The sequence below is a fragment of the Salmo salar genome, chromosome 13, assembly GCF_965601325.2.
Source record: "Salmo salar chromosome 13, fSalSal1, whole genome shotgun sequence".
Taxonomy (NCBI): domain Eukaryota; kingdom Metazoa; phylum Chordata; class Actinopteri; order Salmoniformes; family Salmonidae; genus Salmo; species Salmo salar.
The window spans coordinates 38,407,271-38,479,359 of NC_138303.1; the positions used below are offsets into that span (position 1 = coordinate 38,407,271).

At 41.7% G+C, this 72,089-nt stretch overlaps 4 protein-coding genes and 1 long non-coding RNA gene across 5 annotated transcripts; 3 read left to right on the plus strand and 2 right to left on the minus strand.

Annotated features, from left to right (window-relative positions):
* Positions 1-6,689: 6,689 nt before the first annotated feature.
* On the minus strand, positions 6,690-8,299 carry cebpb (CCAAT enhancer binding protein beta). Its single transcript, NM_001139913.1, has one exon. It carries the CDS (start codon positions 8,070-8,072, stop codon positions 7,197-7,199), a length of 876 nt encoding a protein of 291 aa, NP_001133385.1. The 5' UTR covers positions 8,073-8,299; the 3' UTR covers positions 6,690-7,196.
* Positions 8,300-10,869: 2,570 nt separating this feature from the next.
* Positions 10,870-14,939, plus strand: peds1b (plasmanylethanolamine desaturase 1b). The gene is given in 6 exon segments (NM_001140836.2): positions 10,870-11,163; positions 12,592-12,711; positions 12,836-12,927; positions 13,067-13,211; positions 13,354-13,566; positions 14,415-14,939. Coding segments are annotated over 6 exon segments (828 nt in total). The 5' UTR covers positions 10,870-11,027; the 3' UTR covers positions 14,537-14,939.
* A 5,842-nt stretch (positions 14,940-20,781) lies between these two features.
* ub2v1 (Ubiquitin-conjugating enzyme E2 variant 1) lies at positions 20,782-33,730 on the plus strand (the record flags this gene model as incomplete). Its single annotated transcript, NM_001140875.1, is given in 4 exon segments — positions 20,782-20,840; positions 29,695-29,843; positions 30,193-30,318; positions 33,631-33,730. Coding segments are annotated over 4 exon segments (433 nt in total), but the record flags the coding sequence as incomplete, so codon positions are not given.
* Positions 33,731-38,391: 4,661 nt separating this feature from the next.
* Positions 38,392-47,276, plus strand: slc52a3-1 (solute carrier family 52 member 3-1). Its single transcript, XM_014136213.3, has 4 exons — positions 38,392-38,719; positions 40,459-41,589; positions 41,818-41,941; positions 42,894-47,276. The coding sequence occupies exons 2-4, from the start codon at positions 40,571-40,573 to the stop codon at positions 43,104-43,106; spliced, it is 1,356 nt and encodes a 451-aa protein (XP_013991688.1). The 5' UTR covers positions 38,392-38,719; positions 40,459-40,570; the 3' UTR covers positions 43,107-47,276.
* Positions 46,898-52,509, minus strand: LOC123726212 (uncharacterized). Its single transcript, XR_006758567.2, has 2 exons — positions 52,140-52,509; positions 46,898-47,637 (listed from the first exon to the last, which is right to left on the minus strand). It is a non-coding gene; the product is annotated as an uncharacterized LOC123726212 (long non-coding RNA).
* Positions 52,510-72,089: the final 19,580 nt, after the last annotated feature.

Consider the following 72,089-nt stretch of genomic DNA (forward strand, 5'->3'; position numbering starts at 1 on the left):
TGAAGCCTTCTTCACAACAATTGAACCGCTCTCCTTGAAGTTCTTGATGATCCGATAAATGGTTGATTTAGGTGCAATCTTACTGGCAGCAATATCCTTTCCTATTAAGCTCTTTTTGTGCTAAGCAATGATAATGGCACGTGTTTCCTTGCAGGTAACCATGGTTGACAGAGGAAGAACAATGATTCCAAGCACCACCCTCCTTTTGAAGCTTCCAGTCTGTTATTCGAACTCAATCAGCATGACAGAGTGATCTCTAGCCTTGTGCTCGTCAACACTCACACCTGTGTTAACGAGAGAATCACTGACATGATGTCAGCTGGTCCTTTTGTGGCAGGGCTGAAATGCAGTGGAATGTTTTGGGGGATTCAGTTCATTTGCATGGCAAATATGGACTTTGCAATTAATTGCAATTCATCTGATCACTCTTCATAACATTCTGGAGTATATGCAAATTGCCATCATACAAACTGAGGCAGCAGACTTGGTGAAAATTCATATTTGTGTCATTCTCAAAACTTTTGGCCGCGACTGTATATATGTATAGGTATGTCATTTTAGGTGAACATTTTTTTTAAAAAGGGTCCGATCCGTAAGAGGTTTAAAGAACTTGAAGGTCATGTCAAAAGGAAACCGGACCTTCGCTTTAGTTCTTGTAATCTAGGAAGTTTTCAGGGAGTACATTGAGGAACAGAGCAATGACTTGATAGATGCTTCAACTTTCTAGTTCAACATAATTAAGGATTTAACACAACAAAAAACATGGTCAATATTTTCAGTAATGAGTTACAGACAGATGTTCAACACCCTAAGCTTTTCTGTGTCTGATAAAATGTGACTAGAAACTCAATTCACAGATAAAAAATACTTTTGTGTATATTTAAGGCACACTTTCATCACCTATCACAATACAAGAACTGATAAGAGGCCCAGTCTTTTTAACGTGTTCTCTATCTGATCAGAAAGGAAAAGATGCCATATCTCGCTGCATGTGGGCTCATTGTCAGAGCCATTGTGAGTAGTCTGACACCACACGAACGGTTGATTTCCATCCCTTCGGGTGGTGGTAGATTTTTCTGCCCCTGCCTGCCTGCATATGGCCAATGTCAGGTTCACTTGCAACACCAATCTCATTTTTAAGTTGTTTCTATTTGTTTGCATACGCATCTATGAATTGTAATACTGTATGATATAACATCACTGTTTGAGAAAGTGATCAACTTAATTTAATTGTACTGTGTAATTGTATTCTGGGTGGTATAGAGGCCTGGCTTGCCAAGCATCTCTGACCTTTACATACAAATTACAGTATGACACTGTAACCAAATGGAAACTAAAATGACACAAATATACACTGCTCCAAAAAATAAAGGGAACACTTAAACAACACAATGTAACTCCAAGTCAATCACACTTCTGTGAAATCAAACTGTCCACTTAGGAAGCAACACTGATTGACAATAAATTTCACATGCTGTTGTGCAAATGGAATAGACAACAGATGGAAATTATAGGCAATTAGCAAGACACCCCCAATAAAGGAGTAGTTCTACAGGTGGGGACCACAGACCACTTCTCAGTTCCTATGCTTCCTGGCTGATGTTTTGGTCACTTTTGAATGCTGGCGGTGCTTTCACTCTAGTGGTAGAATGAGACGGAGTCTACAACCCACACAAGTGGCTCAGGTAGTGCAGCTCATCCAGGATGGCACATCAATGCGAGCTGTGGCAAGAAGGTTTGCTGTGTCTGTCAGCGTAGTGTCCAGAGCATGGAGGCGCTACCAAGAGACAGGCCAGTACATCAGGAGACGTGGAGGAGGCCGTAGGAGGGCAACAACCCAGCAGCAGGACCGCTACCTCCGCCTTTGTGCAAGGAGGAGCAGGAGAAGCACTGCCAGAGCCCTACAAAATGACCTCCAGCAGGCCACAAATGTGCATGTGTCTGCTCAAACGGTCAGAAACAGACTCCATGAGGGTGGTATGAGGGCCCGACGTCCACAGGTGGGGATTGTGCTTACAGCCCAACACCGTGCAGGACGTTTGGCATTTGCCAGAGAACACCAAGATTGGCAAATTCGCCACTGGCGCCCTATGCTCTTCACAGATGAAAGCAGGTTCACACTGAGCACGTGACAGACGTGACAGAGTCTGGAGACGCCGTGGAGAACGTTCTGCTGCCTGCAACATCCTCCAGCATGACCGCTTTGGCGGTGGGTCAGTCATGGTGTGGGGTGGCATTTCTTTGGGGGGCCGCACAGCCCTCCATGTGCTCGCCAGAGGTAGCCTGACTGCCATTAGGTACCGAGATGAGATCCTCAGACCCCTTGTGAGACCATATGCTGGTGCGGTTGGCCCTGGGTTCCTCCTAATGCAAGACAATGCTAGACCTCATGTGGCTGGAGTGTGTCAGCAGTTCCTGCAAGAGGAAGGCATTGATGCTATGGACTGGCCCGCCCGTTCCCCAGACCTGAATCCAATTGAGCACATCTGGGACATCATGTCTCGCTCCATCCACCAACAGACTGTCCAGGAGTTGGCGGATGCTTTAGTCCAGGTCTGGAAGGAGATCCCTCAGGAGACCATCCGCCACCTCATCAGGAGCATGCCCAGGCGTTGTAGGGAGGTCATACAGGCACGTGGAGGCCACACACACTACTGAGCCTCATTTTTTACTTGTTTTAAGGACATTACATCAAAGTTGGATCAGCCTGTAGTGTGGTTTTCCACTTTAATTTTGAGTGTGACTCCAAATCCAGACCTCCATGGGTTGATAAATTGGATTTCCATTGATTATTTTTGTGTGATTTTGTTGTCAGCACATTCAACTATGTAAAGAAAAAAGTATTTCATAAGATTATTTCTTTCATTCAGATCTAGGATGTGTTGTTTAAGTGTTCCCTTTATTTTTTTGAGCAGTATATATGGTTGTTTTGTCACCTGCCAGTGTTTTCCCTTATGCAAGAGCAGGATGGCATTCTGTTTCACAAGACCCATAATACTTGCTCTGCAGTGACCACAGGTCCCTGCTACTGCACGTCAGTGCTGCCTCTTTGCAGTCGTTCACAGTAAAATAGGAGAAGTAAAGAAGCTGTTGAAATCTGGGTTCACTCCAAGACAGATCATCCTCCTGCCTCTTACGGTATCTCAGCATTTCTGAATTCCCGTAGCAAGGCCCATGCTCCGGATATCCGGGGCGCACATCTCTCACATTACTGCCATTTTTTATCTAGGTTAAAGGGATAATTCACCCAAATTACAAAATTACACATTGGTTTCCTTACCCTGTTAGCAGTCTATGGACAAGTATGACAGCAATCCATGCTTTGGTTTAGTTTCCCTGGCACTGTTTCCACATGCTAACATTTTAGCATTTGTGGCACTAAATCTCATTCAAGTCATGGGACCGATATTAGCATTTTTCGCACATCATGTCCAAATCATCTAAAAGTATCTCAAATTGATTGTGAAGCTCAACAAATTCACTTATGGAGGTTTTAAACATGATGTGAGTAAGAAATGTTAATATTGGTCCCATGACTTTAATGTGATTTGTGTCACAAATGCTAAAACATTAGCATGTGGAAATAGTGGCAGGGAAACTAAACCAAAGCATGAACTGCTGTCATACCTTGTCCGTAACCTGCTTACAGGGTAAGGGAACCAATATGTCATTTTGTAATTTAGGTGAACTATCCCTTTATTGGCATGTATTGGTCTGTAATTTAGGTGAACTATCCCTTTATTGGTCTGTAGTAGTGAACTGTTCGTTAACAAAAAATGTAATCAGATACAGTGAGTATCTGCCTGACAATCTAAGTGAATATCCTGCATGACCTTGAACTGTAAAGTGTAGTAGAGATGTTTCAACCTTTCACCCCTGAATTAGTAGTTTAAGCATTGACATACTGTACATACACCCACATGTAAACAAAAACACACACACACTCACTCATATTATTGTACTTACTGGAATAATAATAATAATAATAATAATAATAGATTACATTTCTATAGCGCTTTTCATAGAATCTCAAAGCACTTCAAGAGCAAAAAACAATCAAGCAATATATTATGACAGGTCAACCAATAGAGATCAAGTCTTTGAATGCTGCATCCTCTGAAGATGGAGAGGGTCAGTTCATGGCTTGAGTGAAGGGAGCTGGTCAGAGGATGGTAGATGAAGGTGATGGAGTCTGCTGATGATCTTGTGGAGGTCTTATAGCCAATGTTTATAAATAATATTTATAAAGAAGAGTAACACCCAATATATAGTTTATAAATGTGTTATTACTTTTGTATAATGCAACTGTGTTGACAGAGCAATGTAATTTTGTTTCCCAAAAAGTGTATAGCGTACACACAATTTGGAAATGAATATGATTCAAGAAAAGTCAACTTGGTACATTTCCTGGTCAGTGTTCAATATCGTCCCCATACTTATTTGTTGTATATTGATATCATGTTGAAATGCTATGGTGTACAAAAAAGACACAGATATGTTGAAATATCACTGTTTCATGTGTCTTCAGGGAAGAGTGTTTTGAGGGAAGTCTCACATTGACCAGAAATAGAAAGAAAGTACAACAAGAATGGCTATAATTTATCTAGCTAGATCTCACTCTAAATAAACAAAACTAGTGATTCATAGATGTGAGGGATAGCTTACCATTTTACCATGTCCTGTTTAAAGTCTCAAACACGAGGTGGGGCTGCTCTGTTTGTATTGCTCTACCAGAGGAGTTTTTAGGAGGGCTATTCGTCTGCAGTAGGTATGATGCAATGTGGAGTTTACGGACAACCACTGCTCATTGATGGTAATATGTGTGGGAAATTCCCTCTCCTCAGTCTGAACCAGGCACTAGCAGGGATCTGGGAGGCTCCAGGAGCTGCAGGGGGCAGGACTACAAGGTCACCCCAAGTAACAAGTTTGACCACTGTGTGTGTGTGTGTGTGTGTGTGTGTGTGTGTGTGTGTGTGTGTGTGTGTGTGTGTGTGTGTGTGTGTGTGTGTGTGTGTGTGTGTGTGTGTGTGTGTGTGTGTGTGTGTGTCAGACTGAGAGCAATAACCAAGGGCAATCCATTTAAACTGAGGGTAAAACTCAATGATGTTAATGCTATGCTGCAGCTTAGAAAACAAACCAAACCAAGACAATGCAGTGTACACTACTTTTAGGAATCAATCAAATTAAGTGAATGTACAGTATAATTTGGGTGAACTATCCCTTTAAGTATTACAACCTATTGCTAGATTTGTCTTGTAAGTTCAAATTGCAGAGGATATTTTTTTTCATTGGGTGTGACATTTTAATTCACTGATGGAACAAGAAGATGTTGTTGAGCAATACACTCTGTTTCCATAATGGGAAGTTGTGTTGTGAAATCCAGTATGTTCAAAACATTGTATTTTCTATTTTGTGTGAAACAAGGAAGAATGACAGTGTCAAAATGTACTTGGAGCTATTGGGTGCAGTAACAAAGCCTCATTGAGAAATACATAAAGCACACATACACAATTTGCTCTCTCTCCTGAAACTGGAATCCTTCCCAAACCTCCGCCCTGCATTGTCATGGGTATACAGTAGGCCATGCCCATGTCAAAGATGTTCTTATGAGTGAGGTGGCAGGGTGGAGGGTTATCTAGAACCTGAAAGGGTTATTCGGCTGTCCCCATAGGAGAACCCTTTGAAGAACCCTTTTTTGGTTCCAGGTAGAACCCTTTTAGGTTCTATGTACCCTAAACCCAGAGGGTTTTATATAGACCCCCAAAGGGTTCTACCTGAAACCAAAAAAGGTTCTCCTATGGGGACAGTTGAAGAACCCTTTTGGAACCTTTTTTTTCTAAGAGTGTATTATTACGGCAACTCTTGATGGCCAAGTTTGATAGTATTTTCAGTCATTTCCACATTCATGTGTAGAAATGGTGGCAACTTGGTATTATCGACCAGTTCCACTGAGACTAGTTTTTAGTTGAAACTAAAACTGAACTTGCTTATCTAGTCTTACTGATCAAACTGGACAATCAGTGGATGAGGTAATCAAAGAGAATTACTTCCACATCCAAAATCACTGTTCTTTTTGGGTCGTCTCATAGGCTAAATATTAAAGTATACCACTTGATATTTGAGGCTGGCAGGTTATACACGTTTTCAAAAAGCTGTTTGCAGGACTGTGGTGGTGTGTTTGGGCAGGAGGTTAGTTGCTGATTAATCTTGGTTAGTGAGGCCTTGAACCCCTCTGTGGGTCAGTGGACCCAACAGACTATTGACAGAGGTGTGTGCCTAAGATAATGGTGCCATTGGATAAAAAAGGCTCAGTTAGTATGTCTTCTTTCACCAATACACTGCTAAATTGTTTAACTGAATCACGCTGTAGTAATACTGGTATTTACATTTAGGTTCTCAATATCATGACTTATCATTTTGAATAACTATAATTAGATGCAAATTAGTCATCATATTCCAAATCAGTTGCCCACAGGTCTAAAATAATATATAAAAACTACCTTATGTTTGAGTTTATGTACACCTATATTTTTATTCCTTGAATGTGAGTGAATATGTATGTGAGTGAAAAGATACATAAATGTTAGATTTAATTCTGTGTATGTGTGTGAAAGAGAGAGTGGAATACACCAGTCAGATGATCTACTACCTTTTTGAAATGTCACAAATAAACATACAAATTAATAATATCAAAGTAGAAATCTGTTTAATTCAATAAAATATCAAGTACCATTAAAACATGTGTACATTTTCATCATATTAAGAGATTACTTAATTCATTGACAATACTGTTACAAAGAGTTGCATCATGCCTCTGCAGTGGGCTACAACACTTCCCTTGATAACCATTGCTCCAGATAAAGAAAGGTATTTTTAAATAACAGAATATTTATCAATATTCTATATAAAATACAAAGCCCGTGCTGAAATACTGCATACACCAAATGAATAAAAGACAGAATGAAGGTGACATGTCAAGAATCATGAATGGTTGCACATTCCATGCACCTTCTGTGCTTAATCATAACTTGTCTTGTAAACTGTTGGTGGCTTTTTCCACATATAGATTCTGTACACAAACGAAACATATTGGAATCACTTTTTCAGAATTATGGCACAGCGATAAATGGGTTTTTAAGTCAGAGCCTGATAAAGTACCGGTTTCCAGAGGTGTGTGGGCACTCCGGTGTGGCTAACTAACCGGTGGCAGAGAGCAAATTACGCAGGGTGGCAAGTTCTCTTGACAGCTGCTCCACGCGTTTTTGTAAACGATCATTCTCTGCAGCCAGTTCCAGCACTTTGTGTTGCGTCTCCGTATTGCGCATTTTGGCTTTATCCCTGCTCTTTCTAACAGCAAGGTTGTTCCTCTCCCGCCTCTGCTTATATTCCTCACTGTGCTTTTCCAGTCGCTTCTTCCCCTTGACACCAGACGACATTTTCTCGCCCCGCGAAGGCGACGTGCATTTACCTGACAGGGCAGGTGTGCCGGGTGGACTGGAGGAAGACGAGGATGCAGTGGAAATGTTACCAAGGCTGCCACTTGGAGTCGACTGGTAATGAAGATACCTCATGTCGTAGCCAGTTGAACCGTTGTCCATTCTTGGGTCCTCTTGAGACTCGTCTCTTTCACCGGCTTTAAAGTGGTTCCCAAGAAACTCCGGGCTGAACACGGTGTCCACACGGGTCTCCTGCAGTTCAGGATAGCCCAGGACGTATGGCTCTCTATTGTCGTGCACACTTGTCTCCCGCTCGTTGAGAGATATGTAGTTTCTGTAGTTTTGTTGTAATGATGAACGTCTCTTGATCCTGTTTTCCTCGGCAAGGAAATCTGCGAATATGTCTACCCCTCTCTGCTGAGTTTCGTTATGTGTTGCCAGTTGTTGACAGTGCGCAGCAGGAGGATCCAAGTAGACACTGAAATCTATCGCTTTGTCGTTCTCGGCTATGCCAAGCTCCGTCATCGAGCCGTCAATGGGCTGCTTGCAAGTGCTGTTATCGCTAATGGGCCTGGTAATGTAGTTTGTACTCTGGAAAGCAAAGCAATCCCTGTCGTAGAAACCGGCCACTTCCATGGATCTTAACACCCGCTGGATTGCGGGAACATCGAAACCAGGGGCAGACGCCCGGGAAATTGGCTACGCGAGTAGGCCTAATGCTGTCTGAAAACACTAACGTATATTGGCACACGACTGAATGTCACTGTGACAATATTGAGTTATTGAAGAAAACAAGAAACTTGAAGAATTAGCTATTACTCAGCAGAAAGTTGTTGTCAATGTCACCAGATTGATGAGTAAAGTTGATGTCTATTGCAGCAGTGAGAGTCTAGGAAAGTTTTATATAGACTGTGTAAGAATGGGCGGAGCTGGTGTGATATGTTCCCCTTCTCTAACTAACCTCTTCCGTCTTGATTTCATGCTCTGAATTGTAATTAAGGATCCTCCCCCTTTTTCCCAATGTTCGCCTAAAATGACATATCCAAATCTAACTGCCTGTAGCTCAGGACCTAAATCTAACTGCCTGTAGCTCAGGACCCAAATCTAACTGCCTGTAGCTCAGGACCCAAATCTAACTGCCTGTAGCTCAGGACCCAAATCTAACTGCCTGTAGCTCAGGACCTAAATCTAATTGCCTGTAGCTCAGGACCCAAATCTAACTGCCTGTAGCTCAGGACCCAAATCTAACTGCCTGTAGCTCAGGACCCAAATCTAACTGCCTGTAGCTCAGGACCCAAATCTAACTGCCTGTAGCTCAGGACCCAAATCTAACTGCCTATAGCTCAGGACCCAAATCTAACTGCCTGTACTCAGGACCCAAATCTAACTGCCTGTAGCTCAGGACCTGAAGCAAGGATATGTATATTCTTGATACCATTTGAAAGGAAACACTTTGAAGTTTGTGAAAATGTTAAATTAATGTAGGAGAATATAACACATTAGATCTGGTAAAAGATAATACAAATAAAACATTTTTTTTGTACCATCATCTTTGAAGTGCAAGAGAAAGACCATAATGTATTATTCCACCCAGACGCAATTTAGATTTTGGCCACTAGATGACAGCAGTGTATGTTCAAAGTTTTAGACTGATCCAATGAACATCTGTTCAAAATGTTGTATCAAGACTACCCAAATGTGGCTAATTGGTTTATTAATACATTTTCAAATTCATAATTGTGCACTCTCCTCAAACAATAGCATGGTATTCTTTGACTGTAATAGCTACTGTAAATTAGATTCACAAGAACGTAAACTTGGGGGGGTATGTCCTGTGCCCAGTGGGAGCCTACAAAGCTAGGTTCAAATCCATGTGTATTTGAGTCTATTTAACAAATACATGTGTATTTGCGTGTTTGTATGAAATACTTATGTGCTGTGTATTTTAGTATTTCTTAAATAATGTGACCAAATCGACTAGTTCTATTTGTATTTTCAAATAATTTCCTATAAATAGCCTACTATTAGAAACTATTTTCAAATACTTGTTTCCATATACATTATCTTAAATACCGCTAGGACCAAACAGACCCGGGTGTAAATGCATGGAATATTTAAATATGTGTATTTTAAAATACACTTGTCTGTAGTAATAGCCTAACTATAATATCCTACTAATAAATTCTATTCTATTCTAAAGACAGTCACAGATTAAGGTTTTGCCACTGTAGATTTGAAACAATTTGTAGAGATACTTGAAATATCAAATCACACATTTTAGGGCAGAGTGTAAATCCATTATCTACCATATTGTAACCCACAGAGTCAACACTTTCCATTGAGAAGACTGGGAAAAGGAACAATAATTTGTGACTTGTGGGTCAATGATTTTGGAAAATTATATTTAGTCTACGCTGCCATCTAGCGGTATTGTAAGATACAATTCACTCGACTGTAAACGTCAGCAGATCTCTGACTAGGCCTTCTACTAGGCTATTAAACGTTTATGTTGATTGTGACTTGTATTACTTTCTTTGGGGCGATCACCCCAATAGTTTCCAGCAAAATTCTCTATTGTGATAATTGCTTGATTTATGATCTCAAATAGGCCTAACACAGTTCAGTGAGAATTAAGTTAAATTACGAAATTATAAAAACTGTAGTATACAACCACAAAGTGTTTTGCCCTAAACATAATTTCAACATCGTTGACATGCCATGACTGCCTTTAAATTAAAGGCCTATATCTCTCTTCTAATTTAGCATTAGGTTTGCCTACCACGTATAACTTGGAAAAGCTGTCTGACGTGTAAAGGGGCAATCTGCGGTTGTTACATCTACTTTTGGACTTGTAAATTAATATTTACCCATTCATTCTTGAAGACTATAACTTATAAATGCCTGGTGAGTTTAGTTCAACTGTCGTACCCCATCATAACCCAAACTGTAAGCTTGTTTTACTCCAATGTTTATAAATAAAGTAAATGTAAACAAATGCTATTCAGCCTTAAAACATGGTTAAAACTATACTTTTGATATCATGGATGGTCAGTCCAAGCATCCATAGCTCTGTCTATGAATTTGAGAACGATTATATTTCTCCTGCCCCCTCCCTCAGATTTTTACAGAAACAAGGGCGGGTATTTATTTGTTATTGTTGCAACTGCTGGTTGCCGCTTTAACAGCCAAACTCACATGCTCTGATTGGCCACTCAAGGGTGGGGTCAGGCAATGCGTTCGTTCTCCTCACTACCTAATTGGTTATTCGCCTGATTATGGAACTAAGTACGACTCCGTAATTGGCTGTTTTAGGTAGCAAGCTCAATGTGATAGGGTTAGAAAGGCAATGCAGTTTTACGGCAAAAAAATAGTCCTGCATGATTTTCACCCCAGGATAGCCCGATTCTTACCAGAGCGGGCCGAGATAGATCTCAGATTCATGAGCACCGAGTCGTACACCTTTGCCAGACGCAGGCGGCTTGTAAAACGAGCGCGCTCGATCATTCGTAAAGGCGTGTATCTTGTTATGTAGTTCCTCCCTACATCTGTTGGTTTCCTGGCTGTGGAAAGCGGTTGAACCAGGAGTGGAACATGGCGAGAATGGTAAACGAAAACGGGTGTGGACAAGAGTTACAGAGCACAGAGCTAAATGGACCCGGTCGAGGTACAGCGCGGTGGGGTCCCCAACACGCAGGTGCTCTGGAACTTGCGAATTTGTATTCTCCAGGTGAGGCAACAAGCTATCTCTTTTGTCAACGCCACTTAGGAATGTCGTAGCCTACTAACGTTACATTTATACAATACTTACGCTTATATATCGATCAGCCAATTAAGCTTCAGGATTTTACTAATTAGGATCACGGGAAAGAAGTTTGGCTTTTTAATATTAGTATTTTTAGTTCAGGTACAATTCCGGAATACGGAAATGACATTACAACTGTAACTATACTGTAAAAGCCATACACAGAAAGCTCCACACGCACACTGGGAGAGGCTTGCTTGACCTTTCAAAACAATTTGCCCTAATTGCCAAGTGTATGATGTCAGGAATGGACCAAAGCTCCGTCATAATAAACTGAAGTGTGCACCGTTAATTTATCTAACTACACAAAGTATTTAAAAGAAGATTCATGTAAGCTAGCCTAATGTATGAGGACAGATTACTGTACCAATTGAGCATTTCCTTCTTTGAGTCAGTTGAACTCTAAACACAACCTATTTGCATGTTACCTTTTGTACTTGATGCTTTTGAAAGTATTTTTTCTTTTCTGCTTGACTCCCATTGAAAGACACTGAATGCATAGGTGCTACTGTGTCCAGAATGCTCCTGTGTCAGCCCTAATAGCACTACAACTGGTCACACTGGTCAGGCTCCTCATTAGCTCTGGTCCATGGTGTTTATGTGCAACTCCTCTGTTGAGGCTGAGATGCATGTAAACGCCCTGGAACAGAGCTCTTTACTGGTACAGCATTGCTCTGGTGTAAGGAGGCTAACTGACTTTGCAGGGTATTGCCTGGGGTGTTGAGCTATAAGGCTGCTTGGCCTTAAACTGTCTTTGAGCTGTAAGAATTGGATCAGTATTTCTGTCCCAGTTGATTCTCAATGAAATGAGTAGCTACAACAGCAAAGCATGTAGCGTAAGAAAGCCTTCTAAGGTAATCAGTTAAGTGAATGCACATCCAGTAACTCGCAGGTACAGGGTACAAAAAGTTATGTCATGAAAGAAAGAGCTACTCGCTAACCGTTGAAGACCATTGGGTCGAAACGTTGTGTAACCGATGTGAAATGGCTAGTTAGTTAGCGGTGGTGCGCGCTAATAGCGTTTCAATCAGTGACGTCACTCGCTCTGAGAATGAAGTGGTTGTTCCCCTTGTGTTGCAAGGGCCGCGGTTTTTGTGGCGCGATGGGTAACGATGCTTCGTGGGTGTCAGTTGTTGATGTGTGCAAGGGTCCCTGGTTCGAGCCCGGGTTGGGGCGAAGTTGCACAAAAAAATTGCAGGAGCATTCAAGTGTATCTATCTTTTCTTTCATTGAGAGGTTATATCATTGGGCATAATATTGTCTAACTATGTTGAAGATCCACCCCTGTGCCTTTTTCTATAGTTTTACAGTTCTTTAATCATGGGATGTTAATTTGTCTGTTTGTCTCCACAGGAAAAAGATGTCAGGAATGGATAAGTGTTGTCCTCTGCTTCTCTCTCATGGCCTTCAATTTTTGTCACCTCCTTGTTAACTTCCACCTGGGTCATATGTGGTACATCCTTTTGGGCATTGGTAAGCAGCGCTGACGCACCAGTCAATAGAATAGGCTTACATCCCATGTTATGTTTCTCATTGATTGACACGATTGTTTGCTTACATGTCCCCTCCATCTCTTCCCGCTCTCTCTCTCTCTCAGTGGCAGGAATATTGACTGCAGACTTTGCCTCTGGTCTAGTCCACTGGGGGGCTGACACCTGGGGATCTGTGGAGCTACCCATCGTTGGAAAGGTAGCATTTGCTAACGTGACTGGATTTGAAGATATTGTCCCCAGAATGTGTGTTGTCTAATTATCTAATTGTTGTCTTGACTTTCTGATTTACTGTTTCTCCTGTTATTTTGAACTCACTTTCTGATATCTTGCCCCAGGCCTTTATCCGACCATTCAGGGAGCATCACATTGACCCTACAGCTATCACCCGCCATGACTTCATTGAGACAAATGGTGACAACTGCATGCTGACCCTGATCCCATTAGCACACATGGCTTTCAACTTCCTTACCCTCTCGCCTGGTGAGCTACTGCCAAACATGGCACAATTATCATTCAACTGAGCCAAAGCTCTGGCATCTGAAAACGTCATTTTCTAGAGCCCTAAAATCGTCTTCTTTCGCTTTCCCGCTCTCTCTGTTTCTCTCTCTCGACCCACATATAGCGGAGCACTATCACAACTACCCCTGGCACTGCTATGTGATGGCACTGGCCATTTTCGTTACCCTAACCAACCAGATTCATAAGTGGTCGCACACATACTTCGGGCTGCCAGGCTGGGTGGTCTTTCTACAGAACTGCCACATCATCCTGCCCCGCAAGCACCATCGCATCCATCACGTTTCCCCCCACGAGACATACTTCTGCATCACCACAGGTCAGTGCTAGTGGGAATGGTCTTTGTGTGTATCAGAATATGTCTTTCAGGATACGAGTAAGGGGAAAATATCATTAAACTAAATCGGCAGCCAACTACCTTTTCCCCTTTGGCTGCATTTACACAGCTCAATTTTGATCTTTTTTTTCCCACTAATTGGGTCTTTTGACAAATCACTTTTGACATCAGATCTTTTTCAGAGCTGATCTGATTGGGGAAAATACCAATTAGTGGAACAAATATCAGAATTGGGCTGCCTGTCTATGCAACTGGGAAATGAAATGGCACACCCAGAATCCAATATTTAACAATAATGCCTTGCGATCTGGAGGACAGCCTTACACATTGCCCCAGTCGTCCAAATGTGTTATCCGTGCCCTTGGCGATATCATGGAAAGTAATGGTTTGAGGACATTCAAAGATCTGAAAGAAGCATTTATATTACCAGGTAGCTCTTTTTTTTGAGTTTGAGTTTATTGATTCTTGCTCACAGATAAAACTGAAGAAATCATCATGCAATTGGGGGAATGTAAGTGGAGACTCGGGATGGAGGGGGCGCGTGGTTGGGGAATGGCTTGGGGGGGTGCTTTGTTTCTTTTCCTTGGATACAAAATATTACAAAACTATTGATACTGTTCTTTATCTTTGTATGCATTCCTGTTTTTTTTGTTTTTTTGAGTGGCAGCCAACAGGTACAAGAAAATATGATAACTGAATTGATATGACTTTTGATGTTATAACTGTATCTGTAACCCCCTCTGAAAAAAATAACAAAAAAATGAAATAGTTGGTCAAAAAGGAATTGTGCTGCCTGTCTAAACGCAGTCATAATGGTCTTATCTCCCCAGGCTGGCTGAACTATCCCCTGGAGAAGCTGGGGTTCTGGTCTAGGCTTGAGGATCTGATCCAGAGTGTGACTGGGGAGAAGCCCAGGTCTGACGATCTGAAATGGGCCCACAAAACCAAGTAACCATGCAGACTGGCTGCATCGCTACCTCAGGAGTCTTCAGTCTCTTTCTCGCCTAACTCCAGCTGGAACCGATAGGAGACACCAACATAAGGATCTGGTTTCAGAGATGCCATATAGCTTTAAACCTTGCACATTTTGTCTGGTTCTAACCGTGGAGTGTTTTGTCAAGGGCCCAGGGGTGTTTTCTTAACCTACTGTGGAAATCTGAGTGGGAAGTGCTTTTTGAAATAATAACATTTTGAAAGCACTAATACATTGCAATACTTTCTCAACTCCTCATCTAGCTCTTTATTTCTGATCGTGTATGTCTAACTTGACTCAACCTTTCTTGAGGTGTAACACTAAAGCCATTGTCCTCAAAAGGGGCAGTCAAATATTTTTTTCATCCACTTTACAAAGACTGAAAATGCTAAAAAAAAAAAATACCTTTCACCGAAAACTCAAAATATCCCAACTCAAAATATCCCAACCAGAAATACTTGAAGGAAACAGTTTGCTTTTTTGCAGCACTTAGTGTTTATTTGTCACTGTTTAATGATTCTTTTTTTTAATCTGGTCATCTCACTGGGTAGCATGGACACAGTATTTTGTGTCCTTCACCTGTCAAGGACTGCCTATTACCTTAATTTGCTATTCATAGTTGATGCCGGTTAACACTAATTCGCCTACCTAAGATATTTTGCTTAACATTATAGTGCAGTGCTGGCTTATATTTTGTCTACATCCAATTGACGTAACTGCTATGTTCGTCCAGACTTCTCAAACAGCCTTAACAATCACAGATGCAGGGATCTCTTGCCTTTCATTTCACTTCTCTATTGCAGAACCTATTATGTAATGCTTCTGTTCTTTTCAACCAGTGGTTTTCTGTCTTCAATTTGCAAGTATCCATACAGTCATTCTCAAGTAATTTGCCAATCCTTTTTTTACACACCACACACCCTTTTTAAATCCCAGAAGCATGGAAGTGGTAAAACACAACATTACCCTTCAGTGATATTGCCAATACTTCTGCTGTCTAACAATACCAAGCAGGCTGCAGTGATGGCCTAATACTTTGAGTGCAGTAGAAGAGTAATCAAAAGTGATGAATCATCATAATTAGCAAAATACCTGAAATGAAAGTGCTTTGTGTGTATGCTCTAGTAATCATGTTTGTAAATGAACTGTGCAGCAGATACCTTTGCAGTCTGACTGGTGATGAACCTGAACCTTGTGTCTTCACTACCTTAACCTAAAAAAATGCCTGGTTGGCTGGAAATGCTATTCATGCTCTTAAATTCCCTTAACATAGACATTCTTTCATTATAAAAGGCACACTATTACCTCTCTCTGCATGTGATATTTATTGTCATTGTCACAGACCGAACCGTTGACGTACAAAATTAATGACTGAGGTAATCGTGTGTGGGAGTTATCTTTCATAATGAATTGAACTCTGGGGCTTTTATTTCCAGCACCAAAAACCAGTGACAGTGTGGTAGTGTGCATGTTATTCTCCCATATATAAATCACTTCCTGATTTTATATTTGAAAATAGTTCAGCTTGGGAAGAATAAAGGCTGTACACAAGTACACTGGTCTCAAATTCCCTATTCAAAGGTGTGTGTGTGTCACACTGACTTACATACTGTATACATGCATGCAGGTTGGCTTATGCAGGCAATATGTAGGATCACCAGCTTTCCTTACTGTTTTCATGTAACTAATTAATTGCTTGATAGTGGAATGAAATCAACCTGCTGTAAGTGAGCACTTGAGTTTTGGGGAAGTTTTGCTATTGTTCAGTAATGTTTTTTTTTTTAGTTGGGCCTTTATTTGAACAACCCAAATTGTCACAATTACTTTTAAGTGCTAGGCTTACTGTAATGTGGCTTTTGCATTCATAGTTAGGAAGTTTAAAAACAATGTGTCAAATTAAACTAGCTCAGATGTTTTATTCAGAAGTCAAAATTAATTTACTGAAAGCTAACAAAGGTCCTTATTCTTCTGACTCAGTTCATACATTTCTCAATTGTAGGTCAGCAGAAAAATCCCTGCAGAGTTTGTTTTATTATAAGTAGGATATTATAAAAGCTGGGAAAGTGATGACATTTTGTTTCACCACCACTGGTTCTATTGGGAGTGAATCATTTCAGTCAAACCCAACCAGGTTGATGTATGAATATCTTGTTGGCAGGTACTGTTTATCATCCTTCAAATTAGTATATTGTTGGCCAGAAACATTCATAGATCAATCATGAAATAACATTCTCATGTTGTTTTGGTGCATTTAATGGATATGGTCTTATGGGTCCTATTAAAAATAAATGGCTGCCATTATCCCTGTGGAACCAGAAATAGTGACACATACTATGCATCAATTCCATTGCTTATTGCTGTTCTGCTTTGTATAGGCTAGGTAATATTAAAGCAGGTGTGAGTTTACATATTAACTACAATGTCATTTATACTTTTTTTTTTTTACTAAGGATACTAGTAAGTATTGTATAGAAGTAGGGAGAGGATAATAGTAAATAAGCAGCTCAATCAATAATTATGACTACCGCTTCACTAGTTTATTAAATAATTCAGTTGAGGGGAAGAAGTTTGAATGGATAAACTGAAATGGCTTTTCATATTGGTGAAATTGTAACCTCTTATCAGTTGTCTTTCAGATCATGTTGCTATTGACCAATGCCAAACTTTACTTGATTGATGGATAATTAAAAAATTAGTCAGTTTATAATGTAGTATATGCAAGATTTCATCTGTCATACTTTTGCCATTGCAGATTTGAAGTTACAGGGTGTAATATGATGCATTAAGCCATGTGTTTAGTACAAACTATTGCCTAGATGTAAATGTGTGATTAAGTTATTTTAATGACCTAATTGCTTTAATACAATACTTTTTCAATGAATGGGTTTAGTTAAAGCTCTTCAGTGTAACATTTGGTTTGTCTAAATGATACAAGAATAGAGATGTTGCCTAATGCACTTATTTTTCAAAAGAAAGATCAATCATGTTATATAAATGGTTATTGTTGATTGTTGGGGTGTGTTTCTGACATGAGATTTGTAGTGCTCCTTGGACCTCAAAGGATGGCCTTAGCTTACCGGTACAATATTGTTGGCCTACTTATGACTTGCAACCGCACTATACTATTCAATTGATTCTGCTCTTAAAAAACCTTAAGGATCTACCCCTTTTTTTTCTTTCAATTTTCACCTAAAATTACATACCCAAATCTAACTGCCTGTAGCTCAGGACCTGAAGCAAGGATATGCATATTCTTGATACCATTTGAAAGGAAACACTTTGAAGTTTGTGGAAATGAATGTAGGAGAATAACACAGATCTGGTAAAAGATAATACAAAGGAAAAAAATCATGTTTTTTTTGTACCATCTTTGAAATGCAAGAGAAAGGCCATAATGTATTATTCCAGCCCAGGTGCAATTTAGATTTTGGTCACTAGATGACAGCAGTGTATATTCAAAGTTTTAGACTGATCCAATGAACCAGTGCACATCTGTTCAAAATGTATCAAAACTACCCAAATGTGCCTAATTGGTTTATTAATACATTTTCAAGTTCATAATTGTGCACTCTCCTCGAACAATAGCATGGTATTCTTTCACTGTAATAGCTATTGCAAATTGGACAGTGCAGTTAGATTAACAAGAATTTAATCTTTCTGCCAATATCAGATATGTCAATGTCCTGGGAAATGTTCTTGTTACAACCTCATGCTAATCGCATGAGCCTACATTAGCTCAACCGTCCCGCGGGGGACCCACCGCTCCTGTAGAGGTTTTAAATTATCCAAAATCCATGTCATCTTTTCTCTGATATGAATCCTGTGGATGTTAGTAAAGTATGGTTGTGATGATGGAATTTTAGATATCAGAAACCCCATGCCTTGATGCCTTTTTGTTGTCTTCCATGTGGAAGACTTACTGTGTGTGTGATATTTATAAAGAAACTAAACACCAATATATTACTTGGTTGTGTTCATTATTCCCATTATATCTAACAAAGACCTTCCATGAGAACAATTACTATAGCACAGATTATTAATTATATTGACCAGATACTTAATTGGCCGCCATAATGAACATTTTTGAAGACATTTATTTAAGGCAGTAAAATCAGGTGGGAACATTCTAGGCCATGAGAGGGCAGATACGAGTGTGATAACAGGCACAATTCCAGTATTTTATTTTATTTTTTTGTTCCTCCAAAGTTGCTGGGATGTCGTGTCATTCTTATATCGGTACATTTAACAACCTAAGCGTTACAAAACTCCTATTAGATCAAATACGCCATTCAATTTTTTGTTAAGCAAATTCTACTCTCATTGACCATGTTTCCATCCTCAGTTTTTATGCAAGTAAAGTCATATGGTATAAAAAAAAAAAATCAGGACAGCTGTGATGGAAACAAGTTTTGGTACAATTTTATAAATGACAACATTTGTTTGACGTGGGATGTTTTTATAATCGCTAAAATTAATTATGCGAGAAATGGCGGAAACTGCTTTATATGCAAATATTGGTATAACCATATCAAAGTAAACTTGGAGTCGTGATGACTTGGTGTGTAGACCTCCCACTACGACTCGGGGAAACTATGCAGTTTATTAGGCTACAGATTAAATAAGTTGTGAAAGTGCACGGTATGAGCTTGATGCTCCTTTCCAATAAAATGTTGAGGGTCTTATTCTGGTGACATGATGATCGATGCTTTACTGCCGTTTGACAAATAAAAATATTCTCGCTCTTATGCATAATAATCTCATGTGTTGTAGACTAAACTACCAGCAGAGACTACCTGCACTGTATCTGCGAGCAGTTTAAAAAAAAATGTATTTCACCTTTATTTAACCAGGTAGGCCAGTTGAACAAGTTCTCATTTAGAACTGCGACCTGGCCAAGATAGAGCAAAGCAGTGCGACACAAACAACACAGAGTTACACATGGGATAAACAAACGTACAGTCAATAACACAATAGAAATATATATATATACAGTGAAACGTTGGGTAGAGCACAAGTGCCAAGACCAGTGTAGGCATGTTTGCTTTGTAACGCAACATTTTTGTGACAAAACATTGAACATTCAATTTTTATTCAGTACATGAAAACTTTGTGTGCACTACATCATCACGCACTGCTTTTTATCCGAAAAAAAAAATGGTTTGGTGGAAAACATACCACTGTTGGGAAAATGCACATTTTCTTTATGCATATTTTAGAATATTTGCATGAAAACCTGTTGCCAATTGGATGGAAACCTAGCTATTGACCTCCATAGAGTACCACAGTATGAGTTATAATACCTATAAAACCTAGCAGTCAAAACAGGAAGTGGTTCCAATCATTTTTCCCAGAGAGGATTTTAGAAACACTTAAAATAAGGGCTGTGTTTTGAGTAGGCTTACAATTGCGTGATGTTTTGATAACCGTGTGAATCTCTCTAGGACAAGGTCACTTTTATCAATATATTCACCTGTATTCCCCCCCCCCCCCAAAAAAAAATGTAACGCCAATTAGCTGTTAATGTGGCTATCATAAAGAACTACAAATGCCATGATCTGGACGAGACTGCCAAATCGAGGCAAAGGTAAGGATCTCTAGATTAACTATCTGTTAGCTAAATGTAGTAATTAATACATTTTGTGGAAAAAAATTGTAAATTGACACAATACCTGTTAACAAAGGCGTCAGCTAGAGATGGCGTGCAGGGATTTGTAGTCTTACATGATGTCTACTTTGATGCTAAGTAGCATTTTCAAATCTGCAAGTAAATAGAGATGAATATATTGATAAAAGTCACCTTGTCCGAAAGAGATTTACCCGGTTATCAAAACGTCACACCAGGATACCCCTACATGAAACACAGCCCTTATTTGAAGTGTTTGGGAAAAAAATATGGTAGAAAAACAATTGGAACCATTTCCTTGTTTGACCTCTAGGTTTTATAGTATTACGATACCTCCACTGTGGGGCTCTATATAAAAACTCCTTGCTTGGTGAGCGAAAAAATACGAAAAAACGCTACCTGCTGGAAAATACAGTTCTCTCTCGCTTCACCTCTTCCTCTCTGCTATTATCTTATTATTTATTTGAAATATATGCCATTATCAAATGAACTACCATTGTCTGTAAATAAAATAAAAAACGCCTCTTTCGTTACGTTACTATTGGGGGTGGGTAAATCTCGAGCAAGCGCGTTCCCATCTCTCCGCTCCCCTTTAACCAACTATGGTTACGTGTGCGCTCCCGCTACTAAGCGACAAGATGGCGGTCGCCGCCGGATCAGGTAAATTATTCACATAAATAAACGACTACCACATTACTTATTCCATGTAACAGTCAATAAACGTTTGTTGATGAAGTATACAAGCGGTCCATGTTGCAATATGTCTTACAGAAATGCTCAAGTACTGCTTCTTTTTTCAAAACATTGCTATACATAGCTAATAGCTAACGAAATTAGCAAGCTAACACCTGGTATCTGCCAGCTGACAAGGTTTTTTGTCTTGTAATTTCCATTGCCACAGTGAATTGAAGCTAACAGGACATGTCAAATTCCGTTAGTTACCCATACATTTAACGCTAAATTTAACTCATGTAACATGGCAAAATAACTCGCCAACCTGTGTCGACTGATCAATTGCCGCGTCATTCATCAGCCGTTGTTTTTAGCCTAACGTTTGCTAACCACTCTAGCTCGTGTCGCAAACTAGCTAGCTGCTCACATTAGCTTCCACATCCAGAACGTCATTAGTAAGAAAGCTACAAGCTAGTTCATTATTCGCTAGTCGCAGGAGTAGGTCGAACTGGCTGAGTTGTCTTGAGGTAGTTAGCTAACTATATTAACGGTTCCAGTACACGTTAGCCTGAACGAAACGATTTGTCAGTGATTTCGCGAGGTAACTTTAGCTAACTTGTCAGTCACATTGACTTGTAGTTAGCTAGCTATCTTAAGTTATGTTGGAAATATGGCTATATTACATTGTATATAGACAATAGGCTTTCTTGTTAACTATGATGGCATCAATCAGCTAGCAAACGTTAGCTCACTCATCAGAATTTAGGCCAGACCCGTTTTGGCCTATGAACTGAAATAGCTAGTTAACGTTAGTCAGAATTGTCTACCCACACATTTCTGCGGATTGCTTTACAGGCCAGTAACGTTACAAATTGAATTAGCTAGCTAGCTATATATATATATACGCCTAGTTAATAATCAATTAAGAACCTCAAATAGTCGGGGGTTTATTGTACTAACTTTGGTTGGGTAGTGATAGTGGGGTAATTGATGCAGAGTGGTCTCTATAAATGTTACACGTATCTGATTAGCTTAATTCTACACTAACAATCCGTTTATTACCAAAAACAATATAAGCAGAAATGCTGTAATTTGTAAACTGGAAGTTAAATGCCACACTACCAGATAGCTATGACTAGGAATTTAGCAGAACATTTCTAGAACCTCGGTGTCAGTGGGTCTACCCACTAAATCTGCCCTGAGTTATTGCTCATCTCTGCACCCAATAATATAACAATGACTAAACTTAGTGGATACAGTTCAGCAAGGAGCCACGAGTAACCCACTAATCATTCCCATTGATGTACTGTTTCCCCTGTGGTATATTCTAGTGATGGGAAACTGACACTTTCTGAAGTCTTTGGGGCTTTCACCAAATTGTGCTGAAAATGTTAATTACTCTGAGCTTTTAACACAATGCACATTAGTGACAGCTGCTGGTCAGTAATGAAAATCAGCTTTTAATGTTTTATATATACATTTTTTCCACTATTCATCCAATCTCCATGGCGCAGCGGTTAGTTGCGAGTCTTCATAGCCTACACTGAGTTACCATTGCAGGTTCGCACCTTTATCATTCTTCCAATTTTTAGCTGTGAATCCCCATTTTTTTTGCTGTCAAAAATGTAATTTTGGGCATTATTTAGGATGCTTAAGACCGGGAGTTGAAACTGAAATTATTTCCCCATGTAACTTTTTGCAGAGTGGCACTGGAATTCAATAAAAACACTTCAACTTTTTGTAGTTAATAAATCCAATGTGAAACATGAAAACTATAGTATCTTTAATTAGCATTGAAAAGGATAATCCATTCTTCTAATTAAAAATCTCTCCCTTATTTCTGAATCACAAGGGGTGTGTCGATCTCGTCATACTCATTCGTAAACGTGTCTGTTTTTTCACACTTGATACTTGTAATCAGATTTACTCGTGATCGGAAAACCCGGAAGTGCGCTTTATCCTCTCTGGGATATGTGGGACGCTAGTCCCACCTCGACAACAGCCAGTAAAATTGCAGGGTGCCAAATTCAAAACAACAGAAATCTCATAATTAAAATTCCTCAAACATACAAGTATTATACACCATTTTAAAGATTAACTTCTTGTTAATCCAGCCACGGTGTCTGATTTCAAAAAGGCTTTACGGCAAAAGCATACCATTCGATTGTTAGGTCAGCGCCTAGTCACAAAAAAACATACAGCCATTTTCCAGCCAAAGAGAGGAGTCACAAAAAGCAGAAATGGTGATAAAATGTATCTATAACCTTTGATCTTCATCAGGTGGCACTCATAGGACTTCATGTTACACAATACATGTATGTTTTGTTCGATAAAGTTCCTATTTATATCCAAGAATCTCAGTTTACATTGGCGTGTTATGTTCAGTAATGTTTTGCCTACAAAACATCCGGTGATTTTGCAGAGAGCCACATCAATTTACAGAAATACTCATAAACTTTGATGAAAGATACAAGTGTTATGCATAGGATTATAGATAAACTTCTCCTTAATGCAACCGCTGTGTCAGATTTCAAAACAGCTTTACGGTGAAAGCACACCATGCGATAATCTGAATACAGCGCTCAGCCACCAAAACAAGCCATACAGATACCCACCATGTTGTGGAGTCAACAAAAGTCAGAAATAGTGTTATAAATATTCACTTACCTTTGATGATCTTCATCGGAATGCACTCCCAGGAATCCCAGTTCCACAATAAATGTTTGTTTTGTTCGATAAAGTCCAAATACCTCCTTTTTGTTCGCGTTTAGTTCACTATTCCAAATGCACAAGGCGCGGGTACTAAGTCCCGACGAAAAGTAAAAAAAGTTCCATTACAGTTTGTAGAAACATGTCAAATGATGTTTAGAATCAAATCTTTAGGATGTTTTTATCATAAATCTTCAATAATATTCCAACCGGACAATTCCTTTGTCTTTAGAAATTAAAGGGAACGGAGCCATGTGCGCGCGTGACTAAACTAAAGGCTTTCAGCCAGACCACTGGTTCAAACGGCTCTTATTCGCTCCCCTTTTACAATAGAAGCCTTAAACAACATTCTAAAGACTGTTGACATCTAGTGGAAGCCTTAGGAAGTGCAATCTGACCAAATTTACACTGTATATTGGATAGGCAATCAGTTGAAAACTACAAAACCTCAGATTTCCCACTTCCTGGTTGGATTTTTCTCAGGTTTTTGCCTGCCATATAAGTTCTGTTATACTCACAGACATCATTCAAACAGTTTTAGAAACTTCAGAGTGTTTTCTATCCAAATCTACTAATACTATGCATATCTTAGCTTCTGGGCCTGAGTAGCTGGCAGTTTACTCTGGGCACTTTATTCATCCAAGCTACTCATTACTGCCCCCCGTTCCGAAAGAAGTTAAATGTCGGTAGAGCCCATACCTTAAGTGCGCATTACTGTGCTATCACTCAGTGCATCCCAGAGCACATCGTTATCTTCCTTCATTCACACACCAGCCAAACCTGGACGACGCTGGGCCAATTGTGTGCCCCCCTATGGGACTCCCAATCAGGGACGGTTGTGATACAGCCTGGATTTGTGTCTGTAGTGACGCCTCAAGCACTGAGATGCAGTGCCTTAGAACGCTGTGCCACTCGGGAGCCCAAGGCAGTGCCAGCAGCGTTCCAACTGACTACAATGTTTGAACTTGAGGTGACGAAGAATGTTTTAGGCCTACCAAAGTTACTCCTAGAATTGAACAATAAAATGCTTATCTGTACCCAAAATATTCAGATAGAAAATTAACGAATTAGCCTCCTTCTGTACGCCTTTATAAGAAATGCATGTCGGTGTCATAGCATGCTGCTGGCATATCGCTCTCTATGGGGCCAGGCCGAAGCATCTCTAACTTTTATATATTTATAATTTAAAGTCCTACAGTAAATGCCTAAGCCTATACATTCGATGCCCTGATGCATTTAGTGCTCAAATCTCTGACAGCTGAACCGCGAGGTGGACAATTTTAGGAAAGTAAAAAATAAATTGGCTACAAAATGTTGCATATGTTACACATTGAAACACAGTGTTTTTGTAATTTGTTAAAGGACACTTTCTTGTCTGCATCGAAGTATCAGACCTTGTACCTAGCATCGAGCATGGTGGCGACACATTAAAGAGGCTCAGAGAGAATGCCACCGAATCGCTTGTTCACAACCTCTAGTAGAGTACCTTTGCAAGTTTTAAGTCTGTGTCGACAGTTTTGTTGAGCAGGCGTTTCAATGCCATGACAGAGGGTATCACGTCTGCTGCAGACGCAGTTGATGAGATTATTTCTCGAGTCAGTTGTTTGAATTGAGCTAGGGGTGTGTTTATGTTCCAAACATGTTCTCAAATGCCATTGAAATTGCAGCACATTGATCATGAAATATAGTGTTCCTCAGTACGAAATCCTCGTCAACCCCACTGTGCTGTCAGACTCGGCATGCTCATGGTGCTGACATTGCTGGTCCAAATGTCAATCGGGAAGCTAATAGCAGTGACGCCTATAGCAAGTAGCTCATGGATGTGCGTTTCAACAATACTGTGTAACTCCGGTAGGTTAACATCTGAAAATAGTGCCTACTTGGTAGTGTGTACCAGGGCTCGAGGTGCTCGACCAGTTGGCGAAAGCCAACATCATCCACAACAGAGAACGGTTGATTGTTAAGGGCAATGAATTCCATTATCTTGGCGTTTTAATGGATTTCGCCTGAGTTGTCTCTCTGAAATTTTCTTACTCTTTCAAATGACTACTTGACTTGAACTTGTTTAGTTGTTGGAAGTGTGCGCCTAGTTTTTTTTTCTGCTTTTGTTCTAAGTAGTCACTGAACGTCTGGGGGTGATGCACTTTCAAATGAGTAATTAGGTTTGTGGTATTGAAAGATTTCACTTTCTCCCTTCTGTTATCTTCCTTTGGAACTTCAAAATAGATCCACACAGCAGACATTGTGAGCTAGGTTAGGAGTTCTGTGATGAACGTGTAGCGCTGTATTTTTCGTGGCGTCGGTACGTCTTCTACCTACGTTATATAGGTATGCACGTCAGCTTTATCGGTTTTTGACATCGGCGTTGAACTTGACATCGGGCCGATGTTGGCATTTTTAGCTAATATTGTCTGATTCCGATATGCTCACCAAATTTTTATTTTTTTATTTCTTATTTTTATTATTTTTGGTTATTTTTATATTGTGCGTCCTAGTTTTTAACCGGTTCCCATGCTTTTAAATTAACTGTTATTTTCCTGGACAGTATAGATCACTTTCGTTCGGATTTTGTTCTTCAAAAGATGTCGTTCTTTTCTGGTTTTCAGTTCTGTTCCCTGAACCAGTTCCAACCCCTGCTTAAGACAGAAGCTTATACTTTACTCAATTCAACTAATTGTTTAAACAGAAATGTGCAGAAAGTGTGGTCACATAAAAAGATTTACAGAATAATATGCCTCCACTGGGTTTCAACTAGAGGCCGACCGATTATGATTTTTCAACGCCGATACCGATTATTGGAGGACCAAAAAAAGCCGATACCGAGTAATAATGACAATTACAACAATACTGAATTAACACTTATTTTAACTTAATATAATACATGAATAAAATCAATTTACCCTCAAATAAATAATGAAACATGTTCAATTTGGTTTAAATAATGCAAAAACAAATTGTTGGAGAAGAAAGTAAAAGGGAATTATGTGCCATGTAAGAAAGCTAACGTTTAGTTCCTTGCTCAGAACATGAGAGCATATGAAAGCTGGTGGTTCCTTTTAACATGAGTCTTCAATATTCCCAGGTAAGAAGTTTTATGTTGTAGTTATTATAGGAATTATAGGACTATTTCTCTCTATACAATTTGTATTTCATATACCTTTGACTATTGGATGGTCTTATAGGCACTTTAGTATTGCCAGTGTAACAGTATAGCTTCCGTCCCTCTCCTCGCTCCTACCTGGGCTCGAACCAGGAACACATCGACAACAGCCACCCTCGAAGCAGCGTTACCCATGCAGAGCAAGGGGGACAACTACTCCAAGTCTCAGAGCGAGTGATTTTTGAAACGCTATTAGCACGCAACCCGCTAACTAGCTAGCCATTTCACATCGGTTACACCAGCCTAATCTTGGGAGTTGACAGGCTTGAAGTCATAAACAGTGCAATGCATTGCGAAGAGCTGCTGGCAAAACTCACGAAAGTGCTGTTTTGAATGAATGCTTACGAGCCTGCTGGTGCCTACCATCGCTCAGTCAGACTGCTCTATCAAATCATAGACTTAATTATAACATAACACACAGAAACACGAGCCTTAGGTCATTAATATGGTCGAATCTGGAAACTATTAAGTTTATTCTTTCAGTGAAATACGGAACCATTCCGTATTTTATCTAACGGGTGGCATCCATAAGTCTAAATATTCCTGTTAAATTACACAACCTTCAATGTTATGTCATAATTACGTAAAATTCTAGCAAATTAGTTCGCAACGAGCCAGGCGGCCCAAACTGTTGCATATACCCTGACTGCGTGCAATGAACGGAAGAGAAGTGACACAATTTCACCTGGTTAATATTGCCTGCTAACCTGGATTTCTTTTAGCTAAATATGCAGGTTTAAAAATATATACTTCTGTGTATTGATTTTAAGAAAGGCATTGATGTTTATGGCTAAGTACAGTCGTGCAACGATTGTTTTTTTTCTTTTCGCAAATGCGCTTTTGTTAAATCATCCCCCGTTTGGCGAAGTTGGCTGTCTTTGTTAGGAAGAAATAGTCTTCACAGTTCGCAACGAGCCAGGCGGCCCAAACTGCTGCATATACCCTGACTCTGTTGCAGAGGTGATACATTTTCCATAGTTAAAAGAAATTCATGTTAGCAGGCAATATTAACTAAATATGCAGGTTTAAAAATATATTCTTGTGTATTGATTTTAAGAAAGGCATTGATGTTCATGGTTAGGTACAAGTTAGAGCAACGACTGTCCTTTTTCGCGAATGCGCACCGCATCGATTATATGCAACACAGGACAGGCTAGATAAACTAGTAATATCATCAACCATGTGTAGTTAACTAGTGATTATGATTGATTGATTGATTGTTATAAGATAAGTTTAATGCTAGCTAGCAACTTACCTTGGCTTCTTACTGCATTCGCGTAACAGGCAGGCTCCTCATGGAGTGCAATGTAAAGCAGGTGGTTAGAGCGTTGGACTAGTTAACCGTAAGGTTGCAAGATTGAATCCCCAAGCTGACAAGGTAAAAATCTGTCATTCTGCCCCTGAACAAGGCAGTTAATTGAAACCACCTGAACAAGGCAGTTAATCGTTAGGCCGTCATTGTAAATAAGAATGTGTTCTTAACTGACTTGCTTAGTTAAAAATATTTATATATAAAAAAATATATATATATATATTTTTTTAAATCGGCAAATCGGTGGCCAAAAATACCGGTAGTTATGAAAACTTGAAATCGTCCCTAATTAATCGGCCATTCCGATTAATCGGTTGACCTCTAGTTTCAACCCCATCTGTCATCTGAGTGTTCTGGACCCCGACTCCACCTGCTGAACTACTGTTCAGGTGATGCTACATGAAAAAATCCTAACATTGTAAGTACGGTGTCCCGTAGTGGTCGGTGTTTGAAAGCAGCTTGAAATGCGTGGGATGTCACAGTTTGCAACACAAGGTTTGAAAAACCATGTGATCAAACAAAGCTAAGGACGTCATTGATCACATCATAATGTTACTTTAAAACGAGCATCGGTACATTGTCGGATCAATAGTGCTTTGAAAACTACATTGGAGTGCCGGTATCAATCATCCCATCACTACTATATGCAAAATTCTCACCAACTAACTTCTGTAGGCCTATCTCCGGGTTTATGGACAGCTGTTGAGTAGTTCAGATGTTTATGAACAACAGCTGTTCTCTGTCGCTGCTTAAAGGGACTTGACTAGTAGGAAGCAGAATCTGGACAGCAGCCTCATATTGGCTACTACCAGACTATTGGTCAATGGACCAGGTACAGGTGTGATTGACAGATGACATGACCAATGGCTGGTCAGTGGCAACTAGGCACAGGTGAACTGTTTTGGTACAGCTTGAGGTGGTCTGACCCACTCGACCTGTTTTGCAGTCAAAGTTAGCCTATCCCTCGTCTTGTATGGCTTGCAATTAACAAAAATCAGACAAAACCTGGCAAGTGCTGCAATAACAGTTCAAAGGGCACTATAGAAGAATCGAAAAGCTTGCCTTGGTGGGTAACTGACAAATGCATTGAGTATAAAAAACATTAAGAACACCATAGACTGACCAGGTGAATCCAGGTGGAAGCTATGATCTTTTATTGATGAAGGGGAGGAGACCGGTTAAAGAAGGATTTAAAACATTATTTTTTTTTTTGCCATGAGATAATTGAGAGATGGATTGTGTATGTGTGCCATTGACGGTGAATGGCAAGACAAAATATTTCTGAGCTTTTGAATGGGTATGGTAGTAGGTGCCAGGCTCACCGATTTGTGTCAAGAATTGCAACGCTGCTGGGTTTCCCGTTTGTAAGAAGAATGGTCCACCACCCAAAGGACATCCAGCCAACTTGACACAACTGTGGGAAGCATTGGCGTTAACATGGGCCAACATACCTGTTTAATGCTTTCGACAGTTTGTAGAGTCCATGCCCCAAAGAATTGAGGCTGTTCTGAGAAAAAAGGGGCGGGGTGCAACTCAATGTTAGGAAGGTGTACCTAATGTTTGGTATTCTCAGTGTATATTGAACCATAATGGGATGTGTACTGTTTTTGTTTTGTATTTCAATCATTTCTGTTTTCTGTGCTTGTCTCTCACACTAACAGGCGTTAAGGTTCCTCGTAACTTCCGGCTGCTTGAAGAGCTGGAAGAAGGTCAGAAAGGTGTGGGGGATGGGACGGTGAGCTGGGGATTGGAAGATGATGAGGACATGACCTTAACAAGATGGAGAGGGATGATCATTGGCCCTCCTAGGGTGAGTAGGCTACTCTGATCCACAGGCATTCACCAAGTTCGGTTCCCTGGCCTTGTCCAGAAACAACCCCTAGTGCTGACCAAACTAGGCACTTGCGTCGATCTGAGAGTATTGGACAGATGTAAGCAATATGGAAAAAATTCCACCTAGCCTATCAAAGAGCAAGGTGGAGTTATAATGCTAAATCTATCCAATCCTTTGTTTTTCACAAGCTTCTAGGGGGTAGGGACTAGAGTTTGTTCCTGGATGAGGCCACTGTTTCCTATGTAGACGTTCTGTATAACCTGCTATCAGGAACCTTTGTCTGGTCTGCCTTTCTCACTGATGTCTTTTGTATGTCATTTTTCAGACAATCTATGAAAATCGGATGTACAGTCTGAAGGTTGAATGTGGTCCCAGATATCCAGAGGCACCACCGTTTGTCAGATTTGTGACTAAGATCAACTTGAATGGTGTGCACAACTCCAATGGCGTGGTAAGTAAACCTGTTTGGCTGGCCTATTTTGCTGTTTCATAAAATACTGTAAAACCTGCAAAATGTTTCAATTTGTGAAGGAAGATGTTGGAAAATGTCTCCTTTGTGTTGTAGATATTTTTTGATGTATGTTTGAAGATTTGATTATGTTAATTGAAGTGAATGACTGATTTAAATTGCCCCTGGCTGCTATAATAAGATGAATTTCAGTGCAGGGCTAACATGCAGTTGGATGACTGGTACACATAACATACCCACTGCACACATGGGTTTTGTTGTAGATATGTGGTAGTAGAGTAGTGGCCTGAGGGCACACACTTAATGTGTTGTGAAATGGAATGTTTTTAATTATATCTGCCTAATTTTTCCTAGGGTCCAGCATAATTAAGCTAGTTAAACTAGTAATATCATTAATCATGTGTAGTTAACTAGTGATTATGTTTAGAGATTTTGATTTTTATAAGATAAGTTTAATGCTAGCTAGAAACTTACCTTGGCTCCTTGCTGCACTTGCGTAACAGGTGGTCAGCCTGCCACACAGTCTCCTCGTGGAGCGCAGTGTAATCGGCCATAATCGGTGTCCAAAAATGCCTATTACCTATTGTTATGAAAACTTGAAATCGGTTCTAATTAATCGGCCATGCCGATTAATCGGTTGACCTCTACAGTGCATCTCCTCCTCATGGACTGCACTAGAATTGGCAGTTCTTGCTGTGAGATGTTACCCCGCTCTTCCACCAAGGCACCTGCAAGTTCTCGGACATTTCTGGGGGGGAATGTCAGGATGAGCCTGCAGGAAGGGTGCCACGTGAGGGAGGAGGATGTCTTCCCTGTAACGCACAATGTTGAGATTGCCTGCAATGACAACAAGCTCAGTTCGATGATGCTGTGACACACTGCCCCAGAACATGACGGAGCCTCCACCTCCAAATTGATCCCGCTCCAGAGTACAGGCCTCGGTGTAACGCTCATTCCTTCGACGATAAACGCAAATCCCACCATCACCCCTGGTGAGACAAAACCGTGACTCGTCAGTGAAGAGCACTTTTTGCCAGTCCTGTCTGGTCCAGCGACGGTGGGTTTGTGCCCATAGGCGACGTTGTTGCCAGTGATGTCTGGTGAGGACCTGCCTTACAATAGGCCTGCAGGCCCTCAGTCCAGCCTCTCTCAGCCTATTGTGGACAGTCTGACCACTGATGGAGGGATTGTGCGTTCCTGTTGTAACTCGGGCAGTTGTTGTTGCCATCCTGTACCTGTCCCACAGGTGTGATGTTTGGATGTACCGATCCTGTGCAGGTGTTGTAACACGTGGTCTGCCACTGGGAGGATGAGCAGCTGTCCGCGCTGTCTCCCTGTAGAGCTCTCTTAGGCGTCTCACAGTACAGACATTGCAATTTATTGCCCTGGCCACATCTGCAGTCCTCATGCTTCCTTGCAGCATGCCTAAGGCACGTTCACGCAGATAAGGGACCCTGGGCGTCTTTCTTTTGGTGTAGAATGGCCTCTAGTGTCCTAAGTTTTCATAACTGAGACCTTAATTGCCTACCGTCTGTAAGCTGTTAGTGTCTTAATGACCGTTCTACAGGTGCATGTTCATTAATTGTTTATGGTTCATTGAACAAGCATGGGAAGCAGTGTGTAAACCCTTTACAATGAAGATCTGTGAAGTTATTTGGATTTTTACCAATTATCTTTGAAAGACAGGGTCCTGAAAAGGGGCAGTTTCTTTTTTTTGATGAATTTATATATAAACAAAAACAAAGAAACTATGACATTTACTTAAGTTTTCAGACTCTTTACTCAGTACGTTGTTGAAGCACCTTTGAAAGCATTGAGTCTTATTGTGTATGACGCTACAAGCTTGGCACATCTATATTTAGTGAGTTTCTCCCATTCTCTGCAGATGCTCTCAAGCTCTGTCAGGTTGGATGGGGAGTGTTGCTGCACAGCTATTTTCAGGTCTCTCCAGAGATGTTCGATCAAGTTCAGGCTCTGATTTGGCTAAGTATGGGCTCTGGCTACCGGACATTTAGAGACTTGTCCCGAAGCCACTCCTGCATTGTCTTGGCTGTGTGCTTAGGGTCGTTGTCCTGTTGGAAGGTGAACTTTAACCCGCTCCAGAGCAGACTGGGGCTTTCATCAAAGATCTCTGTACTTTGCTCCGTTCATATTCCCCTCAATCCTGACTGGTCTCCCAGTCCCTGCCGCTGAAAAACATCCCCACAGCATGATACTGCCACCACTATGCTTCACCTTAGGGAAGGTTTTCATCCAGGCGTGATGCTTGGCATTCAGGCCAAAGAGTTGAATCTTGGTTTCATCAGACCAGAGAATCATGTTTCTCATGGTCTGAGAGTCTAAGTGCCTTTTGGCAAACTCCAAGCGAGCTGTCATGTGCCTTTTACTGAGGAGTGGCTTCCATCTGGCCACTCTACCATAAAGGCCTGATTGATGGAATGCTGCAGAGATGGCTGTTCTTCTAGAAGGTTCTCCCATCTCCACAGAGGAACTCTAGAGCTCTGTCAGAGTGACCATCGGGTTCTTGGTCACCTCCCTGATCCAAGGCCCTTGTCCCCTGATTGCTCATTCCCGGTGCTTCCAAACTTCCATTTAAGAATGATGGAGGCCACTGTGTTCTTTGGTACTTTCAATGCTGCAGAATTATTTTTGTACCCTTCCCCAGATCTGTGCCTCGACACAATCCTGTCTCGGAGCTCTACGGACAATTGGTTTTTGCTCTGACATGCACTGTCAAGTGGGACGTTATATAGACAGATGTGTGCCTTTCCAAATCATGTCCAATCGATTGAATTTACCACAGGGGGACTCCAATCAAGTTGTAGAAACATCTCAAGGATGATCAATGGAAACATGATGCACTTAAGCTCAACTTTGAGTCTCATAGCAAAGGGTCTGAATACTTATGTAAATGTCGTTTTGTTTTTTATTTAGTATACTTTTGCAAAAATGTCAAACTGTGTTCGCTTTGTCATTATGGGTATTGTGTGTAGATTGATGAGGGGGAAAAAAACAATTTAATCAATTTTAGAATAAAGGCTGTAACGTAACTGTGGAAACAGTCAAGGGGTCTGAATACTTTCCGAAAGGGACTGTAGCCGCATTTTACCCCCATTAAAAACAAACTTTTTCTGGCAGGTTATGTTAGATAATGCTTTTTTTATATAGTGTCATTTGACCACAACCAATCAGTGCTTCAGCCAACCAAAATATACAGAGATGTGACTCATGTTTTGTGAGAGTGTGATTGAGGTGTGACGTAATGTTTCTCTCTCCTCGTTCCCTGTCCTGCAGGTTGACACACGAGCAGTGTCTGCACTGGCCAAGTGGCAGAACTCATACAGCATCCGTGTGGTCCTGCAGGAGCTCAGACGACTCATGATGTGCAAGGAGAACATGAAGCTCCCCCAGCCACCAGAGGGCCAGATCTACACCAACTGAACCCATGTTACTACTCTCCTCCTTTTCCCCCTCTTTCGTTTTCAGTCATCCTTTCACCCCATCTACCACTTCCCTCCTTTTTTCATTCAGGTGCCTGCCAACACTCAAGCTTACATACACACACACACACACACGCACACACAGATATAGGGACGTACATGTATGCACGTGTACATAAACACATAGACATAGGAACATACATGTGTGCGAACGCGTATGCAGACACACACGAACATGCAATCACTTCTGTATGCGCCATTCCTAGGCCCTGGCCCCTCCCCTCTTCCATCACTGGAGCTCTGGTTGGCCTAAAAAAGACTAGGCAGGCGGAGTCATTGGTCCACACCAGACCTGATCATTCGAATACTGTACATCTTAATCTTTTTTATTATTATTTGTTATAAATGCAGATTGTACAATAACATAAATAATCTTGAGTGTACATTTTGTGTGCTGCCTTTTTGTAATAGAGAAAGAACCCCAGCCTGTCAGTTTCCTTACTTGTTTATAATTATAATCCATCAATTATGCGAGTATTTGTGGATGTTCAGTGCAATATATAAATGAGAGAAATTTTCTTATCAGGTTCTAAACATAAAGATCAACCAGTCAATTACCTTACCTCCCCATTGATTTAGAGAGCTTGACCCAACAAATATGTGAAAATATTTAGTGTTTTTCTGGCCTTTGTGCGTGTTTGTGTATATAGTATAGCAATCTATTTACCATATCCACTGGAAATGCATGTGACTGCAGCAGCTTATGGCAAGATGCCTGAAGTAGTAAGGCCTTCATGCTGTCACTTTGGTCAACACTTGCGTTGCCATGACAGAGGCAACCACTGATATTTCGCCTCTTATACCCAGTAATGTTTTAGTTCATAAGTGTAATTGGGTGTATAAACTCAATACAATAAAATTTGCCTTCTGATAGGGTTCATACAGTAGAACTTGAATTAGCCACCTCTTTTGGTCCATAGTTATAGGAGAGTAGAATTGACCAGTTTTCTTCCCCCATAAATCTTGCATCATGCCTTCACACTTGTGTATAGTGTCTAGAGTCCTATGGCTCTAACCCCCTGCAGCCATTTCCCATGTTTGTCTTAGCTTACTAGAGTCATTGGGTTTAAGGTCATTCATACACTGTTTAGTATGGGTTATGAAACTACAGTGATTGTACTTTTACACTTTGTCTGTACATGATCTTATGTATAGTGTTTACGTCTGTTCCCTTTGAGTGATCTTACCTAACATGCAGTAAATCTCAGTGTGACCAGTTTTCTGACTATTACTCTCAGTAATGAAGGTGGCTAGTTTGAGCTTAAAGTACAATATTACAATTATGCTCCTCTTGAAGTGGGATCGGAGGAAATGGTATACATCAAGGGTGCAGTCCTATTAGATTAAGTTCAGCATTTAAAATTCTGTGGACATAATTTCCCTTCTGCATATTGTAAAATGGCTTACATTGCATTCAGAAAGTATTCAGACCCCTTGACTTTTTCCACATTTTGTTACATTACAGCCTTATTCTAAAATGGATTGAATAGTTTTTATCCCCTCTCAATCTACACACAATACCCCATAATGACAAAGTAAAAACAGGTTTTCAGAAATGTTAGCAAATTTATTAAAAATAAAACACTGAAATATCATATTTACATAAGTATTCAGACACTTAACTCAGTACTTTGTTGAAGCACCTTTGGCAGCGATTACACCTTCGAGTCTTCTTGGGTGTGACGCTACAAGCTTGGCACACCTGTATTTGGGGAGTTTCTCCCATTCTTCTCTGCAGATGCTCTCAAGCTCTGTCAGGTTGGATGAGGAGCGTCGCTGTACAGCTATTTTTAGGTCTCCAGAGATGTTAGATCGGGTTCAAGTCCGGTCTCTGGGTGGGCCACTCAAAGACATTCAGAGACTTGTCCCGAAGCTACTTCTGCGTTGTCTTGACCGTGTGCTCGTTGTCCGGTTGGAAGGTGAACCTTCACCCAAGTCTGAACCTGCTGCAGAGCACTCAGGACTTCAAGGATCTCTCTGTACTTTGCTCCATTTTTCTTTCCCTCAATCCTGTGTGCCTTTCCAAATCATGCCCACTCAATTTAATTTACCACAGGTGGACTCCCAAGTTGTAGAAACATCTCAAGGATGATCAATGAAAACAGGATGCACCTGAGCTCAATTTCGAATCTCATAGCAAAGGGTCTGAATACTTATGTAAATAAGGTATTTCTGTTTTTATTTTTAAATTTGCAAACATTTCTAAAAACCTGTTTTGTTTTGTCATTAAAGGGGTATTTTGAAGCTGAAAGCAGGGCAAGTACAGTTAGCGAGAAAGATAAGTGGACAACAGTTTAGTCCAAGAATGGAACAAAAAGGGCTAAAATTGTTGTGGACAATGAGTCTGATGGATCGTTTCTCGTTGTACGATTTTTGGTTAAGAATGTTTATTTGGGAAACCCTTTTGAAGTCACGAGGATGGTAAGAAGGCGTTGGGAAAAGTGGATGCAGTCAAAGTAACCAGGAGTTGTATGGTGTTGATATCGTGTGTATCTAAAGACCAAAAGGAGCATGCATTGTGGGTCAATATCTTAGGCAAAAAATACCAGAAGTAGTTTATGCATGTCGCTTGACGTATGGAGAATGGGGGAAAAAAGAGCAAAGTGTATCTGTATTATTTGTTTTATGAGCATTTTTACACCCTATGTAAAATTTGAATATATAAGATATGCTACCAAACGCAATGCAAGAAGTGTAAAAAGTTTGACCATGTGTCAAGTGTTTGCAGATGGAAGGAATATGTTATGTATATGTTGAATGTTGCAACTGTGGTGGGGATCATATTTTCGAATTCCCGTAGTGCCCTGTTAGGGTGAAAGAGGTTGAGGGATCAAGCATCAGGGCTGTACAGCAAATCTCTGGAGGCGTTGAAGGGGCAAGAGGCCACAGTTCTGAAGAAGATATTGCGGTGGATGGACCACAACCAGTTGCAAATGTTATACGTCAATCAAGTGATCTGGATACACTTATTGTGAAGATGGTGGATTTTGTAGCATTTATAGCCACAGTTTTTAATTGTACTGCACAAGTGTCCAAGAAGCTGGACATAATTATATCTGCAGCCGAGAAGTTTTTGGGCCTCCAAGACTTAACAGCAGAAGCACTGCAAGGACTACTGTCGCCAGGAAATGTCCCGCCCTCACAGGATCCTTCTGAGTCTGTAAGGACCTGATTAAAACAGAAAAGCTGATTTAGTTTAACATTTCATTACTGATGGTTTGTTTGGAATTTATTTTTTACCTTGTATTTTTTTCCCTTTTTGGATCTTCATTACCCACCTGTACAGTAGGTGGTAGAATGCACATATAATTGTTATGAACGCCATTATACCAAAGAAGAAGTGCATGTCAGAGCAAAACCCAAGCCATGAGGTCGAAGGAATTGTCCGTTGAGCTCCGAGACAGAATTGTCGAGACTCAGATCTGGGGAAGGGTACCAAAACATTTCTGCAGCATTGAAGGTCCCCAAGAACACAGTGGCCTCCATCATTCTTAAATGGAAGAAGTTTGTAACCATCAAGACTCTTCCTAGAGCTGGCCGCCCGGGCCAAACTGAGCAATCGAGGGAGAAGGGCTTGGTCAGGGAGGTGACCAAGAACCCAGTGATCACTGTGACAGAGTTCCTCTGTGAAGATGGGATAACCTAGAAGAACAATCATCTCTGCAGCACTCCACCAATCAGATGGACCAGACGGAAGCCACTCCTCAGTAAAAGGCACATGACAACCCGCTTGCAGTTTGCCAAAAGGCATCTAAAGGACTCTGAAACCAAGATTGAACTCTTTGGCGTGAATGCCAAGTGTCACATCTGGAGGAAACCAGGCACCACTCATCACCTTGCCAATACTATCCCTACATTGAAGCATGGTGGTGGCAGCATCATGCTGTGGGGATTTTTTTCAGCGGCAGGGACTTGGAAACTTGTCAGGATTGAGGGAAAGATGAACGGAGCAAAATACAGAGAGATCCTTGATGAAAACCTGCTCCAGCTCGCTCAGTACCCCAGCCTGGGGCGAAGGTTCACCTTCCAACATGACAAGGATCCTAAGCACACAGCCTAGACAATGCAGGAGTGGCTTCAGGACAAGTCTCAATGTCCAGAAGCCAGAGCCCGTAATTGGCTCTGCAAGAGTGGCCCAGCCAGAGCCAGGACTTGAACCCGATCTAACATCTCTGGAGAGAATTGAAAATAGAAATCCAACTTGACAGGGCTTGAGAGGATGGGAGAAACTCCCCAAATACAGGTGTTCCAAGCTTGTAGCATCATACCCAAGAAGACTTGAGGCTGTAATCGCTGCCTAAGGTGCTTCAACAAAGTACTGAGTAAAGGGTCTGAATACTTACGTATGTAAATGTAATATTTCAGTTTTTTATTTGTAATACATTTGGTTAAATGTATATACCTGTTTTGCTTTGTCATTACGAGGTATTGTGTGTAGATTGATGAGGGGGTAAAAAAACCGATTGAATCAATTTTAGAATAAGGCTGTAACGTAACAAAATGTGGAAAAAGTGAAGGGGTCAGAATACTTTCCCAAATGCACTGTAATTGTGGAATGAGAAAAGGGACCTTAGGTCTCCCATTAGTCTCACGGGGCTGGGCAGGTGGAGGAAGGGGACGTCCCATCTCTACTATGTCTGACTTTATGACTGTTGCACAGACTTAAAAAGGACACAGTTGAGTTTAATCTAACACGGTGGAGCTGACTGCTGGACTGGACTCTGAACTACCCACAAGGCACTAGTTTCCTAGTTTTTCCTCCAGCCTGCGTGTGAAGGAGAGTGGAAGCCGGTCACATTGTCCCAAAAAAGCTCTATATATGGGATGAGAGGGAGGAAGTTGGATTCCTCAATAGGGCATCCACCCAGTGGCTCAAGAAACCTGTGAGTACAATTTTTAATCTGCTTGATTCCTATGAGTTGTTTAAAAAAATGTTGTATTGCGCCCTAAAGTCAAGCAATGGAACAATAATGATAAGTGTATCAAATGTCATATATTGTAAAGGACGCCTTTTTCAGGTAGATTCTGATGATCTATTCCTCTGACAAGAATAATAGTGATCAATATGAAGTTAAGGTTCTTGCACTCCCTTCAGTTTAAAATATTCTTTGTGTGAATTACTGTAACACATCTGGGCTTTGTAAGCCAGGTAGATACACAGAATGTGATGGTATTGGCTCTGACATTGTCTAATTTGTTAGGCCCAACATCATGAAATTGTGTAAAAGCTAAACGCCTGTCTGATGTTTCACTAGCAGAGATGGGAAACGAGCCATGTAGACCGAATTGTGCAGTAGCAAAGTTGACTTTGTAAAGGTAAAAGAAGAGACTTGAGTTCCAGGATCCGGTCGACGTAAACGTTTTAATACAGAGTTTTGGGTATAGGTGGTCATGTGAAAATGCAAAGGCTAATAGCACCAGTGGCTAAAAAGCCACGACCAAGAATAGCATGGTGCAAATTATGCTTATGAGTCTCAAGAATATATAGTCGTTCTGAATTACATATAGATGCATCTTAACAGACAATGGTTGATATGAAACGGATACAATTCCTAGTTCAACAATGAAACATTTGCCACTTTGAGAACAGCGTATGATGTTCAGCAGCTTGAGCCACTTCCAAGGTTTGGATTGTCAGTGTCACGAGTTGAATTGTGTGTCCTGTGTGATCTAGGTGGTCATCAGGCATCTGGCTGGCCAGGCTGGCCACCACTGCTTTGTGGTATGTTGTATTTCTAGACCATGTTTTAGGGAAGTGAAAATTACTTCAGCTGGTTGACATGCGACTGTGTAGAGTAGACCGAAATACTTATCTGTTATATTGCTAGTATTGTCTCAAGGTTTCATGGTCTCCTCAATGGTCTCATCTGTGTATTCATTTAAAATACAATACATCTGATAATCACTACTCCAGCTCCACAGTTAGGTAGATGTCCTTGACTTTGAGGTAATCAGTGTAACTAAATAACTAAACCAGTCATTTCAAAGTGTGACGTGTTACATTTGCACCCTTGAGCAACACCCTGTGCATAAAATATAGGGCACACAGAGGCTGCTTTACACAGGCAGCCCAATTATATTTTTTCCACTAATTTGTCTTTTGACCAATCACATCAGATATTTTCACATTAGATATTTCTCAGAGCTCATCTGATTGGTCAAAATACCAATTTGGTGAATTAAAAGATCAGAATTGGGCTACCTGTCTAAACACAGCCGAGAGCATCAGTGTTTAACTAGATCTGCTTATAACAGGTGGCTTCACCCTGTATGACTAAAGTTAGTGTAAAACAGCACAGTAAAAAGCTGTTTGGTTAAAAGTTAAAGATCAAATTCCAATGACAATAGGAATGCGCTTTCAATAACTAAGAACAGATTTGGTAAGCCCACAATAACAATGTGATATTTGCTCTTGGTTAATCATTATTGATGGTCCAGGCTATAGGTCAATGCCTACCAGTTGATAGATCCTTACAGAGAGATTTGTGACTACAATACTAACATCTAATACTTTTACTAGCATAATTATTGTTCTAGACGTTTGACCCTCAATCTAATTTGATCGTTTTAGCAGCAATGTCTTTCAGTATTACTGGTATCTCGATATTTCCTCTCTTTCTAGGCTCTGAAGGCTGGCCGGGTTGAAACTGTTCAGAGAGATCTTCACTTCAGATCAGAAGTTCCTCCAGAAGACTACCTCACCTGACCTGACTGGGACCAGCAACAATACAGCCATGTCTCTGCGGATCCATGTGCTGGCCTGCTGCTTCGGCTTGGGCTCCTGGGTGGCTGTCAATGGCCTGTGGGTGGAGCTCCCCCTCATCGTTAACACTCTCCCCGAGGGCTGGGATCTACCATCTTACCTGACCGTTATTATCCAGCTCGCCAACCTGGGGCCTCTGCTGGTCACTCTTATGCACAAGCTGTGTCCGGGCCGTCTGAAGGAGAGAGCTGCCATCTACAGTGTGTTGTCCATAGGTGTCCTGGCCTGTATACTTCTGGCGTTCTCCTGGGACGAGACCACAGTGGTAGCGGCAGCATCTCGGAGCACAGCCTTCTTTATCCTCACCTTCTTCCTGGCCTTGGTGGACTGCACCTCCTCTGTCACCTTCCTGCCCTTCATGATGCAGCTGCCAGCCAACTACATCACCACCTACTTCATTGGAGAGGGCCTGAGTGGCTTTATCCCTGGTCTGGTGGCTCTCGGCCAGGGCATCGGCATGGCCAAGTGTGTGAATGCCACTCAGTCCTCTGGTAACCTCACTGAAGAGGATATGTACATTGTCCAGACCCAGTTTCTACCGCCCAACTTCTCCACTGAGGTGTTTTTCTTCTTCCTGGCGGCCATGATGTGCATCAGCCTGGCAGCATTCTCTGCACTAAACAGGCTCCCACGTACCTTTGAACTGTCCACAGAGAACTTGGTGCCAGACACTGACACAGTGGCGTCAGTCTGCTCCGGGCTAGACAACCATGGAGCAGTGACTGAAGGGGAGAACTCAAACCCAAAACGCCACAGTGAGGAATCAGGTCAGGCCAGGCCACAGCTGGCTAAATCAGGCCACTCTGTTTTCCAGTTAACTTTTATCTATTTCATGGTGGTCTGGGTGAATGGGGCGACTAACGGCCTCTTGACCTCGGTGCAGACATACTCCTGTATGCCCTACGGTAACCTGGCATATCACCTGTCGGCTGCTCTGGCATCCTGTGCCAACCCAGTGGCCTGTATAGTCGCCATGTTTTTTCCTAAAAGGTAAAACCTCAAATAGCCTCAGTAACTCTCTAAATGGATTCATATGGTTGAAATAGCTTTCCACTGTTAAAGGTTGACACATTTTACAGCATGCTAAGGTACAAATATGGTATATACTAGTATATGATAAAGTAATTCAGCTTTCCCTCACTATCTCTGCGGTTATCTAGAATGTCTTTACTTCAGATACAGGTACCTAACCAGTTCCTGTTCTGAGTCTCTGTTTAGGTCACTAGTGCTCCTGGGTGTACTGTGTCTCCTTGGATCAGTCTTTGGAGGATACAACATGGCAATGGCCACCATGAGTCCATGTCCACTATTACAAGGCTCCGCACTGGGAGAAGCCATCATAGTGAGTAACACACCTCTACCTGTAGAGATACTGTAGGTCTCAGTCCAGAGACACTTTCTAAGAAAAGGTTGGCCCTCTGTCAGTTCATTGATCCTTGTTATTGCAGAAAAGGAATAGTGACAAAGTTGTTGCTGTCATTTATGGAAGATGCTATCACCTTTTATTTTCTGGAATACCAATGATCTACAATAACTATACCAAGATAACATTTACAATTTAGTAATTTAGCAGACGCTTTTATCCAGAGAGAATTATCTTAAGATAGCTCGGTGGGACAACCACATATCTCAGTCACAGTAAGTCCATTTTTCCTCAAAGTAGCTGTCAGCAAAGTCAGTGCGAGTAGGAGGGGAGAAGTGAAGTGTGAGTATTAGTTCATAAAAGGCACTTGTTTTTGTTTGGGGGAGGTAATGTGGGATTATTTAAGATACTCTTTGAAGAGATAGGGTTTCAGATGTTTTTGTAAAATGGGCAGGGACTCTGCTGTCTTAGCTTCAAGGGGAAGCTGGTTCCACCATTGGGGTACCAGGACAGAGAAGAGCTTTGACTGGGCTGAGCGGGAGCTGCCGTACCGTAGGTGGCAGAACGTAGTACTCGGGTTGGGGTGTAGGGTTTGAGCATAGCCTGAAGTTAGGGAGGGGTAGTTCCTCTTGCTGCTCCATAGGCAAATACCATAGTTTTGTAGTGGATGTGAGCTTCAACTGCAACATACCGAAACAAAACTAACTATGCAAGACTTAGTATGCATAACAAACTATACAAGAGATTTTGTTGTAGAGTTAGGATTCTATTGCATTGCCAGGCATGTCTCAGGCATGTACTCTACACAGACCGGTGCGCCATAACCAATCAGAGCTGAAGTAGGCCTATATGCAAATTGAAATTGAAATTTGCTTAGTGACACAAATGTTTTGAGGGAACATTACTGATAATGTTACCTTGTAACCCTCAGGTGCTGTCGTGGGTCTTCTTCACAGGGATACTGTCTTATGTCAAGGTGATGGTGGGTGTCATCTTCAGAGATGAGAGCCACAGCGCCCTGGTGTGGTGTGGAGCAGCGGCACAGACAGGCTCTCTGCTGGGCTCTGTCGTCATGTTCCCACTGGTAAATGTGTACAACCTGTTTCAGTCAGGAGACTTCTGTAACACCAAGTGCCCTTTATGATGGTGACCTATTCCTAAAACACGAACATAACCACGGGTAAGTAGCCTTGTCCAAGCCAGAATGGCCCATCTCATGTTTCTGTACATGTACACTCCCGGAAAGGACACTAGTACCTGGTAGTACTTATACCAATTGGGGTGGTGTGTGAATAATGTGGGGAATGAACAATGACTGGACAAGATTAGAGATTGGACATACCTTGAAGGGCACTCTCTTCTGAGAGAAATCCACCTGGATCAATGGACTAAAATATAACATTTCAAAATGTTGCTCAATTAATATTTGAAAATATTTTTTATAAAGTGTGATTCACAACCCACGCTCAAGGTTAGCAATGATTGTTTAAAATGTGTGCCCTAGTAAGTGGGTGAAGCACCTTTGAAATACTTTCTGTGAATAGCCTAAATCTTTGAATCTTTATTGTGTTGAATTTTTTGTTGTTGTTGGACCAAATCTTTATTCATTTTAAAATGTTGTTGTTGGGGTAGGCTACATGCACAAATTCACATAATTTAATAGTTAAGCCCCCCCCCCCCCCCCCCACACACACACAACAACTTCCATTTGTCGGGGAAGAGACTCTACACGGTGTCAGAAGCGTTCCACAAAACATTAGGACCACCTACCTAATATTGAGTTGTACCCCCTTTTGCCCAAAGAACAACCTCAATTCCTCGGGCATGGAATACAAGGTGTCGAAAGCATTCCCCGGAGATGCTGGCGCATGTTGACTCAAGTTGGCTGGATATCCTTTGGATGGTGGACCATTCTTGATACACAAGGGAAACTGTTGAACGTGAAAAACCCAGCAGCGCCCCATTCAAAGGAACTTAAATATTTTGTCTTGCCCATTCACCCTCTGAATGGCACACATACACAATCCATGTCTCAATTGTCTCAAGGCTTAAAAATCATTTTTAACCTGTCTCCTCCCCTTCATCTACACTCACTTGAAGTAGGTTAAACAGGTGACATCAATAAGGGATACTAGCTTTCATCTGAAATCATCTGGTCAGTCTGTCATGTTTAATGTTTTGTATACTCAGTGTATGTATGTATGTATGTATGTATGTATGTATGTATGTATGTATGTATGTATGTATGTATGTATGTATGTATGTATGTATGTATGTATGTATGTATGTATGTACAGTACCAGTCAAAAGCTAAGACACACCTACTCATTCATGGGTTTTTCTTTATTTTTACTATTTTCTACATTGTAGAATAATAGTGAAGACATCAAAACTATGAAATAACACATATGGAATCCTGTAGTAACCAAAAAAAGTGTTAAATAAAAGTCAGATTCTTCAGTAGTAGCCACCCTTTGCCTTGATGACAGCTTTGCACACTCTTGGCATTCTCTCAACCAGCTTCATGAGGCAGTCACCTGGAATGCATTTCAATTAACAGGTATGCCTTGACCTTTTAAGGATTAGACCCTTTTTTTTCAAATTTTCTCCTAAAATGACATACCCAAATCAAACTACCTGTAGCTCAGGACCTGAAGCAAGGATATGCAAATTCTTGATACCATTTCAAAGGAAACACTTGACGTTTGTGGAAATGTGAAATTAATGTAGGAGAATATAACACAGATATGGTAAAAGATAATACAAAAAAAAACATTTTTAATTTTTTTGTAACATCAACATTGAAATGCAAGAGAAAGGCCATAAGGCCATAAATTCCACCCAAGGGGCAATTTAGATTTGGCCACTAGATGGCAGCAGTGTATGTGAAGTTAGCTTGCAGGCGACTGGCCCACCACAAGGAGTCGCTGGAGTCGTCTGTCCACGGTTGCAACACTCACTACCGAGTTCTAAAACTGCCTCTGGCAGCAACGTCAGCACAAGAAGTGTTCATCGGGAGCTTCATGAAATGGGTTTCCATGGCCGAGCAGCCGCACACAAGCCTAAGATCAACATGTGCAATTCCAAGCGTCAGCTGGAGTTGTGCAAAGCTTGCTACCATAGGACTCTGGACCAGTGGAAACACGTTTTCTGGAGTGATGAATCGCGCTTCACCATCTGGCAGTCTGACTGACAAATCTGGGTTTGCTGGATGCCAGGAGAACGCTACCTGCCCAAATGCACAGTGTAAACTGTAAAGTTTGGTGGAGGAGGAATAATGCTCTGGGGCTGTTTTTCATGGATCGTGCCAGGCCTCTTAGTTCCAGTGAAGGGAAATCTTAACGCTACAGCATACAATGACATTCTAGACGATTCTGTGTTCAACTTTGTGGCAACAGTTTGGGGAAGCCCTTTCCAGTTTCAGCATGACAATGCCCCTGTGCACAAAGTGAGGTCCATACAGAAATGGTTTGTCAAGAAGAACTTGACTGGCCTGCACAGAGCCTTGACCTCGACCCCATCAAACACCTTTAGGATGAATTGTAACGCCGACTGCGAGACAGGCTGAATAGCCCAACATCAGTGCCCGACCTCACTAATGCTCTTGTGGCTGATTGGAAGCAAGTCCCCGCAGCAATGTTCCAACATCTAGTGGAAAGCCTTCCCAGAAGAGTGGAGGTTGTTATAGGAGCAAAGGGGGGACCAACTCCTTATTAATTATATATTGTTTATTTGTATGTTTGGCTTTAGCTGAGATTATTCTTTACAGAGTCAAGTATATTTTTCAAGGCCTCAATTGTTCTTTGTCAAGCACCATTCATTCTCACTGTTGATAATTCTAATGTTATATTAGAATATTGTAATATTGTATTATCTAATAGTGATAATAGTAATAATAGTAACTGTATCCACTGGCGAATTGGGAGAGAGTGAGGTGAATGCCATATAAGAGCCAACATCTTTTTTTCCGGCAGTGCTGCCTGCCAGCAGTAATTGTCTCCTCTGATTTATTGAGTCATTAAGTAACATAGTAGATGCAAAGCATTGAATATTTACATTCATGCACTTTGAAATTGAGTAACTTTGACCCAGAAGCATTTAACTGCAGGGCAATCACACATCCTATGAAGGAATGTGCCTACCTGATTTAGGGAACACAGTGAACAGTTGGGGCAAATTTCATCGTAAAACGTTTCGTTGGTGTTAAATACAGTCTGTTAACAAACTTCAATGTATAAGGTGATGGTTCGGATTACGGGATGCCAAAGTCATATTTTTCATATTCTGTTTGACTTAAAGGGTTGTTCATATTCACTTAGATCTGTGGACCATAATTATTTTAATAGCTAGCTCGGAATATGAGCTTTCAGAAAGTTGTTTATATAGTATAGAGATCAGCCCTTTCGGGAGTCCAGGTTCAGTAGTTGGGTTTTCCAAGGGACTCCATAGGCCAGCATAGTTGACCTAAGTTGTAAATATAGAAAAAAGGAGTTGCCTGTAATGTGCCTTTCAAATTTTGGAGTGTTCTCAAACCATTACTTTCATTGATAACGGCAAGGATACAGATTCCACATTTGGACTATTGGGGGGAATGCAAAAGGCTGCCCTCCAGATCACAAGGCGTTATAGTGAAATATTGAAGTATGGGCATGCCATTTTGATTCTCAGTTACATTGTTTTTAAATGTTGTGCCAAATAGAGATTGCTTAAGCAATAATGGCACCAAACCGTAGTTTACCTTGTTTAACAGATATATCAGTTAAGACCAACTCTTCCATGGCAATAGGAGACACTATATTTCTCTATATACACAGCCAGGGGGCGGAAGAATCATGTCTAAACCAATTTAGGATTGTTGACTTTTTTTCATACATGTATGATTTTTTTGAACCAAGTTGAATATGTGGAATAAGCAGAATCCAGATTCACTCAAAATTAAGTCAATTAAGTAAATAACACTTTATTAAATAAATTATTAAACAGACAAGACTGTTTATCAGACAGATGATGTCACCTTGTATTGCTACTAGTGAACCCACTGGGCTCTTTGCTGTGTGTGAATGTTACACATTGCAACTCTAGATGGCATCACTATACCATGTCAGAAAAAAGTGCCTACAATTCTTTGCATTCCTCTGGCACCCCAGAAGATTCTCTTTACACAAAATACATTTAATAACACTTTGTCTATTTAACACTGCTTTTATATCTCTGTTTGTGTGTGTCTGTGAACGTTTTCAAGAGCTTTCCATGTAAGATCATCATATGACTTGCACTGTTGATTGTTTTTGTAAATACAATATAGATCACACGACGTCATGTGTCAATATGTTCAATGTCATGTGTTCACTCACGTACAATGTGGCTTCGAGACATACTATGGCTATCATGCATGTCTGAGAATTCGATTATTGCAGATTACAGCACCTTCTCTCAGGAGGATGCTGCTCTTCCATGGGAAGCGTGATGTCCCCATCAGCAGCTGTTGTTCCTTCAGTCTCTATCCCCTTCCCCTCAGACGAGTGGCGGACCACAAATAGGTCCCCCTAGCAGCCCCAGGTCTGAGGAGAAGCCCAGGGAGGGGGTTACTAACGAAGGGAGGTCAGAGTAGAGAAGGCAGTCAGTTGGCTGTTGGCCCTGTCGCTGGTCACTTGGGAGCTCCGCTGACCCCGGCACTGAGTAAAAACAAAAAAGAAAGAGGGCAATGATTATCCCCACCCTGCCTCTGGGTCAGCTGAGGATCAGGCTAAGAGCAGATGTGACTTTCTCACTTGGATTTGAGGAAAGGAAACCCCCTTTTCCTGGAATCACTGCAGTGGTTTACTCACATTGTTGACAATGAATAAGCCTGAGCTATTTTATCATTAGTGGATTATATCATGTAAAAGAAAAATGTAAAGGTAGTTTGGATAAAGTGTTACATTAAGTTGAAGATGAATCAGAATTTGTCTGTATTTCTTTTTTATTTTATATAAAAGTCCTTTTTTGTTTTGGGCACTTACTCAGCTTGTTACGCACAATTCACCGCATCATGCATGCAAATGTCGTTCCACTTTGCTTCACAACGACCATGAATATCTCAGTGCAACTAAGAGGTTTTCTGCTAGCTTCATTAGCTGAATTCCTTGATTGGCCTGGGCATTTGTGGCGAGGCATTGACAAGACAGCACAAAGCAGCAGCAGCAAAAGAAAAGTGTATCATTTTCATCTGAGTGTCAGATGGCCCATCGCTTCTCCAGCTGGACAGGAGGGGCTGTGGCCACCTGGATTCCCTGTCTTGGTCCTGTGAGATCCTGCAGTCTCCTCTGCCATGTGAGGACTCCACTTACTACGCCACTGAGAGGCCCATCTGGTCAGGACGACACCTCCCAGTGTGGACCCCCACCCTCACACCCAAACGAACCCCCACCCTCACACCCAAACGAACCCCCACCCTCACACCCCACTGAACCACCACCCTACCCAGCCGCTTCCCCTCCCAGCTCCCAGCTAAATGAGCAGCGCGTCAAATTGAAAAGGGAATTTACCCTCTTTAATTAACAGAATCAGAGGATGAATTCAGAAAATGACACGATGAACTCTAAACCACCACTCTAAATAAATATCCTATCTGACTAGTTGCTGAATCCACAGATATGTCACCTGTGCCTGACACTGTAACTGTGATTATATGACCCCCTTTGTAAAGTCGGTAAAACAACAGTCATTTAAGAATTCATGATTAACATTAATACTCAAATTTACTACACCACCCGCTAAAAAGTAGCGTAATTAGACTAGTAAAGCTGTTTTGTCAAAACGTCAACAAAATCCAAAATGTGGGGGAAATTTGCATGGGGACATTTTTGCTTGAGCAAACCCAGATGGAGACAAATGCTGGCAGCTGATATTCAGGTGAACAGCTTGTGGAAACCAATTGCTGATGCATGCAGACAATCAAGTGACAGACACACAAGGAAATATTCAGACATTAGTACTTCAATAAGTACGCCCCATCTCCTATCAATTTCTATTTAAATAATGCTATCCCATAAAATTAGATTGAACGTTACAGCCCTCTGTCATTTCCCTGTATTCTCTCCCTGTAGACAGCAGTGCTCATGCCTGCTCTTCTTTTTCCATCAGCTGATATTGATGTTAGTTTAATGAAGTGCCTACCGCTCCACTCTTGGAAGAGACAAGTCTGTCAGCATATGTAAATGCTTCCTGCTTGTCAATGTGGCTGGGGGTTCTGCAGGGGTCAGCATGCACCCACCAACCCCCTCTCTGGGAACCCTTTGTTCTGGGGGCTGACTGTGCCATATGTGGGGACCAATGATAGAGATGCACAGCAGGGAGGAGGGGAAAACTTGTTACGCTGTTGTAGTGAGCTAATTACTACACTTACCTAGTTGATAGAAGAGCGCTCATGAGTGAGTAACTAAATAGACAAATGTTTCACCTTTTCTTCATGGATGTCTGTCTGAAAGCATGTTTTCTAAAATGTCAGTGATTTGGACTGTAGTTAAATTCTTATGGCACTTTGATGATCACTGTTTGGGAAAAGGTTTTTCTAATTTTGTAACCATAAACAGGTACAAATGGTAGATAACAGCAATATAAAGTAAAATCTTTACAGTGCTTCTTTGCATTGTACTGTGCAATTCAAAGGCAATTGACTGGTTCATGGTACCTGACTGCCAGCCCCATAACCTTGAGATGACATAGAGAAATGATTTGTGAAAATGTTGATTCCTCCGTTAGTTCCTGGGTTGAACCTCACCTGACTGGGCCTGATTTTGATGTTGACACAATGCCCATGTGGCTGGCCAACCAGTCATTTTCATTCATTATAATTTATATCATTATAATGTATATCTTCTCTGTATGCGTCCCAAATGGCACACTATTCCCTACATAGTGCACTACTTTTGACCAAAACGCTATGGGAATAGGGTGCCACTTGGGACAAAGTCTCTGTTCCTAATGCTCTGAGTTATGTGATGAGGCATTGGCAGTCTGTGCTACATCAATGGTTACAGGATGAGTTGCCAGGCTAGCATTGATGCAGTAGCACAGTTGACATGCCAGGCTGTGCTCAATAAAGCAGCAGACTCTAGAGACCATTGACAGTACCAAGCAGCATACTGTACTGCAAGCAGTAATGTGGCGAGAGATCCCATTAGGGTCAAAGGACCTGTGGATAGGGTTTATGATGACCGGCTTCCATTATCTAGGACCATTTTATCTTTCTGTGGACCACCTACAGAATTAGCTAACCATTTCCCACACAGCGATGTGATGATCATGGGTTAAGATTTAGTTATATAAATATTATCACCATTCCCTGTAAAACTAGTTTTTATATCTATGGTAATCAACAATAGAAGCATTGAATTATTGATCGCTACTCTGATGGGTCCAGTAAGGGATGGTTTGGGGCAACAATATTGGATGCCCCTTTTGGATACCCATATGATGATGGGGATTTTGACCCCCCCTTTAACACTGAGAGCTCTCTCGTTGCATGGACCCCCCCTTCCCCTACAGCACCCTACCCCCCTTGACCAGTCTGGCACAGCTGCTGGGAGTTGCCAAGCCCGGCCGAGGCATAGGCCCTTTGTCTGTGGGGCCAGTCAAGTGGAAAATGGCCACTACAGAGCCCACTTCAGAGAGCCGTCACCCTTTGAAGGGGATTGATGGCCTTTGACAGCCACAGTGTTAACATGGAGCACATAGGAACACAGCACGGCTATTATTGTGTTTACCAGTGCAGGGGGAGAAAAGAGAGGATAAAGGGGAGACCCCCTTGGTTGATATTTGCAGCCAACAGAGACAAGGGGCTTGTCTTACGGACAAGCATCACAGACCGATGACATATGATAACTGACAGCCAGGTATAGCTGTATATCATATTTGCATAATATCTGCTGCTCCATTGGTACTGTAAACAAACCACTCGTCTGCTGAATAATATGTCCTCAACCAGGCCATCATAGTAATATTAGGGACAGTTCGAAAACAAATGCACCGCCCCTTCCCAAGGTAAAAAATATCTTCACATGACCCCACCCCCCCCCCCCCCCCCCACCCCGCACTGTAAATGAAATGTGCACCCCCCTTGTTGAATTAGCTCAAAATAATGTTTACGACCACAAATAACAATAACTGTACCAACCTTGTGTTTATAAATGTGGATATCGACTTTTCCACTTCAGCATGTTTTTGTAGTGGCACAATTGATGCCACACAGGGTTACGGGCCAGAAGGTTGATGGTTCTTCGACCACTCACTCTCTCTGCCTGTGTCATTACACTACGATCAAAGCCGGCTGCAGACAATGATTTTCAACATTTTGATGGTATATTTATAATTACAGTGAGCTCCAAAAGTATTGTTGTTTTGGCTCTGTAATCTAGAGCTTTGGATTTGAATGATACAATGACTATGAGTTTAAAGTGCAGGCTGTCAGCTTTAATTTGAGGATATTTTCAAGTTTCTACTGTCACAAGCTTGATGTAGTCATTGCATGCTAGGAATATGAGACCAAATACTTAACTTTTTACTATTTTAATAGTAATACTTTTGGTCCCCTGAAATGGTGGGACAATTAATTTGAAAATATCCTCAAATTAAAGCTGACAGTCTGCACTTGAACCTCATAGTCATTGTATCATTTCAAATCCAAAGTGCTGGAGTACAGAGCCAAAACATCAACAAATGTGTTACTGTCCCAATACTTTTGGAGCTCACTGTTTATAAATACTGTATATGCAATTTATTTTCCACCAACAGGTTTCTGTGCCAATGCACCATACAACCAATAAGCAAAGCATACCAACTTCGGGCACTTCAACATCAAGGTTTGCATTTTCAACACCACAATCAAATAGACCATGTCAATCTCGACAAACAGAAAATACTTCCCTCCCTACCTACCTTGTCCCCAATATTGAAGGCTTGGCTATATGGAGTACCACCGTATGAGTCATAAAACCCGGAAAATGGTTTCAATCGTTATTTCACCATTCATTTTTCCATATGGGATTTTAGAACTACTGTATATAAGGTCTGTGTTTCATGTAGGTTTACCCTGTCATTACGTTTTGATAACCGCGCAAATATTTTACTTTTATCAATAATTAGCATTGCACATTTTTTTAGAGTAAATTGAGGTGAAAATATTGACAAAACCTACCTTGTCCAAGAGAGAATTACACGGCTATCAAAATGTCACGCCAAGGTAAGCCTACACCAAACATACAATTTATTAGAATTTGTTGTAATATTCACGATGTGAAAAAGGAATGGCAGAAAAACCATTGTGACCATTTCCGTGTTTTTATGGGTATTATGACGTGTCCACTGTTGCGGACTATTGAAGCAGGTCCTAGGTGCGCATGAAGCTTTCCTGAATAACTGGGCCTGCTGGGAGCCACATTATTAAAGGACGACTTGGGAGAATTATGATCTGCAACAAACAGCGCATCTCAATATCAGAAGTAAAATTACAGCCAGACTGGCCTGCTACAATGCCTTTCTAGACCTTATAAACTGTTGAGAGTAGACCCACAACTGACCTATATGGAATAAATTGAATTAAATGTTCAAATGACAGGACTTTTGCGCCGTTATTCAAATTACATTATTCACTGCCATTTACAGCCTAGAGCAGGGGCGAAAATCTGATATCAACTTTGGAGGGGACAATTACATGAAATTTTCTCAAGAGCAATTCCTGAGGGGGACACCAAAAGTAGTGCTGTAACACATAGCCTACATTGTAATATGGTAAATGTATATTGAGGAACCAAAGAAATAAGGTGTTTGCCGTACTCCTAACTACCGGTACCCAAAACTACACAACTAATCACAACAGCAATACCATTGCCTTTAACAAATCTTAGTTCAGTCACCAGTTTAAGTTGTGAGTGGGAGTATCCATGGCATTTTCCAATTATGTTCCTATTTTACAAGTCAAAAAAATTGAGAACCTTTCATAATGTTGCCAAACAAAGACTCAACAAACTTACCTGAGACTCCCTGTCTCTGCCAGTCTGTCCCTGCATATCTGTCCCCAACTCTGCTGTCTGTGTGCCATCTGTTGCCTGCTCTGCCTAATGACATCATTGTGAAACATTTCCATTAGAATTTCATTTCTTTCTTATGAACATTTTATCAACTAGTCTTTGAGATATTAGGCTACTAGGTTTCTTACTTTGCGTTTTGGTGTACTGAAAAATACTCTGATGTCCGTCTTTTATTTTTCTGCCATTTTTCTACCTGGCTGGCTGGCTACACACACACAGGTTATTTACAGTAGGAGATGGGCTTCTATCATCTTATCTTTTATCATTCTATTTGGGCTTCGACCTAAAAGGTAGCTAGCAAATGTGAAACGGATTAAAATGACAAGAGTTGACAGCTGTATGAGTTCACCATTTACACAACATATGCTGCAACCTTTTGTAATTTTAATAGTTTGTTTCATATTGGCTGGCAACCAACAATAGCTGAATTTGCAAAGCTAGCGAGCACCAATTCCGTTTCAGTGGTGTTTGCTATAATCTTTGCTACCCGGGTTAAATAAAGGTGAAATAAAATAAATAAATAAAAGTTCCCTTGCGACAATTTAGCTTTTGCAACGAGACCATTAAATATATTTAAGACAATGGTAGAAGAGAGTGTAGTTCTGTTCAGTTTGGACTTCAGTTTATCGCTAACATTATCACAGGGACTTTGAAGCACTAACTTACATCATCTGCATGCTGATCTTGGAATAAATTGACGATAGCAAAGATTCCATCTTTGACGAGGCCACATGAATGGAATAGGTACTAGCTAGCTTAATAGTTAATATTTGCGCGCTAGCTCTGCATATTCAGCTAGTGTGTGTGCGTGATTGACTGGATTAACCTCACGTCAGTTACGTTCATTGAGTGCCTTTCAGACAGTAGATACGACCCCTCTGTTACCTTGCCAACTAAGGAACTGGCAGTGGATCAAATCATTGTGATGCAAAGGGTGGGGGGGTCGCAATCTTTTGAAACTTAAAAACGCGCTATTAAGTGTCTATAATCAGCACAATTGCTTTCATTGTGTATTATTAATATTATTTAAATTACATAGTTATGTTTCAATGATATATTGGGGGGGCCAAATCATATTTTTCCCAGGATGGGGGGGTCGTGTCCCCCCCGGGATTTCCGCCCCTGGCCTAGAGAATACTTTTGTACTCACTTGTTGTAGGCTAGTCTAGATAATTGAATTGTCCCTAAACAAGATCAATCAGGGAGCTTTTTGAGCTGCTTGTCTCACGTCTTCAATGTTCTTTCATGTGCGATGACGTACCTGGCCACTTCGCTGCCTATCAGCTATTCATCCTTGTTCTCGTGGATTTATATTGCAGCTTTTAATGATTTTATTTGTGGTATGATTGCTAGTTAGCCCATTGCAGATCTAGACATACGACCACCTACCACTATCTTCACTATGAATGGTGGATAGAAGGCAGAATAGACAGTTAGACTGGTAGACTATATTGACCTGTGGTATATTTAGCGCATAGTGCATACGGGAAGTAGCAAAACACTTTGATAGGGGAAGCGCATGTAAGCAGATTTGGACATTTGGCTAGGATGGAAGAAATTATATAATGACACACTACCCTCCCCCAACTGTCCCTTGGTTATATAGGTTACAGTGAAACGTCTCAGCTGGTGTGCTGACAGTTGGTTAATTATTTACTCCATTTCCAATGTGTAGAGCAGCTGAATGTGCAACAGTGATTATATCTGCAACAAATGGTCTTGCTATGGTATGTCATTATCCAGATTCTCAGTAGTTGGACCATTTTCTGCCACAGATGCCGCTGTTGTATTACGTCTCACATGAGTTTGTCTGGGGGCTAATATGGGTTTACTAGAAAAGAGCAGGAGGCGTCATTGTGTTAAAGCTCACCTGATCTCAGTCTTCTGTCATATGGCAGTTCCACCTTCTCACAGGTCCCTCTCCTCAGGGCCCTGCCTCAGGGTGGTCCATCTGGGGAGTTATGGAACTGATGTCTGAAGTGGGTGAAGGTGGTAACATATTATACAGAGACGGTAGTTAGCACAAACTAATTCTTAGACATCCATTCGAATGCAGCCACGAAGTCCCACTTTATTACTGCACAATTTTACCTGGAAAAAAACAGTGAGACATCGGATCTGGGAAAACATCCCAAAACCGTAGCTTACCTTGCATAACTGATTTATTATTTTCTGCTGAGGCAGAGTTTTCCTCTTTGTCCTTGAGCACCTGCTGGTGTTATCTCTCCTATAGTGTTCATTGTCAGAGGCTTTTGATGGTGCTGTGTTGTATGGCTTGAGTGTGCTTTGAATGTGAAGTTCTGTGTGTCACACAGCACAAATGTATAGGTCTTTGAAAGCAAAATATTTCAACAACGATCCAAAAGGGTTGGCTGTGATTTTGGACTGTGGCGTGTATGCCTCTTTCTAAACAGGTGAGGGGACAGAACCACAGGTAATGGTTTATCCACCAGCCCACCCCTGACGACAGTGGTGCTTTGCAATAATGGCCAGATCAATGAATAAAGGTGTCTATTTGGACTCAGTTCAAGGGAAATGTCCTAGCGTGGTCTTCACCTTTCTGATTGAAATTATGAACTTTGATACCTGGTATCTAACAGAGGACCTTGAGTGCTCAATAAAAAGTGAATGATCTTTTCAAGGTTTGATGATTTACTTTCTCCTTCATTCATTTATTTAGTTGCCTTAATTCCTGAATCATTATGCCTATAAGCAGAATTATTCAAGATAAGAAACAAAGTATGTATTATGCTCATGTTGCTCTGTGGTATTGTTCACTTTCCTTGCTGCCCTCACTTTACTATGATTTACTTCATTATGTGGATAGATATAGGATGCATGAAATAATGTAATATGCTAATTTGACATCTGCATACTGCCATGCCTCGGTGCCAGCTATAAAAGGACAAGAACACAATCACACTCTCTTTGATGACGACAATTGGCAAAGTCCCCAACCCTTAAAGTGACCTGCGCTGCTGTTGCTGGATGAATCCAGTGGGGAGAGAGTGCACTCAGTATATCTACAGTACAGGGCCTAGATTCACACTATCCAGCACAGCAGACAATGTCCTTGAGAGTTAATGCCTTATTAGTTTATCTAACAGTTAAACTTGATCCTGTTTTCTTTCACAGCATTTATAGATCGCATTTTGAACTTTGTTTATGATTATGGATAGATAGTAAAAAGCATTGGGGAATATCTTGACAAGTTATTTCAATTTGTGCTTCCCAAACATGCATTTCGGAAAATGCTAGTGAGGACAGCCAACAACCCCATTGAGAAATTAGCAGCCAGCCCCATACCAACGACTCTCTGTTGTTTATGAATAATTCAGCTGTCAGAGAGAGGTGAAGGCTGGGAGACCTTGTCATTGGCATTTGACTAAGCACACTGTGGCCTGAGGGGGACACTCTAAACCTGAGAGATTGGTTCTGCTTAGTTTCTCCCAGGTTCTAATGCATACTCTGTGTCACGTCCTGACCAGTAAAAGGGGTTATTTGTCATTATAGTTGGTCAGGGCATGGCAGGGGGGTGTTTGTTTTGTGTGTTTGGGTATTGTGGGTTTAGGTTCTAGTTTTCATTTTTTCTATGTTTAATCTAGCTTTTCTATTTCTATGTGAGTTTTGGCAATGACCTCCAATTAGAGGCAGCTGGTTGTTGTTGTCTCTAATTGGAGGCCATATTTAGTTGTGTTTGTTTTCACTTGTGTTTGTGGGTGGTTGTTTCTAGTATAGTCTGTGCACCTTACTGGAATGTTTTGTCGTTTATTTATTTTGATTAAGTGTTTTCTTTAATAAAATGAAGAAGATGAGCACTTTACCCGCTGCGTTTTGGTCCCCCTTCAACGACGCTTGTGACACTCTGCTGATGTGACCGACTGGGTTATGTTACCAACTGGGTTGAAACCTGGGTCTCTGGTGTGCCAAAAGACAATGTTAGCCTGCTGATCTAAAGCCTAGGTTTTACCAGGGACCAGAAAGTTTCTTGATGTACACTGAAATGGGGATTGACCAATAAAGTCCCACTAAAAGTCTGCTTAAAAAGGTAGTTGATTATCATCACAACAATGATCCAAATAGATTATACAGATGACTTGGGCAAGTGTAAGTTATTTTTACATTAAATAATTTGAATTGCTGTTGTGCAGTTGCTGCCAAATTACTGTAAGTGTTGTGTGTTAGCCTGGCCTGATTCATCATATTAAACCTGAGGTCATTATGCCCTTTAGGTCAGTCAGAGACAACTCTTCCTTTCTTAATCCCGCTCTCCCTGCTCCCCTTTCCCTCTCCCTTCTCCCCCTCTCTCTCCCTGCCTCCTTCTGCCTCTCCCCCTCTCCCTCTCCTTTTCTCTCTCCCTGCCTCCCTCTGCCTCTCCCCCCCTCTCCCACTCTCCCTGCCTCCATCTGCCTCTCCTCCCTCTCCCTGCCTCCCTTTCCTCTCCCCTCACTCCCTCTCCCTCTTTCACTCTCCCTCTCTTTACCCCTCTTTCTCCCTATTAACAACACATTCCTCCCTTCCACTATATGCCACCATTCCCTCGCTACTGTCTTTCTACACTCTGTTCTTCCATTTCTATAGCCTTTGTTTTTCACATAGACTACCAATGTATGCATTATGCCCCTTGCTACCTGCCACTCTTATCTTATAGCCTTTGGAGTGAGAAGGCATTTTGGGACACTTACAAAAGAGTATTCCACATCCAGGTCACGCTGCCCCTCTGGGCTATATGGCATATTTTCCTATAGGCCACAGACTCAAGCCTTAACAACACATCTGTTTGGCTCTGGAAAGATCCTTTGAAGTGGAAGGATCACAATGCAGAATGAGAATGAAGGACAATCTAAACCAAAATATAAAGTTAGGGTTGAGGATCCACTCAATAAGCTCAATAGATTAATATTTTTGATAGAGTTATTGTTGTTAATTGGCTTAACAAGCCAGCCCTATGGGTGCACTGCAAAATGGATCAATACTACTGGAGAAAGACAGCATTACTGTATTAGCAAATATTCTCCAACAACCAGACTTCATAAATCAGTGTAAGGGTAGATGGCCTTTGATTGAGAATTCAAACAGGTGTCATCCTGGCTCCTTGGAGGCGACATAAATGACAGTCTACTGGGCCGTAAACCGCAGAGCAGATGGGAGACTGGCCATATGTCCACTGTTTGTCTGTTAGTGCCAGCAAGCCACACTGGCTTGGTTTCTGATGGGAGGGATTCTTCTGGGAACATCTCAGTGAATGCTCCTCTGGGACAGAGAGAAACTTCATCTCTAATTGCTATATTTTGAGCTAAGATTTTTTGTTGTTGCTGTTTTGACACGTTAGAGAAGTGATGTTTTGACTCAACTTCTCAGTAATTACAATTAATGTGACATTATTAATGTAATGTGATTATTTGTTAACAAAAACAAGTGCTTTGTAACACCAAAACTAGTGGCAACTGAGCTGCGACCAACTTGAAGGAGACGAAACCTTAACTTTGCTGGATTATTTAAACACATCATCCTGACATTTTGTCAAACATTACATGGTATGTTGTAACACCACTTAATCAACTGTTGTGCAACACCTTGACAGGGACTGGGAGCACTAACAGAAAAGATTGAAAACACTATTTTGGCGTTTCGAGCCCTGTTTAGTGCAGAACTAGATACCTCTCTTTTGATGCAGTTTCCTCCCTCTAAAACTTCTAAACACCAGTATGATGTTTTAAATCCTGTCTAGTGTAGAATTAGATCTCTTTTTCTGAAGTGTTTTAATGTTTAAGACTGCTTTATGTACTTGATCATTTGCCTTTTTATACCATTTTGGCAGGAATTGTTAAGCACAGTATTCAAACCACCCACACTAACTGGAGATTGAACTGCAAGAATTGAGGATTCTGCAGTTCACCATTGATAAATATGGATTTATCAATGGGTCAAAGACCCCAGCCACCCCAGTAAAGACTGTTCTCTCTACTACTGCATGGCAAGCAGTACCGGAGTGCCATGTCTAGGACAAAAAGGCTTCTCAACAGTTTTTACCCCCAAGCCATAAGACTCCTGAACAGGTAATCAAATGGCTACCCAGACTATTTGCATTGTGTGCCCCCCCCCCCCCCCTCCCCTTATCATCAATTCATATTTAGGCTATATATGCATATTTTGATGTTACCTTTTACATGCACTGAAACCCCAAAAAGTGTTTTCACAACATTCTCTTAAAAACACCAATATTCAGGTTAAAGAACCGCTTTGGGTGTTTCAGAGTTCTTAATTTCTGTTATAAAATATATTCTGTGACTTGAAACACTTACATTGGGTTTACATTCAAACCCCCATTGGGTTTACATTCAAACCCTCTCCAAACACCAGATCTCTGTAACGCCCTGGCCATAGAGAGGGGTTTTTTGTTCTTTATTTTGGTTAGGCCAGGGTGTTACATTGGGTGGGCGTTCTATGTTCCTTTTTCTATTTCTTTGTTTTGGGCCGTGTGTGGCTCCCAATCAGGCACAGCTGAAGCTCGTTGTTGCTGATTGGGAGTCACACACAAGGAGCATGTTTTTCCTTTGGGTTTTGTGGGTAATTGTTTTCGGTTTAGTGTGTTCCTAACAGAACTGTTGCTAGTCGTTTTTTGGTTTCTTTTGTATAGTGTTCGTTGATCATTAAAACCTTTTATGATGAACACTAACTCCGCTGCACCTTGGTCTCTCTCTCACGACAGCCCTTACAGAATTACCCACCAACAACGGACCAAGCAGCGGAGGAAGGAGAAGCGCCAGGAGAGGAGCGTTCAGGATTCGTGGACTTGGGAGGAAATCCTGGACGGGAAAGGACCATGGGCTCAAGATGGGGATTATCGCCGCCCGCAATGGGAGATCGAGGCGGCGAGAGCTGAGAGGCGCTGGTATGAGGAAAGGGAGCGCAGCAGACACGAGAGGCAGCCCCCCAATTTTTTGGGGGGGGGGCACACGGGAGATTGGCAGAGTCAGGCGGTAGACCTGAGCCAACTCCCTGTGCTTACCGGAAGCAGCGTGGTACTGGTAAGACACCGTGTTATGCTGTGGAGCGCACGGTGTCCCCAGTGCGCGTTCAAAGCCCGGTGCGCTACATACCAGCCCCCCGCAAGTGCCATGCGAGTGCAGGCATTGAGCCAGGGCCGATGGTGCCAGCTCAGTGTGTCTGGTCTCCAGTGCGCCTCCTCGGTCCAGGTTATCCTGCGCCGGCGTTGCGCACTGTGTCTCCAGAGCGCTGGGAGGGTCCAGTTCGCCCAATGCCTGCTCTCCGCCCGTGCCGGGCCAAAGTGGGCATTCAGCCTGGAGTGTGGGTAAATAGCGTCCGTACCAGAACTCCAGTGCTCCCCCACAGCCCGGTTTATCCTGTGCCTCCTCCTCGGACTAGGCCTCCAGTGGGTCTCCCCATCCTGGTCCGTCCTGTGCCGCCTCCTAGGACTAGGCCTCCAGTGGGTCTCGCCAGTCCGGAGCCGCCAGAGCCGCCCGCCAGTCCGGAGCCGCCAGAGACGCCCGCCTGTCCGGAGCCGCCAGAGCCGCCCGCCAGTCCGGAGCCGCCAGAGCCGCCCGCCAGTCCGGAGCCGCCAGAGACGCCCGCCTGTCCGGAGCCGCCAGAGCCGCCCGCCAGTCCGGAGCCGCCAGAGCCGCCCGCCAGTCCGGAGCCGCCAGAGCCGCCCGCCAGTCCGGAGCCGCCAGAGCCGCCCGCCAGTCAGGAGCCGCCAGAGCCGCCCGCCAGTCCGGAGCCGCCAGAGCCGCCCGCCAGTCCGGAGCCGCCAGAGCCGCCCGCCAGTCCGGAGCCGCCAGAGCCACCCGCCTGTCCGGAGCAGTCAGAGTCGCCCGCCAGCCCGGTGAGTCCTGTGCCTGTGCCTACGCCTAGGGCCAGGCCTCTTACATGTCTCCTCAGCCTGGTGAATCCTGGGTCAGTGCCGCCAGGGACGCCTGCCAGCCAGGCGCAGCCATCGCCGCCCGCCAGCCGGGCGCAACCATCGCCGCCCGCCAGCCGGGCGCAGCCATCGCTGCCCGCCAGCCGGGCGCAGCCATCTCCGCCCGCCAGCCGGGCGCAACCAGGGTCGCCCGCCAGCCGGGCGCAACCATCGCCGCCCGCCAGCCGGGCGCAGCCATCGCCGCCCGCCAGCCGGGCGCAGCCATCTCCGCCCGCCAGCCGGGCGCAACCAGGGTCGCCCGCCAGCCGGGCGCAACCATCGCCGCCCGCCAGCCGGGCGCAGCCATCGCCGCCCGCCAGCCGGGCGCAGCCATCTCCGCCCGCCAGCCGGGCGCAACCAGGGTCGCCCGCCAGCCAGGCGCAACCATCACCGCCCGCCAGCCGGGCGCATTCAGGGTCGCCCACCAGACCTTCGGCGCGGCCAGGTGCGCCACCTAAGAGGGCGACGCCAAGGGTGGAGCAGAGGCCACGTCCCGCACCTGAGCCGCCGCCGTAAGAAGGCCCACCCGGACCCTCCCCTTCAGTGTCAGGTTTTGCGGCCGGAGTCCGCACCTTGGGGGGGGTACTGTAACGCCCTGGCCATAAAGAGGGTTTTTTTGTTCTTTATTTTGGTTAGGCCAGGGTGTTACATTGGTGGGCGTTCTATGTTCCATGTTTTTGTATTTCTTTGTTTTGGGCCGTGTGTGGCTCCCAATCAGGCACAGCTGAAGCTCGTTGTTGCTGATTGGGAGTCACACATAAGGAGCATGTTTTCCTTTGGGTTTTGTGGGTAATTGTTTTCTGTTTAGTGTGTTCCTAACAGAACTGTTGCTAGTTGTTTTTTGGTTTCTTTTGTATAGTGTTCGTTGATCATTAAAACCTTTTATGATGAACACTAACTCCGCTGCACCTTGGTCTCTCTCTCACGACAGCCCTTACAATCTCATAATAAGTGCGCTACTTTTCATGGTTTCATTACACAACCCTGGTGTTTTGAGACTTTGTATTTTTACAGTCTATGATGTAGGCCTACACCACATCTAATCTGAGTTTAATCATGAAAGGCATGTACGAACATGTATGAATATAAAGATTTCAAAAAGATTTCCAAATGCTTCATGTAACAACAAGCACATACTTTAACATTGTCTCAGTAGCCTGCCTCTTGTCCTCTCAATACCTATTTACTACTGAGAGAATGCTATGAGGATTGCTGGGCGGTGCACACACACACACAAGCACATGATTAGTGTTACACAAGGAGAGGCCATTCTCCTAGGAGCAACCAACTCCATCCGGGCCTAAGTAATTGGTCTGCTATTCATATTTCAGCAATAGGGCTATTCATACATTCACTCATGAACTAGATACACTGAGGACAATCAAAAGATGGGTTGACCTTAATGTCACAACATTTTTAGAAGTGGTGGACAGGTTGAGATGGAGTAACCTGGGTCTAGGGGGGGTTGAATAGCTTATAGCCTTTTTTTATAGGTAGTTGTCATGAAGATGGAAATGGAGGTTCCCTTGTAGATAACAGATAACTACCCTTTAATGTTCCAAAATGCCAATTTCTTCTCAAAATTAGATAACACACTATCTGAAACATACAGTTAAGTAAAATATGACAATGGGAATTGATTTGAATTATATATCAACACCACTTTTAATAATAAGATTAGACTGCAACAGCAATATAACCTTTTATCAGAGATCACACTTTCATAAGGAAGATTGCCTTATCCTCAGCAATACAACATCTATTCTTTCTCTAATATATTCAGTGAGTCATGAATTACTGTACAGCGGCAGTTCATGGTGAGTTATCTTCTTAAAAAAGTAAGAGCAAAAAACAAGCTCAAAGGCATTACCACCTACAGATATAGGATCTTAATTTGATGATTTTTTTGCTGAGGAAATGCAAACTTGAAGTGTATTCAAGGTTTAAAAAGTATTCTAAAGTTTGTCATTTCCACTTTAAAATGTCAGACTTGATTTGCCCTTATGAAAAATGTATCAACCCCTACACATTTTTCCATTAATTATAATTCACATAATAATTTCCTTTCGCTGCAGGATTATTTTCCTGCTGTAGCTGTCACGCTCGTCGTAAAGATGGGACCAAGGCGCAGCGGGAATGTGTATGCTCATCTTCTTTATTGTGAAGAAAACCAAAACAAACACTTAAATGAAAACAACGACGACGAAAAAACAGTCCTGAGAGGCATACACATGGAACAACTACCCACAAAAACCCATGAAAAAACACCCCTACTAAATAGGACCTTCAATTAGAGGCAACGAGAAACAGCTGTCTCCAATTGAAGGTCAAACCAATAAACTAAGCATAGAAATAGATAAACTAGACACAGACATAGAAATAGACTAACATAGAACACTGACCAAAAAACCCCGAAACACCTAAAACAAACACCCCCTGCCACGTCCTGACCAAACTTACAATAACAAATTTACATTTACAAATAACCCCTTTACTGGTCAGGACGTGACAGTAGCAAACTGGCTCAAATAAAGATCCTACATCTGTACACACACGTACACACACACACATATTCCTCTTGGCATCCATCCATAGACCACAGTAGTAATACATTTCCATATTTCATCATTAATAAACTTACTCATGAGGTATTACCAAAGTAATATTCCACCCCATTGTCAATGCAATGCAACGACCATAAACACTCTTCCTAACAATGCTTACCACTTTAAACCTGTCTGCTATTCTACAAGTGGAACATAGATAATCAAAGGACAAAACCCTTTTGTTGTGAGTGGAGGTATAGTTTGTCTGGACAACATTTTACAGGACACAACTCCTTTATCATCTGATCATTCCTCAACAAGATGAATACAGTGGTCAACACATTGACAGACAAATGCTGTCCTCTCAGTCGCAAAGGTTTTGGAGTAGTTTATTTATCATGGTTTGAAGAGGCGTCTGAGTCTATCCAAAGTACTGATTATACAGAGTGAAGAGGAGCTGCTAGCCCATTACCGGCCCGGAAAAAGACAATGTAAACACCCGCCTCCATCGCCTCTCCCAATGTAGTATGTCAGAGCTTGTCAGCTGCAGCGCCATTCATTCAATCTCAACAAGCCGTGTGCTTGAGTCCTCATTCGTTGTGTATCCTGTCCTCCTCTATCTCTTCTCCCCTCCCTTTCTTGGTTTCACTCTCCCTGGTACACCGCTTTCCATCAGGTCGGTCCCTCTTTCTTGCAGGCTGCACCCCTCCAGCCCCCTGTCTCTATGAGCCATTGTAAGATCCAAGCAGATGGATGGGAACAAAGGGGGTGAAAGGGGGCCCCCCACTGCTCTGCCTGTCCGCTCCCTCGGTATCACTGCCAGCCAGGCCCTGGGTAATCTTCTCAAGCTTTCACGGCAAGGCAATGAATAACCCCAGCCTCTTCTCTGTGACCCAGGCTCCACCACCGCCCAGCCGCCCCTTCTTATCTCCCCTTGTGCAGGCTCGCTAGCCAGGCTCCGTGCTCCCTGGATAGCATCTCTCACCCTCGCTTCCCTCTCACCATCTCTGCCTCTCTGTCCTCCTAGACCTACGCACCCAAAGATTGTTTTGAGTTTCTTCTCGGGGCTTGTTACAAGGCCTTGGAGATTAATTGAGGCTGTGGCTGGCTGACATCTGGTCCTGGTTTCATAAAAGCCTGGGTCCTTGATGTCTGCTGGGTTTATAATGAAGTGTACACATAAGTTAATTTTCTCATCAACGGAACGTTCACTAAAGACTACAATAGTAGTCTCCACACCCAATTGGGGATGATTTTGAAAACACAATTTTGACCGACTTGATTACTCAAATTAGTGTACCAACTCACACTCTGGTTTTTGCTATTTTCATAAAATCGGTGATTTGTATATTCTGATGATATATTTACGAAAACAGTATTTGAGAAATTGTGTCAAGATGAAAAGAATCCAAGTTAGAAAATATATACAATTTCAGCCCAAGAACAATAAACACCAGATAATGTAACAGTTGTGAACCAATCAATTGAATTCTTAATTGTGTATATGAAAATAGAGTTGATAAAACAAAGGATGATAAATATATTTTTCAAACCACATATCACATGGGAATTCAATAGAAATTCAAAAGAGGCTTTTACAATAACACCCATATTATTGTGGTGCAATTTCACACCTCATTTGTTGCATCAGTAGTCATTTTGTCAAATCATTTTACCTGGTTTGAGCATGGAATATGAACCATAGTGCCTGGACAGTGATGGGTGAACTTGAGTGATCGGTTAGCCCAGAGGCTTTAAGAGCAAATTGCATGAATGGGGCTATACACTACCTATACTGTGGCTTAACATTGACAAAATCCACCTGTACTAAAAAGGATCAGCAGCGCCATTCCATTCCCAAGCCTTCTTTCATGGCAACCCTGTTAAAATATTGAGCAGGTACTTAAGTGCTATTTGGCCAAGTGTCATTTAGGCTGAAGGACCCTCCATCCACAAAAGACGCCTTGAAGTGACTCAATCAGAACTGGTAGTGAACCACAGACGAACATAAAGGTACTGAATTATTTACCGCCCATTAAACATTAATGCTATTGTCCCATAAACTAATAACCAGAGCTGGAGAAACATAGAATAACTTAGATTAACATTAAAAATTAGAAAATAAGACCACAATTATGTACGTTATCATATTTTTGAGGGTAAACCCTTACAGAAAAACCACATGAGTTCACATGTGGAAAATAACATGATTTCACATGAAAATCATGTGGTTTTGGAACACTTCAAATGTGAGGATTTTTCACATGAAGTTTCACATGGATTTTCACATTTGATCACATAACCTTTCACATGTGAAATCGTGTGAAACCATGTGGTTTTGGAACACTTCACAAGTGATGATATTTCACATGAAGTTTCACATGTAGATTTTCACATTTGAAATCATGTTGTTTCTTGTGGATTTTCACATAACCTTTCACATGTGGATTCACACATATCCTGCAAACAAAAATGTGTTGTTAGGATGTCCCCGGAATGCACATTTTTGACACACATGAATACATTTTGTATGTTAATTTATACAGTAATTATTATTCAACATGTCCTTACCTGGAATTTAAACCCACTACCTCTTGGTTCACGGCATTCCGATCTTCCTGCTACGCCATCATGTCTGTGTCAATGACTGATTTCACCTGTATTCCAAGTTCTACAATTTGGACTTCAAAGTAAATCTCATCTTTGTATAATACACTCAAGAAAAATGACTATATTTATCATAATGTTTCAGGACTAACATTAAAGCAGAATAACATGCTTCCACCAACATTAGACAACTACACAGAAAACCCTCAAATTGCTGAAGTAAGTAAATGATATCAATGATGAGAGAATATTCAGATTAACTGATAGCAAAAGAGTGCCATCTGCACTGTTATTTTAGTTAAGTGTAGAGCTGTATTCTACACTGAGAGTACCAAACATTAAGGACACCTGCTCTTTCCATGACATAGACTAACGAGGTGAATCCAGGTGAAAGCTATGATCCCTTATTGACAGTGGCAGTTTTACCATGTAAATCTTGGTGGGGCAAACTCAATATTTTTTTTTAGATGCATGTCAGCAAAGCCACTACACAACACATTAAATATTTCCTGTATATAGTATACTTACTTTATTGTTCTTATTCTTATTTCTCATGTTTTTATTCCTTTTTTTTCTAGTAATACATTGTTATTGATTATTGCATTGTTGGGTTTTGAGTTTGCAAGAAAGGCATTTCACTGTACATGTAACGGTTGTCGTCGGGAATGGAGGACCAAAACGCAGCAGGAATGTGGATGCTCATCTTGTATTTATTTTAAAATAAAGAGAACACCAAAATAACAAAATGAAGAACGCACGAACAACAAAACAGTCTTGTCAGGCTCACACAGGCAAAACAAGAAACAATCTCCCACAAACACTTAACCAAACACATACCCATATATAGGACTCTCAATCAGAGGCAACTAGAAAACACCTGCCTCCAATTGAGAGTCCAACACCAATAAACTAGACATAGAAATACAAAAGACTAGAGACCACATAGAAATACAAACCTAGAACATAACCCCAAAAACCCGGAACTAACTAAACCAACACCCTACTAAATAAATCACCACCCCGAACCACATAAACAAAATACCCTCTGCCACGTCCTGACCAAACTACAATAACAAATAACCCTTATACTGGTCAGGACGTGACAGTACATTAAAACTTGAAACGTAATTGCACTATAACGGTGCCGAACGTTGCCCACAAACTGTTAGGGCCTACATAAAGCTATCCCAACAGCAGACCTTTTTTTCAGCACCATGGTGTGAATCCTTACCACCGCTATACCTGGCTATCAGCGGAGCCTTGTCTGGCAGGGAAACAGTTAATTCAGCCTCATTTACTGCCTTTTTAAAAAACTGCTGATATGGCTGACTTGCTTAAACAAATGTGGTTTCTACTGACAATTGAGATGTACAAACTATGGCATAAGGGAAAAATGAGCGGATAAGAGGCAATCCGTAATTTCGATTATGACATTAATAAGCGAGCTAAGACAGATGTAGTCAATATAACTATTTGTTCAGCACTTTTGAAATGTACAGCGAAATAATTCAGAACATGGGCCGTTCTTACAGTATTCTCCCTGCACACCAAGTTAGAACCGTAGGATAAATAAAGGGGGCATATAAGCAGACAATGAAAGCTCATACATTATTTGATGATGATATTTCTCTAAAACAGGCTATAGGCTACATGTACACCACCAAGTCAGAACTGTAGGCTAAGTTATGAGGGGGAAAGGGACCAAATTATTAGGGCGAGGCACATGGGCTACTAACAGCTTACTACACAACATACACTTAGTATTACTTTCTTAGCTACAGTATACATATCTCCCTGGCATATTACATAATTTATGCAGAGGCATACAATACATCTTTATACTCACCTTGTTGTGCTGTTCTCACTTGAACAGGAAGGTGGCACGGCGGTCCTTCTTGTGGACATATTTTGTCATCAAACTTTGTCATCAAAATCTGTCATTCTCTGGATTTATGGTGCTTTGAAGAAAACTGTGAACTCAGAAAAAAACAAGGATGAATCATGACATCAGTGATCTTCAGGTCGAAGCTCAAAATGATTTTCCCACACGGAGCTTGTTTCTTTCCGAGTTCCCAGTTGTCTTGAACTCACTGAAGTCTGAGATTTCCCAGATCTGAGTTTCCAGTTGTTTTGAACGTGGCAGAAGTCATGCTTCATAGACAGCATGGCCAATGTATTCAACCTTTTCTGGCCTATGGTGTTGAATGTGAATGTTTATCCTTTTAAGCTGTGAAAAGAGACACTTAAACCCAGACTTGGACCACACACCCTCTCCACCAAATAGCAGGCTAGTGATTGCTTTGCAACGCTTGCAGTTAGCCACTGATTCCTTCCATACTACTCATTGTTGAATTTGCGATTTCCAACTTGTTGTGTAATGTTTATGGCTGATGGCCGATGGGCACCGATACGTTTTATCTATAATTTGTCTTCATATGACAAGGCTTGAAAAGGATTTGCCAGTAGATTGATTCATGATGATGACTGCTTGTCTAGCTTGCTAGCTAAGATTTTGAAAGTATGATGTTGACATGATCAGTCCAATCAAAGCTACAGTAGATATAACGTGATTTGACGTCATTTTAACTGTGGCCAATGACCGTGAGCCATTTTGGATGGGCACTTCTAATATAATGCTATGGCAGCACCCAAGGAGCTTGAACTTTCTAGCTCTCCCTGTAGATGTTGCGGTGACGTAGTGTCCCCATGGTGACAGAACACTGAGCCAATCATGGAGCAACTAAAGAACAACTCCTATGCTCTGTATTTTCCGCTGGCTACCCAACCACCACAGAAAGCACTGAGCTAGGCTGAAACAGCTGTATTTTGGAGCTGCCTTACTCAAGCAAAAAAGAGGGCAGGTGGGGCTTTATTAATGCAATTTTTTTTACATCGTTGTTTACATTGCTCTGCCCCACCTGTCCTGAATGACGGGTCGCCACTGCTTATTGATGTCACCTGTTAAACCCACTTCAATCAGTGTAGATGAAGGGGAGGAAACAGGTTAAAGAAGGATTTTTTAACTTTCAGATAATTGAGACATGGATTGTGTATGTGTGCCATTCAGAGGGTAAATGGGCAAGGAAAAAGATTTATGTGCCTTTGAACAGTTTGTGAAACACATGATCACATGTGAAATTCATGTGTTTTTTCCATAAGGGACAATCTGATGAGGATAAAATATGGTCTACTTCGGCAATGCTTTGTTGTTGTGTGGGAGTATACTTACCTAGGCTAGAATGTAATACATACAGTAAATCCTTTATTTTCTATTTTTGTTCGAACCTTGACCTACTGTAGTGGGATGTGCATATCTCTATTCATAGGTTACTAACAACATAGAACAACAAAACACAGCCGTGGTGAACCGTTGGCTATTGTGCCTAGGCCTTCAGTGAGGAAGAAACTCTTCCAACACTCTGTATCAAACTCAAAAATCACCAAGGCATCCCTTAATGCGCCCAACTGAATCAAACATGCCTGAGGCTGAGCCACGCTTCGGGGTGCCACTCACACAGAGACAGCACCTGCACTGACAATGCTACCAACAACAACAACCACACTGCTTACACAACCTATTGTAGCCTAACGCCATCACTATCATACTCTCACCAATCCGACAACAGTGACACGTCATAGGATGTGAGTGTGACAGGCAGGTGATGCTGAAAGGACAGCGACTGTAATGTGCAGCGCACTCCATGTAGGAGAGCGCACTTTTTATGAAACACATAGGGCCGCTAGAAAGACAACAGTCACACACAGCATGATGTTAATAATAAACACAGTTCCCCTCACCAGATTATCATTTGAAACTTATCTTCTTGTTGAAAGTTAATCTTGAAAGGGCGAGGCTAACAAATCAAATCAAAGTTTATTGGTCGCTACACAGTTTAGCAAATGTTATAGAGGGTCCAGCGAAATGCTTATGTTAATAGCGCCTTACAGTGCAGTACAAATAATTAAATGTAAAAAAGTACAACAAAAAACATGAAATCAAGAACATCTGGAATTATTAGCAACAACATCCTCTTTGATCACACCTGCTGCAGTCTCTGCACACTAGCCTACAACAAAAGCTAGCTAGCTAGACCCTGGTGAAACTACTGCTCGTAGTAGCACAGTGACCTGTTGGCCTTCGAGAAGGCAGAAGTTTCCATACATTTATAGGTGGTCACTAGTTAACACACAAAGTCATTATTATAGCTAAACCCCACCCATTTCTAAAACTGTTCTTCTTAAAATCTGCATTTAATCCTTACCCTAACCTTAACCACAATGCTAACCTTATGCCTAACCCTAACCTTCAATTAATACCAAAAAGCTCATTTTTGTAGCCAATTTTGACTTTGTGACTCTGTAATCTGACTTTATGGTCAAGTTTACATAAAATGGTCCCAACCATTACAAGTCAAAATGTTGTCACTCCAAAATTCTTCCCTGAGACAGTTGAATGGCAAAGATGCCTTCTATATAGCTTCTGAGTGCCTAGCCAATGGCTGACTTATTTACCCAGAGACCACCAAAGAAAAATCCTGATTGGATATTTTTTCTCTTCAGCGTTAACACTTTCCTTTCCAACACAAACTGAATAGATTAAAGCAGAATATCATTGAAAATAATCATATAATTAAAATATAATATAAATATTATTGAAAAGATGAAATAGACGTTTACATTTTAAAAATACAACAATTATTTAATAAATCCTTAGGCCTTCTCTGAAGGTGTAGAAGACCCTCATGGTTCCCCACTGCAACACTCATTATGCTACAGGCACTCATTCATTACCCAGGCAGCCTGTGGCTGCTGCTGTCCGTACGTGTTCCTGACAATGGCAAGATACAAACCCTTTATATTTTATATACAGGAAATGTTACACACTTGTAGCCAAGCTCACATCAAAACATTTGGTTTATTCCTGTATTGGGTGATTCACACTTAATACATCTACTAATTCCTACAACCATAGTTGTTTGAGAGGGTTCCTACAAACAAAACTTCCTGAATGCCTTAAGTGTTGCTTGTTGTAAACCTGCTTGTCTGAGAAACTGAGCACCTTGCACATGTATACAGACTTTTGCTTTTTCATTTTCCTAGCATCTGTAACCAGTCGGTCATGTCCCAGTCCCTAACCCCCTCAGGGGACCCCCAGCCTATCAGCAGGCCCTCAAAACTAGGGGGGAGGAGGAGGGATATTTGATTTATGATGGTGTGAATTAACCAGAAAGAGATGGAGAGAATCCTTTTATCAGGCCTCAAACACAAGTGGATTAAAATGTAGTTGTACAACCCCTCTGTATAATTCAGCAGCCCCACGGTATCGCTGTGCGCCAGAAGTCCTGATGAGATACGCCTTCCTCCATCACTGACCCCACCTCTATGTCGGTGAACCAAGAAGACAAACAGAAACCTGTGAGAAAGGTTTTCAACAGATCCACATCATGAAAACATTATTTTCCAAGATCTACCATGTAACATGTTCCATGATTTAACCTTTGGTGCTCAAATTCCTAATCTCAGTGCACTTTCTGTATCCTAATTTACATTTAACTAGATAAACATATGTCATATTTTGGTTGGTCACAGTATAAAGGTGCCAGTATACAAGAGTTTTTGGTTGTAGAATAATAATTGATTTTCTGAAAGGGAGTGTAAAGTGTAGGAAACTAGTGACTACACCGCCCACAAAAAATAGGTGAGGGACCATAGAGTTCCTATAATTCTCTTTAATTCTGTGTGAGAGACCTTGAAACGGAATATTCCACAATATATCACCTGGTTACATCTGTACTCTGGAGCTCAATATACAGTACATTCAATAATGTAAGAAGGGACATGCAGTAGCTCTTAGCTGTCTTAAACAGTGTCACCAAGGCATTCTCAATATTGCCCATTCCAGAGGCCTTAATGGGTCTGCTACATGTCTCTGTCTGTCTGGCAGGATACACTGGGAACGCTGTGCCTCTAACTCCATGGCTGTC

Excerpts from the sequence above, each read along its gene's own strand:
- cebpb (NM_001139913.1), bottom strand. The coding sequence starts at position 8,072 with ATGGAAGTGGCCGGTTTCTACGACAGGGATTGCTTTGCTTTCCAGAGT.
- slc52a3-1 (XM_014136213.3), top strand. The coding sequence starts at position 40,571 with ATGTCTCTGCGGATCCATGTGCTGGCCTGCTGCTTCGGCTTGGGCTCC. Across the intron at positions 41,590-41,817 it reads GCCATGTTTTTTCCTAAAAG|GTCACTAGTGCTCCTGGGTG; the intron begins GTAAAACCTCAA and ends GTCTCTGTTTAG. Across the intron at positions 41,942-42,893 it reads CACTGGGAGAAGCCATCATA|GTGCTGTCGTGGGTCTTCTT; the intron begins GTGAGTAACACA and ends TGTAACCCTCAG.